The sequence below is a fragment of the Trichosurus vulpecula genome, chromosome 8 (assembly GCF_011100635.1).
Source record: "Trichosurus vulpecula isolate mTriVul1 chromosome 8, mTriVul1.pri, whole genome shotgun sequence".
NCBI lineage: Eukaryota > Metazoa > Chordata > Mammalia > Diprotodontia > Phalangeridae > Trichosurus > Trichosurus vulpecula.
The window spans coordinates 181,700,452-181,772,540 of NC_050580.1; the positions used below are offsets into that span (position 1 = coordinate 181,700,452).

A 72,089-nucleotide genomic window follows, 5' to 3' on the forward strand; every position below is an offset into this window, starting at 1 on the left:
GTATGCCAGTGTGGTTCTGAATCGCAAAATATAACAGACTCTCCATACAGAAGACAGAAACGAAACATTTATTCAGACACCAAAAAGCCCAGTCCCCAAACCAGTAAGTCTAATCCATCCAAGCACAAAGAAGTGAATACACATTTTCACAGCAGGGAGCCACTCCATTCCAGAGCCTTCTGCTCCTGCTGGTGCCTTCCCACAAACAAAAACTCACAGCATAGCTAGCTCACCTCTTCTCTCTCCCTCAACTCTAACTGCTCTTCTTTCCTGCTGTACTCTTTCCTGTTCCACTCATTCTGCAAGATCCTCCTACCACACGTGACTTAGGCTTCCTGTGACGTAAGCAGGTCAAATGGGCCTATCAATGGATGGGAAAGATCTTGCCATTTAAATTACCATTACAAACCCATTAAAGACATCAGGAATCACATAGCCTTTATTTCACCTCACAGAAAATGAACAAGATACATAAGACAAATGAACCTATATGCAAATTCAGAAGCCACAGAAAGTACTTAGTCCATCATATCTCCCTGGAATAACTGAATCTGAGATTGCTACTGGGTAAACCCTTTGACATTTTGGTGAATTCTCTTTTCCCTAATAGTCCTATACGATTCCCTTAAGACTCACACTGCTCTGTGGTTTAGATTCCTTGGAAGGTATATATATTTTTAGGGTTGTTATACAAGCAGACATAAATATGAAGTATATAACAACTTAATGCAATACAAGTGATTTACAACACACTTTTCTCATCATTCTATGAAAGTACATAATTGAGGCATCATGCCCATTTTTACTTTAGAGAGGTAAGTAATGTGAAGATTTCCTTTGATGGAATGGGCAGATGAGAACAATTTGTTCCAACAGCCATGAAGGCAGCTGAAGCAGGTGCTGTGGAGTGCTTACAGCTTGGTCAGGTATTAAAGATTCCAAGATTATTCACTGCATCCTGGGCCATTGACAGTCCTCTTGACTTTTGTCTTGCCACTAGACTCTTATGACTCAGGAAGAAAGAGTGAGGCTGACAACTTTTGTGCAATTCTGTCTCACTTAAATTTAATTTCACGTGCAAGTCAAGACATCAGACATCGCCTATGAAGTCGTTGCTCCTCTTTGAAAACAAAAGACCACCACCACCAACAACCCTTCCTATTGGACCTGCACTGCGTTACTCACAGGATTTGAGCTCTAAGTGGGTAGCTGCATAGGAACCATGTGGATGATACATTCTTTCCAAGGAATGCATATCAGAAAACCTTCTTTCTCTAGGAGGTCCAACCCTTGAACTCTTGATCCTCCTTCTCTGCCTCTTCCTTTTTTTTTTTGGAAATAATTATGACTACCTCTCCGCTGCCCGGAACAACTTTGTCTTTCTCCCCTCCCCCCCTCCCCTTGCCAAAATGAATGCTCTCCCTTGTAATAAATAAGTATGGTAAATAAGCAAATCCATATATTGGTTATGTATGAAAATATAAGCCTCATTCAGCACTTGCAGTCTATTGCCTCTCTACTAAGAAATGGGAAGCATGCTTTTGGACTTGTGATTGGTTATTATATTGATCAATCAATCAATCCTTTTAAAATTTTAAATTTGTTTAGTATTTAACTTTTCCCCAGTTACATGTAAACAACAATTTTAACATTTGTTTTTAAAACTTTGAGTTCTAAATTCTCTCCCTCCCTCCTCACCCTACCTCATTGAGAAGACAAATAATTCTATATGGGTTATATATGTGTAGTCATGCAAAACATCCATAATAGTCATGTTGTGAAAGAAAACAGACAAAATAACTCAAGAAAAATAAAGAAAGTGAAACAAAAAACAAAAGTTGCTTCAATTTGTATTCAGATACCATCAATTCTTTCTCTGGGGATGGATAGCTCATTCAATATTTATTAGGCACCTATTTTGTTTCAGGCATTGTGCTAAATGCTGAGGATACAAAAAGAGGCAAAAGATAGTTTCTTCCCTCAAGGAACTTACAATCTAGTGGGGGAGACAATACCCACACAAATATGTACAAAGCAAGTGATATACAGGATAAATAGGAAATAATTAACAGAGGGATGGCACTAGTATTAAGAAAGGTTGGGGAAGGCTTCCAGTAAAAGATGGAATGTTTTTGGGACTTAAAGGAAGCCAGAGAAGTCATTAGGCAGAGCTGAGGAGGGGTGGTGCTCCAGCCATGGGAGATAACCAGAGAAAATGCCTAGAGCTGAGAGATGGAGTGTCTTGTTCACAGAAAAGCCAGGAGGCTAGTGTCACTGGATTGAAGAATATGTGTTGGGGAATAAAGTGTAAGAAGCCCAGAAAAGTAGGAGGGGGCTAGATTATGAAGGGCTTTGAAAGCCAAAAAGAGCATTTTGTGTTTCTTCCTGGAGGCGATAGGGAAGCCAGTAGAATTTACTGAGTAGGGGGTGATATGATCAGATCTGTGCTTTAGGAATATCATATCACTTTAGTGGCTGAATGGAGGATGGATTGGAGTGGGGATAGACTTGAGGTAGGCCAACCCACTAGCAGGCTATTGCAATAATCCATGCTTGAGGTGCTGAGGGCCTACACCAGGGTGGTGGTAGCATCAGAGGAGAAGATGTGATTAATCAAGGTTCCTAAATCTTTCAAAATTGTTTTTCTTTACATTATTGAAATCATTGGGTAAATGGTTCTTCTGGTTCGGCTCATTTCACTCTGTATCTGTTCATACAAAGATTAATACTCCTAAAAATTTTCAGTGACTCTCCATTGTTTATAGTATAAAATCCCAACTCCCTCAGGCTCCCCACAAACAAACTCCCTTAAGCAAAATCGCTCCCTCTCTCACTCACTCTGCTGCTCTGCTCTCTCTGCCTGCTTTCTTTTTTCCAAGCTCTAACTTACTCCACCCTTCCAAGCTCCTCCCACTACAGACTCCATGTGACTCAGACTCATGTGACTCAGGCTTCCATGTGACTCAAACAGGTCACATAGGCCTATTAATGGATGGGAAAGATCTTCCCATTCCCATTAACGATACACACTTTCTGGCTTCTCTTCCTCCAGACTATTAACTGATCATTTTTGAGGCTCAGTTAATCCTTTATCCTCCTCTCTATATTTTCTCTTTGAATAAATCTAATCCAATGGCCTCTCTACCACCAATAAGCTGATAGCTTTCAAATCTTCAGTCCTGAACTTTCCGCCATGCTTGAGTCCCTTCCCTTTAGCTGCCCACAGAACGCCTTCACTTGGGTGTCCCAATGTCATTTCAGCCTCTACATTTCTTAAAATCCTTGCGAGTAGGGATTGTTTCATTATTTCTACTTGTATCCCTAGCACTTAACACAGTATATGGTACATAGAAGGCACTTAATATATACTTATTGATTGATTTCTTGCCTTCCCTCCCAAAAAACTAAGTCCTTATAACAATTTCATAATTTTCAATCTTTGTAGTATTCTCCTACTCTGAGATTTGTAAACTTAGAGGCATCTTTGATTCTTCCCTCTAATCCCTTCTATCTAATGTCATCAACTCATTTCTATCTTTTTTTTTCCTTTGAAGTATCTCTGCTCTCAGGGCGGCAAGGTGGTGCGGTGGATAGAGTGATAGGCCTAGAGTCAGGAAGAACTGAATTCTGGCCTCAGACACTTACTAGCTATATGACCCTGGGCAAGTCACTTAACCCTGTTTGCTTCAGTTTTCAGAATGAGCTGGAAAAGGAAATGGCAAACCACTCCAGTATCTTTGTCAAGAAAACCCCAAATGGGGTCATGAAGAGTTGGAAATGATTGAATAACAACAAAATCTCTGCTCTTAGTCACTTTATTTCCATTTTTACTCCCCCATCCTCAAGTTTAGATTACTACAGCCCATTACCTTCATTTCTTCCCTGCCTCCAATTCATGTAGCCCACAGCTAATAGGAAAATTCTCCTAAGATACTTATTTCATGATGTTGCAACTATACTCCAGTACTTTCAGTTTCACCTTATTGCCTATAGAATAAAATCTAATTTTAACCTAATGTAACAGTGACTACCCTCATCCTCACTAACCAAAAGCCAGGTATGTTATATTTCACCTCTTCCCCATGGTTCTACAGTATTCTTAAATTGGTTTGGGGTTTCTAGTCTCTGCCATTGACTCAAGTCCCTATCAGCTGTGTTCCCTAAATTTCAATTTAACCAATTAACAGTTTGGTTTTGACAAAGGAATATTTACTTCAGAGGTGCAGCAAGAGCAAGCATACAGGCTTGTTCCCCTTTAATACTTGAGGGGTGCAATCCTCCTTTATACTGCTTCATTCCCTGCAAAGGAGAGGTGGACCAGGTTCAGAACTTAGCTCATTTCCTATATTGCTTCGTTCCACCAAATTCCAAGTCCAAGGTCTGCCTTGGGTTTGAGTCCTGGGAACCCTGGCTTCTCGGGGCATCCCTGCTGCTCCAGCAGCAAAATCTGGCCTGGAATCTTGCCTTCAAGGTCACTATGGTTTAAGTACATTTTGGGGATTCCATTGCTTATGCCTAGAACTGAAAAGGACAAACAAACCAGAACAAAACTCCAAGTCTGTTTCTCAGGGTCACAGGGCCCAAAGAACCCATTCTGCTTTTGGGCAGTTCTAATTTTTAGGAAATGTTTCTTTTCACCAAGCCTAAATCGACCACTTTGCCACTTCTCATTGTTCCTAATTTTGCCTTCCAGAGTCACGCAAAACAAGTCTAATCCCCTCTTTTAGTTATACACTCCCAGCTCTTTTAGCTGATCCTCCCATGGCATGAACTCAAAGTACTTTACCTTTTTGGCTGTTCTCCATTTTGTCAATGAACTTCCTGAAATTTGACACCCCAAACAGAACACAATATTCCAGGTGTGGTCTGACCAAAATAGAGTGCGGTAGGATGATCATCTCCTTACTCCTGGGTACTTTATCTCTCTTACTGTAGTCCCAAAATACATTAGCTTTCTAAGCCACCTTAACACATTATTGCCTCATATTCATGTTGTAGTCCACTAAACTCCTAGGTCTTTTTCAGAAAACCTATTATCTACTCATGATTCCCTTATCTCATACTTATAAAGTCAATTTTTTGAACCCAGGTGTTAAATTTCCTCTCCATTGGTTTGAACCAATTCTTAACTTCATCTTATCATGCTGTTCCCTCTACTTTTTCTTCTTCTGTTCAAATCCTATCCATTGTTCAGGGTTTAGCTCAAGTCTCACTTCCTCCTTGAGGTTTTTACTAATGATTCCAGTCTTCATTAATATCCTATTTTCTTGAATTTCTACAGAACTTATTGTCTATATTATTCATGTTGACCATATAGTGTTATTTAACTAGTGCATGTGCTTATGTTTTCTTTGCACTTCTAGATGATAAATTTCTGGAAGGTAGGTAGCATGTTTTACATAGAAGAAGCATTGATAATTGGAACATTGGATGAATCCCCCAGTTAACTGGATGGAATTTTAGGGATGGACCTTTGCTCTAAGGCTACCATCCAGAGAGATAGACATGTTTTCTTGCTCCTTACTAGAGAGGACACAGAGAACTCTGATTTGTTCCCAGTGACTACAGCTGCTTTTATAGGATGAGTGGCAACTAAGAGCCAGGGAAGAAAAACTCCTCTCAGAAGATCTGTGTTTTCTCAGTGGTCTGGAAAAGTGAGTTATAAAACAGTTCATTCTTTTCTTTTCCTTCATGCTGTCTGTCCTTCAGATTTCTAGACCTGAGTGTAGTAAATTGGGTGGGAGAGGAGATTTTGTCTCTAGGCGATTTATGAGAGAAGCACATGATGAACCTAAGGAGGAAGTTCTTGGACCTCTGGGTCCCGGCAATCTTTTGTCTTTTTATTTCTTTTCTGAGTACAGGTAGGAGGCAGGAGTACCACACAATGGATTTACATGGATTTTCCATTTAAATTTGATAGTTCCCAAGAAAGTAAGAGTACATGAGTTTGAATATTGGGACACCAGCCTCCTTAAGAGTGTGCTTCTTGGAGGAGGAAGAGAATCCTCCACAGAGGATGATGACAGCTAAAGAACTACAATCATTATTGTTGAAGATCCCCAAAAAGAAATAAAATTCTCTGTTTGGCTTTTAATACCGTTTATAACCTGGTCCCTTTCAACCTTTCTAAGACTTCTTACTCCATATACCCTACCATGACTCTTCAATCCACTGGCCTCCTTGCCATTTCTCATACTAGAAATTCCATTCCCCAACTCTGTACATTTTCACTTGCTATCCTTCATGACTGGATCTCTCTCCCTCTTCATCTTTTCAAGTCTCATCTAAAATCTCACCTTTGTATCTTATGAACTTTTTTTGTGGTGGGAGAAATAAAGGCTTTCTTCTATCTACATTATGTATGAGTGTCCATGTGAGTCTTCGGGACCCATTATCCTAATTTCAAGAAACCTAGACATCAACTATTCCTAAACTTTATTTAGGAGATTTTCCCCAGAATAAAAATTCTGTGGGTGAAGAAAGAACCAAAGAGAAAATAAAATAACCATTTGGGGTCAGCCTCCATTATTTCTTTTATATCCTCCATGGCACTAAGACCAAGACTTTACAAGTAGAAAATAAATACTCAAATGAATGTTATGAATGTTGAGTGAACGAATGAAATTATGTCACATTCACTGTACTTTTCTTGGTGGTTGACATTTCATTAACTATAAATTAAATTAAAGGGAACATTCCATTTCCAAAAGCACTTGGGTTAGTTGAAATTTTTATCATGTTACGTAGATCCAAGAATGTAATACAATGGGAGTATTTTGACCACTAGAGGGTAGCAGAGCATAAGGGAAAAGGATAGCAATCACTTGAATGTTGAGATCACGTGGGTCCTAGAATGCTGAAGGCAGAGGAGGAAATTGATGAAGTGGATAAATGTAGATAGGGAGGCTTGCCTTTATAGCCTTGGACTGTCCCCATTTTACAAGTGGAATTTCCATCTCCAGAGGGTGGTCATATAGTACCTAGTAGTGACCTGAGGCTTTGTTATAAATATAAATGAGCAAGCTTTATTTCTGAGTGCAGAAGCCACTCCTCCTAGATTTCCACCCTTCATAATCCTCAGTAGTAATCTCAGAGTTACTCCCTTCTGCCCACAAGCTTTGGCAAAAGCTCATTAATGTTGTATCAGGGTTTTTGATGATGGTAATGTTGGTGGAACTTAATTGTGCAACAGGGGTTTACATACAGAAATGTGCTGGTAAATGTTTAACAAGAAGCTCTTCTTGGGGAAAAAATGTTCACACTTTGAAATTTAATCTGAATTTTAACATTTTCTTCTTCACTTCCTTAAATCTAGACAATCAATAAAACAATAAACTAAGCACTGATTTGTAGCATTTGCCAATTTCCAAGGTGTAAATGCTTACACTGAAATTTTAACCATCTCTTGAACCAGTACAAGCCCATTCCAGCACACCCCTGTACTCATATCTATGTTCCATCTGAGATTTAGACTTTTTGCCTTGAATCAAACCCAATTCATGAAGCATTTGAGATGGGGTAGATGTGCAGGTAAAGCAAACACAATATGAAAAGAGTCTAAGAATTATCCTCAAGGATGATAATGGGTAGGATATAATGAAATTGCAGTAGCCAAGTGTGTGGGGATCAGATACTCAGAGGGTATTGAAGACCAGAGGCAAAGGAGTCAAGAAGGTTATCAGGACAGTAAAGTCAGGAGTCATTCCTTGAAGCAAGCACTGACACAGGAGAAGATTGAGATATGATCAATTGGAGTATAGTATCTGGGCAGGAAGAAAAGTCACCAGAGCAATTTCTTTTTGCACCAAGGGTTCTTCCAAGTCATGTTCTCATGGCATGAGAAAGAGCTGAGCTTCCCAGAAATCATGAGTTCTCTCAATAGACTATGACTCTCCTGAAGGCTGTTAATTTGAGCATTTGAGAATTATGTTTTATTTCATGGACCCTCTTTGGCTCAATCCTAAGAAAGAAGTAGCCACTGGGACCAAACGACTGAACTGTGTCTTTTCTATAGCTCTTGGTTTCAGAGCATAACTATAAACTATCTACATCTGGCCTGGAACTGGGAACAGCTGGGGGTACAGCTGCATGATTGTATTTAAATATATCATGATTTTATTCCTTTTTATAGATGCTTTTCTTATGAGTAAAAACTGCATATTGTAGCATATGGATTTACTTGTCTGAGTGGCTGATTCCATTATGCCTTGCTCAGGTGACCAAGACTCAGTGAAAGCCAGCAGTTCCATGGATGGGATGGGGTTTACCCAGTGGATGTGGATTCAATAATGAATTTTATTAGATAAATCCACACTGACAACATTGCCTAGCCCTAGTCCAAGGATAGGAGTGCAGCAACACTATTAAAAAGAACAAGCTTGCCAAATACGTAAATGGTTAAAGGTATGAATGAGCAATTTTCAAAGGAAGAAATCCAACAATGATACAAAATGCTCTAAATCACTACTAACTGGAGATATACAAATTAAAGGAACTTTGAGGTTCTACCTCATACCTATCAAACTGGCAAAGGTGACAAAAAAGCAAAATGACAAATGCTGGAGGAGCTGTGAAAAAACATTACGCAAATGCATTGCAAGTGGAGCTGTGAATTGGTTCAGCCATTCTGGAAAGCAATTTAAAACAGACTCACTCTGGCTTTCAGAGTCCTCCATAATCCAACCCCACCTTACTTATTATCAACTTATTTCCCATTACTCCCTAACATGAACATTTTGTTTCAGAAAGGGTGATATCCTCAGCGTCACACAAACAAGTCAGGCTTGCTCTTATATCGTTCCTACCATTATTCCTTTCCCAAGCACTTAGTCTACCCAGATCCTTTCCATTTCAAGGTTTAGCTCATCTCACCTTTCTTTTGACTTCTTTGATTACCCTAGTCTAAACTTAAATATTTATAGTAGCTCTTTTCATGGTAGTAAAAAATTGGAAACTAAAGGAATAATCTGTTAGGGGATGATTAAACAAATTGTGGTATATGAATAAAATGGAATATTATTGGCCCATAAAAATGATGAAATGAACAACTTTAGAGGAACTTGGGAAGATGTTTTATGAATTCTTATAGGAATAATTTTATAATCATAATTTTATATAGCATTTATAATTATAATCTTATAATTTATCCTATACTAGTTAGGTCTTAAGTCTATACTGTCATATATTGTTCTCTAAGTTCTTTATGTGATTAGTGGGAGGGACCATGTGTTATTTACAAAGCTTTAACCAGAGCAGGGCAGCCAGAACTTGAGGTGCCAACAAGAGAGGAGCATGCTTCTTCCCAGCTGTGGTCCAGAGTCTACTATTCCTGTACTTTTTTCTTTGTGGTCTGCCTGGTCATGGTTTGTTGGAGAGTTAAAGGGGAAGAAGGTGATCTTAGGGCAGAGAAGGCAATCTTAGAGAAGGCAAGAGAGTGGGCAAGAGAGTAGCGGAGGATGGGGGGTGTGGGTCACCCCATCACCTGGTATTATTACACTTGTGGTCAGACTGTCCTTCATGTGTGTTCAACCCTTTGTGCTATTGCTTCAGATTGTGCCACTTTAGTCACCTCCCACAAATTGTTTTTGCCCCGGTGGAAAAATTCCTAGTCACAGATTATATTCTGCTTATCTTTCTTATAGGACTTAGTACAGTGGTGGATACATGGTTCAACAAATGATAAATAATAAAAACCTTAACTGGATTAAAGGAAGTGAACTGTGAATTTAGGTATATCACCTCATCTTTCTGGGCTTTAGTTTCCTCATCTTTAAAATGAGTGGCTTGGGTGATATAACTGTGATAATTCCTTCCAGATATTATATTCCATAATATCTACTGAATGATTGATTCATTTGAGGAGTGCAGTATTGGTGATTCCTGAAAAATATGCTATTTTATTGTTGGTTGATTTTTTTATATTGAAAATTATATATTCCCATAAACAACCTCTGGGGAAATACATGGTACATACAATTGCAATAAAGCTTCATATAAACCAATCAACAAGCATTTATTAAGCAATACACTAGTTCTATTCTGCCTCCCCACTCATGTCATTCACATTTCAAGAATAATTATGACATTGGATGTTGAAATTCAGTAAGTTGAGGTTCAATTACATTGAAGAGAGAATTAAAAGGTGGTAATTATCTCAGAGAAAACTCCTCATCTTTACCTCCTTAAAGTGAAAATTGGAGCACTATTAGAAAAAGTGATCATTCTACTAACTGACTTCATTAGAAAATAAAGACATGGAGTGTCTTAATCAAAAAAAGGTTACTCATGAACTTTGGCTACTTCTCATGCTGCACAAGACTGCTCTTAGGGCACATTTCATGTCCTTGTTGCGAAGACTATAGATTAGGGGATTTAAGAATGGAGTCATTACTGAGTACACCAAAGTGACAATTTTTTGCATCAAAGTTGGGATGCCATATGTTGGGCTCACATACATCACCATGACTGTCCCATAGAACAGAGACACTACCATCAGGTGAGACCCGCATGTAGAGAAGGCCTTATGTCGGCCAGCTGCTGAAGGCACCTGAAACACGGCTCTAAGCACTAAAGTATAAGATGTGAAAATGTATGTAATGGAGAGAAAAAGGACAAGGGAGCTCTGGGTATAGAAAATTAGCTCAGTGATAGGGGCTGAGACACAGGACAGGGCTATCAGTGGGTCCATGTCACACAAAAAGTGATCTATGATGTTGGAACCACAGTAGGGCAGTTGGGAGATTAAGAAAATGAGAACTGGGTAGCCAAGGAAGCCGACCAACCAACAGAGAGACACTAGGGTGGCACAATGCCTCCCAGTCATGATGGTTGGGTAGTGCAGTGGGCAGCAGATAGCCAGATACCTATCATAAGCCATCACTGCTAGGAAAAGACATTCAGTTGTACCAAGGGAGAAGAAGAAATAAAACTGTAGGAAGCATCCAGAGAAGGAGATTGCTTTGGTCTTGGAGAGAAAGTTGGCCAACATATTGGGAACAGTGGAAGAAACATACCAAATCTCAAGAAAGGAAAAGTTGCCTAGGAGAGTGTACATGGGAGTATGGATTCGCTGGTCCCATATTACTGCACAGATGATGGCTCCATTACCAAGAAGAGTCAGGATGTAGATGACCAAAAGCAGTGAGAAGAGGACAAGCTGTGTCTCCCAGGACCCAGGGAAGCCTAGGAGGACAAACTCAGTCACAGTGGTTGCTCTTGACCTGTTCATGTGTCTCAGAACTGTGGAGAAGACAAAGATAATCATGATAGATAATACTTTTGTAGAGATTCTGAAACTTTTCTTGGAATAAGGAGCTTGCCTCAGAGAGTTCGAGGGAGGCAATGTGGGATAGTGGAAAGAGGACTGAACTTGAAGGACTGAACTTGAAATCATGAAACCCAAGTTTCAATCACAGCGCTTCCAGTTCCTTGCTGTGTGATTTTGGACAAGTTGCTTAATTTCTCTGAGTCTCAGTTTTCTCATCTGTAAAAAGGAAGGGGTTGTACTAGATGATTTCTAAGGTCAACACTGGATGACTTCCAAATCTAGATCTATGGTTCATTGCTCTATGCAGGGGAAACACACAAATCATTCTGAGACTAGTTTGGGGGCAAAATTTGCCTTGTTCTAAATGAGCTCTGGGGCCCTGAGATTCAATGTGACGTGATTTGTAATGGCATGCTCCTTGAATTTCCTAGAACATTAGAATTAATCCAGTGTAATTTCCTTATCCTTTGAAGCTAAAGAGACATTTGAAGCTAAATTGAACCAATGATACCTAACAGTTTAACTTTTTCCTTGGGCTTTCAGTGCATGGATAGAAATCACTTGTCACTTTCGTCATCTTTGCATATCAAAGACAAAGCCACGGGTATAGAATTAATTTCTCTTTAAATTGTCCTTTTTCTGACTTATGGTTAAAAACAAAGATCTGTTCTGTAGCTTTTGTTTCATCCTTGAATAGCATTCACTTGTTTCTTTACAAAATGCCCTTCCATATAATTAGACACAATCTGATTTTTCTTTTGAAATATCTCCCACAAGTTACCAGGAAGGGAAATAACATTAGTATTTAAAGGCTCAGCATATTCTCCAGCATTCATCATTTTGTGGGGTATCCTATGAATACAGACAAGCATAGCTAGAAACCAATTTTCTTTTCATGAATTTCAATGCCATCTTAAAAAAAGATATGGGACCTGTTTTAGTAAGATGTAGAACAGGTGTACTACGATTTAAATGGGTGCAGGATGCACCTTCCAGCCCCCCAAATAACCACACTATATACAATTTCACCACTATAGCTTTATTCCTAGGGTTTTATACTCTTTTCCAACTTCGAGTCTTTTTTTTTAATGCATATTCTGGAAGGTAGATGGGTTGGTTTCACTTTGAGCCATTATCTGTGAATACCTTAATTATCAGGAAGCACTTTAGCAGAGATTGGTTCATTCATTCATTCATTGATAAACACTTGAGGAAACCTTTAGGAGAAGGAGAAGAACTAGGATGGAATTAGGGAAGGTATGAACTTAGCTGTCTTCACATTTTTTCCTAGTATCATTTAATATCTGTTGTCCTTTGTATGTGGATATAGTGACTCAACCATCCTATAAGGTACATTTTGAGTTGTTTTGCCAGTAGTGGTGAGGAGTTTATGGTGATCCATCTCCTCACTTATTCAGTCTGCTCAATGACCAAATGAATATTTTTGGAGAACAGTTTGTGGGGATATGGGATCAATTTATAGCCATAGATAGAATTAAACTGATTTGCTCATATGGTAATAGGACTTTACTATGATTTTGGCTTTATTATAATAACACTTTGCAACCTTGTGAAAAAGTTTGGGCAGCTATTATAAGCCCTGTTTTAGAGATGAATAAACTGAGGCTCATGGCTAGTAAGGGTCAGGGCTAACACTTGAGCACAGGGCTTCTGACAAATCCAGCACTCAAATTTCACTCCGTCACAACCTCTCAAATCAACTGAGCTGGCCAGTCACCCATAGGCAATACAATGTTGACTCGTCCTTGAAAGCTTCCTTTTAAACCCTACTCTTTTCACCTGCTGAACTGCACTTCATATTTTGAAAAATACCTGCATACTTATTCATGTTCTAGAAAAGCTAAAACCAAAAATAAAAACAGGGCATTGGAAATATGGATTCAAGTGTCATTGTTCTGCTACTTATCAGTATTAATTTTCACATTGTTAACAAAATCCACAGAGAAGAACTTTCTTCAGGTTCAAATTTTCCCCATAGGAACTGCACACTAAGGTTAATTTCAATATGAAAGTATAATTCATTCTTTTGAGCATTGAAGGCAAACTCAAGTTTCATTTACAGATACATATACTTTGAGAATTTATCATTTTTGTGCTGTATACTATGGACAGAGCCAACTATAGCTAGAAACCAATTTTCTTTCCATGAATTTCTATGCCATCAAAACTTAAGTTTTGTCAACAGGTACAATTTTTTTTGAGAACATGGATGACTGTAAATTTAAACCATAAGAGCTAAATTTATTCCCTGAAAATAAAGTTACATTAGCTATTTAAATGGTTGATTGGGCTGACTGGACACTATACACTCTCCTGAAAAAGATTAGTCATTTTAAAAAAATGATAAAATTCATAAAGTACAGAATTCAGAGCCTATAAATTGAGGCTGAAAGGTCTCAATTTGAGTTTGTCAAATACATGGATCTTGCTTTTTGTCATGGAGATTAACGAACTAAAACTTTATTAATCAAGGAAGAAAAAAAAGAACTTGAAAAGGGAACGCTGACATCTAGGAAGGAAGATGTGGGTTCTCCCATTAGTTCCATATTGGTGGTCAGCGTGATGGGGAATCTTGAAGAGAAAATGAATTTCTAAATAACTCAAGTCTAAGCAATATCTGGTTTCCCAAGCAAAAATTAGTTTATAGATTACAAAGTAGGAATCGGTGATACAGAGAGAAGATACTGCTTGTGGTGCTTCTCGGGAACAGAGACCAAAGTGTAGTCTCATGGACTTTGACCTAGAATCACATGAAAGTTGAGCAATGAAAATGCTTTGTGTTGATAAGAACATCAGTATCTTTAGGGACATGGAAAAGAAGGATAAATGAATGGTACTTACAATCTCAAATCACAAAGCATGAATCCCCTCCTCCTCCTCCACTGAACCCTGTGCAATATTTGTTAGTATTCAGGTTGATTGGTTTAAATTTCCTTTTTATCATCTCTCTTGTCCACTTCAGATGGAGGTAAAAATGAGCAATAAGTAAGACAAAAGATACACAACAGTAGAGAAGAGGATCCAGGTTTCATATTCTGTAGGAATTGCCAGAAGTGCTGACACTTTCTGGGAATATACTTGGGTGTTTAAGAATGTAGTATTTCTTCTTCTCCCCCACCCCTAGTCATATGAATATCATTTCTCAAGCTTTCAGAGTCAATGAATGACTTCTGTAAGGCAAAAAGAACAACTCCTCCACCTGTTTCTGCTTTTGACTACAAGGAAATGAACAGTATCTCACTCCAAGATCAACTAAGAGTGATTGTTTGATTGTTCTATCATTCAATATTCTTTTCCAGTTATACCATGAACTGGATACATACAAGTGCCAAAAAGTGAACGGATTTCTCAGAAGAGGGCACAATATTCACAAGCTCATAGAATGTTAGGGATAGAGTAGACTTCAGAGATCATCCAATATAACTTCTTATTTTTATAGGTAAGGAAAACAAGAAGTAAGAAAATTACTTGGGTGGGGGTGGAGGGGTGGAGAGGGGAATCACAAAGAAAGTTTGCAGCAAAGCCAGGATTAGAACTAGATCTTCTATCTTCTAGTCTGTCAGTCTTTCCAAATCACCATAGTGCCTTTTTGAGTTCTTTTCAGATGATTCATAGTGATCAGACTGGAGCAGGTACATGGCAGCAGTCATAGTATTAAGGCTTAGCACCTCTTTCTTATCCCTAGTGATGGTGGTACAGATTCACCCCATGGGGAGAGTGAATGTTTAGTGAAATCTCAGTCACAAGGTCTCTAGCCTTGGTGACTCCAAAGAAAAAGCACTGTTGGAGAGGATCATACGTCATTAATTTTATTCCATCTGCACCTGGATAGTCCAAAGGCTTGCTTCCTAGGAATTTCTTTAGTCTCTAGAATAGCATAAAGCACTCAAGCTCTGTTTAACTCCAGTAATTGCTGTGAAATCTCAGGCTTCTCCTTGGTGGGTTCTGTATTTTTGCCATTTTCCCCTCCAGGGACCATCTTCTCTCCTGCCCATGGGTCTTCCCATAGTCTGTGTAGATTGGCCCCCAGGGTTTGGCTTGAATGAAGGAGAAAGAGAAGAGAAACCAGAACAAATACCAGGTAGATTTTGGGAGACCTTCCATTTGTGATGAGATTACATTGTTCTTAGAAGTCACTTTCAATGTATCTGTATCTCTTTTACATATATCACCATCACCATCACTATCTACATCTACATGTATTTCTATCTATATATCTAATAATTATTAAAAATGCCTAGCACTTACATAACACCTACTATGTGCTAGGCACTGTTCTAAACATTTTTATAAATATTATTTCATCTTTTAACATTTAATGACAACTCTGGGAGGTAGGTGCTATTTTTATCTCCATTTTATACCTGAGGAAATTGAGGCAAACAGAGTTTAAATGATTGTTCAGGGTCACAGAGCTAGGAAGTGTCTGCACCTGGATTTGGACTCAGGTCTTCTTTGCTTTAGTGCCAGCTCTTTATCCACTATGCCACCTAGTTGTCATCTATAACATCTATACCTACACTTATGAATATATCTATATGAATACTTATATCTATATTAGCTATATCATTAATACTTACATCTAGATCTTGACTATATCTATACTTACATCCATTTCCATTTCTCTCTCTTCCTTCCTCTCTCCTCTCCTCCCTCCCTCCCTCTCTTCTTATCTATTTCTCTCTTTCCCTTCTTCTCCTCACCCTTCAATCTGGATGTAGGATTTTATCACTTCGGGAAACTCCCAGGTGAGGAATCTGAAGGGGGGAAAATCCTTCTACCCATAATTATTTTTATTTTTAAGTCATTTTCCAGTCATGTCTGACTTGTCCTGACCCCTTTTTGGATTTTCTTGGTAGAGTCTTTACAGATATGGACAATGGAGGCATCCTGGATCTCTTGGGGAATAACCTCCTGTTGCCATATAACTTAGTCAGTTTCTGAATGAGCAGTGGACTCCCTGTCTTGTAGATCTTTTCTGGGATGAAATCAGTGCCAGGTTCATTGCCATACAAGAGGAGCCTGGTGACATTCAATTCCTCTTTGAAGTTTGTTTAGAGAGGGATGGACTTGAACCTGTGGTATATGATTAATGGCTTCAACATTGATTGATGGCTGCCTGTTGACAACACTTCGGCTCATCTCTCCAGTATCATGTCCTTATCAATGATCAGTGTCGCTCTATCAGCCACATCAACTGAATAGTTGAGATGTGCCAGAGGTCTTTTTTCCCATAAATAGTCTTCAGAACATTGTAGAAGTACTTTGGATTGTTACTATCGGTGTAAAATTGAGTGTCATCTACTTTATTACTGAGCCAAGAATCCTGCATCTCTCTTAGCTTCACTTGCACTTTACTTTTGATGGACTTAAATGCTCCCTTCTTAAAAATGGATGAACTATCCTGCTTGTAAATCTTGTGGAGTTCTTGTTTTTCATTTAGCAGCTACTGAATTTCCCCATCATTTTCATCAAACCAATCTTGCTGTTTGTGAGTGCTCTGGCCCAGATGAGCAAATTCTGAAAGCTGCCCACTCCATTTCTGCTCCACTTTTTCTAACTGTGTGCTGACTCAGCTTTCTCTCAAATTCAGCAATAAACTTCGTGCATGGAGAAGCACTCTTATCTGTTGATGTCAAGTCTCCTGACAGTTGTGTTGCCTTGGAGCTGCTGCTTTTGTCAAATGCAAATATTTAGCTTGGAGAGGATAAGTGTATAATTGATCCAGCACTCTTTGCCACACATTGCCTTCATCACTCTCACATTCTACCTGTCTCTTCTTTTTACAGTGACGTAGTCTATTAAATGCCAGCGCTTACTGAGAGGGTGAATCCATGACATTTTTGGGTGTGGTTTAGTAAGTAAAAGACAATGTTGGTGACGAGGGCATGAGACACACAAGTCTTCAGTAGTAAGTGACCATTGTCATTGCTGTTTCTGACTGTTCTCTCAAGGACTCTTTGCCATGTCTGATAGTCTGTGCCTATTCTGGCATTAAAGTCAGCCAGAATTATAAGCTTGTTCTCTTTTAGCACACTGATGATGAAGGTCCCTATGTCCTCATAAAATTTTTCTTTGACTCATGAGGGTTTGTCATGGAGAGAGCATACACACTGATGATGGTGGTGTTGCAGTTTCCTGCAAGTAGAAGTCAAATTATCATGAACCTGTCATTCATTTTTTTGGGAGGCATGTAACCTTGCTGATTAGATTAGAGATCTGATTGTGAAGTCTGTTCCAGCTTCATGGAGCTCCTCATCACAGTGGCCACTCCAGCTTCAACTTCAGTAAGGTGGCTTTCATTTGTCAGCCTTGTTTCACTGCTATTTAGATGTGGTACCTGCTGAGTTCTCTCACAGCAGGAACAATTTGTCGTATAGGTCTACTGGATTTCATTTTGTCCATGAACATGTGCACCCCACCCCATTAGTAAGCATGATCTGGAAGAAGATCCAGCAGAAGTGTATGAGGAATGGGCAGCCAGGAAGAATAGGATAGAGTAACCATGAGATAAGAGATTGATCGACAATGCAACAACTACAAAGAGTTCAAGAAGGATGAAAATTTAGAAAAGGTCATTAGATTTGGAAATGGAAGCATCAACCATAGATGGTCTTCTCAAGAAATTCAGCCACAAAAGGAAAAAAGAGATATGGACTAGGTAGATCAAGTGAGGATTTTTTGAGGATAGAAAAGATAGGAGCATGTATGAACATGGAAAAGAAGCAGCAGATAGGGAAATATGGAAGGTAAATGTGAAACTAAGGATGATAGAGCAGACAATCTGCTGGAGAAGACAGGATGAAATGGAATCACTTGTACATATGGAGGGGTTGGCCTCGTCAAGGAGAAGGACTGCTTCTTCATGTGAGATGGGTGATAAATGAGATAGATAGTGGCAGAAGACGTCTGTGTGATGTGGATTGCGGAGGAAGGGAGAGGAGAGAGCTCTTCAGGAATGGCCTCAATAGTTTTAGTGAAATAATAAGTGAATAATAAGTGAATAATAAGTGAAATAAGTTTTAGTGAAATTTAGTGACTCCCTCAGCTGAGGGAGTCAGGGGAAGGCTTGAGGAGAGACGAAAAGTTTTGAAAAAGCCACTGTGGCAAGTGGTATGGTGAATATATTAGGAGGATTACACCCAATTTTTAAAACCAGGTTTAGTTGAGATGAAACTGGGGAGTCTACTTCATGCCTCCTTAAGAGGTTACAATGTCCTCATATGATGCGAGACCACATCTTTCAGCTCGTCTTAGGACTCTAGAGGGTCTGGTCTCCATGTCCCTAGAAGATTCAACAAGTTGGTTAGGAATTTCTCTCCATTACATAATAGCTATTTTGATTTGATTAGCGTTAGCTAGTTACTTGGGATTAGTTTAGCCAGTTATTCTGTGTTGAATGAATGAACAATAACGAATTTATACAAAACTTGCTATGTGCCAGGACTGTGTTAAATTCTGGGAACAAAAACAAGAAACTTTTATCCTAATAAGGGAAGTGAAAATATCCAGGAAGTAGAGTTTTGAAGTGGGAGAGTAGGAAAATTGATTGGTACATCCTTTTTGGGAATGGCAGTGCTGATTTGACTAGTGTTTACAGAATTAGAGGTGGAAGGCAGGGAGCGCACGTATGCCTAACCTGACTGCTTTAGGGACAGACAGTCAAGAGCAAAAACTAATTTCCATTATGTTTTGTAATCAACATAACATTGATCTAGGAAAAATAAACAGGTTTTTCCATGATAAATATTTGAATTTAATTTCAAATAATGTTATTTAGTTATTCCATTTATAGATTTGGTGTAAAAGAAGGGTCCTATTATAAGGAATCATAGACTATCCACAAGACACTCAATACAATGAGAATTTCCAAATTTAGGAAGCATCAATGATTTTTAATATGATATGGATGATGGAAGGAAAATTATCCTAAACAAAGTAGATTTTCAATTAAGTTTTTCAAAAAGATTTAACTATATTCCCTAAAATATAGAGAACAAATAGCACATCCAAATGAAAAAAAAGCTAATTATTTTAGAACTAATAACACATCATTTAAAAAGATATAGCAATGCTATTGTTAGATCTATTTCTCAGAAAACATCAAAAAAGGGAAAAGTACCTTTTCGTACAAAAATATTTTTAACAACTCTTTTTGTGGTTACTAAAAATTGGAAATCAAAGGGCTGCCCATGAATTGGGGAATGGCTAAAGAGTGGTATATAATTGTGATAGAAGATTATTGTGCTATAAGAAATGACAAGCAGGCCTTTCTAGCCCGGGCTCCATCTAGAGCAGCACCCGCCGCACCGCCGAGATGTTGATGCCCAAGAAGAACCGAATTGCCATCTATGAACTCCTTTTTAAGGAGGGAGTGATGGTAGCCAAGAAGGATGTCCACATGCCAAAGCACCCCGAGCTGGCTGACAAGAATGTGCCCAATCTCCATGTCATGAAGGCCATGCAGTCTCTAAAGTCTCGTGGCTATGTTAAGGAGCAGTTTGCATGGAGGCATTTCTACTGGTACCTCACCAATGAGGGCATTCAGTACCTCCGGGATTACCTTCACCTGCCCCCTGAGATTGTGCCTGCCACACTCCGAAGAAGTCGTCCTGAGACAGGAAGGCCAAGGCCCAAAGGTCTGGAGGGCGAGCGACCTGCCCGGCTTACTCGGGGTGAAGCTGACAGAGACACATACAGACGAAGTGCTGCTCCTCCTGGTGCTGACAAGAAGGCTGAGGCCGGGGCTGGGTCAGCAACAGAATTCCAATTTAGAGGTGGATTTGGTCGTGGACGTGGTCAACCCCCTCAATAGAAACTGTAGAGATATGTTTCATATTCAATAAAATTTGGGAAAAAACATTAAAAAAAAAAAAAAAGAAATGACAAGCAGGATGATTTCAGAAAAACCTGGAAAGATGAATTGATGTGAAGTGAGCAGAACCAGGAGAATGTTGTACACAGTAACAGCAATAGTGTACAATGAAGAACTGTGGACAACAGCTATTTTCAGCAATAGAATGATCCAAGACAATCAAAAAGGACTAATGATGAAACATACTAACAGCCTCTAGAGAAAGAAATGATACTGTCTGAATACATACTGAAGAATGCTATATTTTCCTTCCTTCCTTCCTTCCTTCCTTCCTTCCTTCCTTCCTTCCTTCCTTCCTCCCTCCCTCCCTCCTTCTCTTTCTTTCTTTCATCCTTTCACTCTCTTTCATTCTTTTTTTAAATTTGAGTCTTCTCATACAAAATGACTAATACGGAAATTTTTTACGTGACTACACGTGTATAAATTATATATGACTGCTTACTGTCTCAGGGAGGAGTGAAGGAAGTTAGGGAGTGAAGGATAGAATTTAGACCTAAAAACTTAAAAAACCCCAAAATGTAAAAATTGTTTTTAACATGTAACTGGAGAAAAACTATATATAGAGGCAGCAATCATAAATAAACAAAATAAAATATTAAAAAATCATAAATAAAAAAATTCATAGTGAATCAGAATTCTGTCCACCGAGGCAGAAAGAGAATCTAGTTGTTGAGTTGAGTATGTCAAAGAAACAAATGCACTGAAGACTTATTTTGGAGGAAGGCAAAGAAGAAACTGGAAGGATTATTTTAAGTATCTCTCAACTAAACTATAAACTTTTTGAAAGCAAGAACCATGCTTTATCCAAATTTTGTATCCCCACCAGTGCCTTGCACAGTGCTCTGTGTCCAAGTAGGGGGATAGTTATTGGACCTGTGATTTCATTGGCTTAGGGAACTCCAGGGTAAGGAAACCCCCTCTAATTAATGCCCCATAATCCCCCATAGAGGGGATTTCTTCCTCTGCAATTTATACTCTGAGGGAGTTGCCTAGATCACTGAAATATTAATTTCTTTGCCCAGTGTCACACACCCAGGGTATATCAGAGGTAGGACTTGAACCCAGCTCTTATTGGCCTCAAGGTTGGCTTTCTGTCCGCTATGTCACATTGCCTCTGCACAGAAGTAAATGCTTAGTAAATGGGGGTGGGGATTGAATGAGGGAAGAGAACGAGCTTGTATTAATCACCTACTATGTGGTAGCACTATGCTAAGCACTTTATGAATATTATTTCATTTGATTTTGATAAACCTATGAGGTAGGTGCTTTGTTGTTGTTGTTCAGTCATGTCCAACTCTTTGTGACACTGTGGACCATAGTGTCCACAGAATTTTGTTGACAAAGATACTGTAGTGGTTTCCCATTTCCTTCTGCAGTGGATTAAGGCAAACAGAGGTGAAGTGACTTACCCAGGATCACATAAGTAGTAAATATCTGAGGCCAGATTTGAACTCAGGTCTTCCTGACTCCAGTGTTCTACCCACTAAACCACCTAGCTGCCTCCTGGTGCTACTATTATCTCCATTTTATACTGAGGGAACTGAGTCAGACAAAAGTCAAATGACTTGCCCAGGGTCACACAGATAGTGAAATGTCTGAGGCCAGATTTTTATTCAGGTCTTCCTGATTCTGCGCCACCTAGCTGCCACTGTTGAATGAAAGAAAAGGAGAACAAAAAGGAAGGAAGAAAGAAAGAATGGAAGAAAGAAACGAAAGAAAGAAAGAAAAAGCAAGCAAACAAGAAAGAATACGTGAATTAGATGGTCCTAAGAAATTAAGATCTCATTGTCACTACTGGTTGTCAGGGTAATGAAGAATCATGAAAAGAAAAGTAGTTTCTAAGCATCTCAGACCTAACTTCTATTATTCATCTTTGTAAGCTAAAAATTCTAGTTTCTACTTTGCAATCTAGAAGTCAGGGAGATCTAGCTCAACCTTGGGGCTGCCGATTATGAAAGCAGTAATAGAAAGCAGAAGCCCAGACTCACAGATCAGAATCCAGAATCCAGAAACTTGGCATCATCTCTCTGTTTTTTTCTTCTGGATAATGTACCAATCTAGTTGATGTGATTAACAATTTTAGGAAATAATTATTCTTTGGGTAAGAGCAAAGGATAAAATGAAATCTCCTGTCATTTCTCTTTTTAAACCATAAAAAGCTATTTAGATGCAAGCTATAGCTGTGAATGTATAAATAAGCAGTGGATTGGCTACAGGGTGGGTGGTTGGAGGGGAGAAGAGAGGTGACCCTCAGAAATCCATGAGCTAGACACCAGTTTTGAAGAACGAAGAGCTCAAAGCATTCTGTAGGAAACCTTGTCACCTCCCTGGCACCTCTCATTTATTATTTAGCAGGTTTTGAATCTGCACTGTTGTGCTGAATGGCACCTGAATATCCTCAGAGAGCTAATACATAGTATTGAGCCCTCACAGGTAGTGTATCAATTCCCCAGTAGATAAGAACCCCAACAGTGCTTTAGTTCTTTCTAAAGGGGCAGAGAATAATGGCTTTACAGAACAGCCTCCTTTGAAGTGCTGGCTAATGGCAAGTGCACAGAAGCAGTAATTATACTGGTTGGCATGAGCTTCCTGCTCCCTTCTAACTCTCCCTCTGTGCTCCCTCCCACCTCTCCTTGCCTTCATGCTATGATGAGATTTCTTTGCTGAGCCTGGAGACAAGGTCAGGTAGCAAATGTCAGCTGCAAGATTCTCCCTTTTATAGTTCCTGATTGGAAAATACTGTGGAAAAATATTACATGTAGGTTATTTCTTATACTCTTGTTTTAAGGGATTCTGGGCCCTGTTCCCTAGGAGTATGGTACTTTGCATGAATCCAATTTATGTGTCATATAAATGAATATTGTTAATTCCTAGGTTTCTCTTCAGTAGGTTTAGTGGGTATACTGCATTTCCACTGGGGTTGTATTCTTTCTTTTTTATATTTTCAGATTTATTATTTATTTTAAGGTCTTTTCTTTTTAAATTTTGAGTTCCAAATTATCTCTCTCCCTCCCACTTCCTCCCTCACTGAGAAGGCAAGCAATATGATATCAATTATACATGTGAAATCATGCAAAAACATATTTCCATATCAGCCATATTACAAAGAAAGGAAGAGAAATAAAGTGAGAAAATTATGCTTAAATTTTCACTCAGAGTTCATCAGTTCTCTCCGTGGAGGTAGATAGCATTTTTTCATCATGATGCCTTTGAAACTATCTTGGATCCTTGTATTGATTAGAGTAGCCAAGTCTGTCACAGTTGATCATCATTACAACATTGCTGTTACCGTACACAATGATCTCCTTATTCTCACTTCATTTATGGCTGTTCATATAGTTCTGACCATGTTTTTCTGAAATTATGCCCCTCATCCTTTCTTTTCTTCTTCTTTTTCCTTCCTTCCTTCCTTCCTTCCTTCCTTCCTTCCTTCCTTCCTTCCTTCCTTTCTTTGTTTCCACAGTGACATCATGAGATGTGGCATGGCATAGTGGATAGCAAACTACATTTTTTAACATTTAATTTTTATCTTATTTTTTTCTCAATTACATGTAAACAAAATTTTTTAACATTTGTTTTTTTAAAGTTTGAGTTCTGTATTCTCTCTCTCTCTCTCTCTCTCTCTCTCTCTCTCTCTCTCTCTCTCTCTCTCCTTCTTGGGAAAGCAGCAAATTGGATATAGATTATAGATGGATAATCATGCGAAACATTTCCATAGTAGCTATGTTACAAAATAAGATGTAGACACCAAACCCCAAGAAGAGCAAATAAAGTTAAAAAGGTATGTTTTAATCTGCTTTAGGGTTCCACCAGTTCTTTCTCTGGATATGAATAACACTTTTTCATCTTAAGTTCTTTAGAATTGTCTTGGATCATTGTATTGCTGAGAATAGCTAAATCATTTGCAGTTGATCACTGCACAATCTTGTTGTTACTTTGTTCAGTGTTTTCCTAGTTCTGCTCATTTCACTTTTCATTAGTTCATGCAAGCCTTTCCAGGCTTTCCTGAAAGCATCCTGCTCATCATTTCTTATAGCACAATAGTATTCCATCCTAATCATATCCCACAACTTGTCCAGCCATTTCCCAATTGATTGGCATTTTCACAATTTCCAATTCTTTGCTACCACAAAAGGAGTTGCTATAAATATTTGTTGTCCACATAGGTCCTTTTCCTCTTTTAAAATCTCTTTTGGGACTTTGTGGAAGCATGAGATGAAAAAGGTCACACAGGATGAAAAGGTATCAATGTGTTGCAGAATTCAGTGGTAGAGGAATTATGAGACCTCAGATCCTTCAAAGTATTGAAGGAGAGCCAAAGAGCAATATCATAGTCATCTTACTTTTCAAATAATTCTCATGAACTCTGGTTAATTTTCAATCCTCCTAGGACTTTCCTCAGGGCATTTTTCATATCCTTGTTGCGTAGACTGTAGATTAGGGGATTTAAGAGGGGAGTTACTACTGAGTACATCAATGTGACAATCTTCTGCATTCCAGCTGGATTCCCAGATGTTGGGCTGACATACATCACCATAAGGGTGCCATAGAATAGAGACACAACCACAAGATGGGATCCACATGTGGAGAAGGCTTTATGTCGGCCAGCACCAGAGGGAACACGCAACACAGCTCTTAGGACCAGGGTGTAGGATCCAAGGATGGAGAGGAAGGGTCCAAAGATAATCATGGAATTGAAAGTGTAGCAGATGAGTTTAATTTTAGGAGCAGGAACACAGATGAGTGCAAATAGTGGGCCTGGGTCACAGACAAAGTGATCAATGACGTTAGGGCCACAGAAGGGCAACTGAGATATAAGAATAATAGGAACTGGGTAACAAAGAAATCCACTAATCCAACAGGCAGATATCAGGGTGGCACAAAACCGTCCTGTCATGATGGTGGGATAGTGTAGTGGATGGCAGATGGCTAGGTACCGATCATATGCCATGACTGATAGGAAGAAACACTCTGTAGTCCCCAGGGAGAAAAAGAAATAGAACTGCAAGAAGCATCCAGAGAAGGAGATGGTCTTGGTCTTGGATAGAAAGTTGGCCAACATGTTGGGAACAGTAGAAGAAACATACCATATTTCAAGGAAAGCAAAGTTCCCCAAGAGGATGTACATGGGTGTGTGGAGCTGCTTGTCCCATTTCACTGCACAGACAATGGCTCCATTCCCCAACAAAGTCAGCGTGTATACCACTAAGATCAAGGAGAAGAAGAGATTCTGCATTTCCCTGTCACCAGAAAAACCCAGGAGGACAAATTCAGTCACAGTGTGTGTGATTGACCTGTTAGGCTCCAAAACTGTGGATGAGACAAGACAAAAATGACACAAACTATCTTGTTTCTGAGTAAGCATGCTAAGAAGAAAGTTTAAATTTCAGTGGACAGCATGCTGGTCCATTCTGAAACTAGATGTCTTGTCCTAGTGGAGAAAATAGTATGCGAATTAAAGAGGTTTCTGCTTAATCTGAAGGTAAACTGTATCACAAATTAATTCCTGAATAGTGTCAGTTTTGTTTGTACTCTGGGGGAACACATATAATACTCACACTTCTGGAAGTCTTTCTACAAGTGTATGTGCCCTATCAGAACACAGTGTGCACATAGAAGGACATACACACAGTTACCTAAGACCACCAGAGTCTACAGAATCACAGATTGATAGCTACAAGGGACCTTTGAAGTCATCTAATGCAATGATCTCATCTTTTTTCAGCTAGGGAACCTGAGTGAGGGAGTGACTAGGTGGGATTTAAGTGACTTGTCCAAAGATAGATGGGCAGTAACTAGCATAGCCAGTATTCAAACCCAGGTCTTCTCACCCCAAATCCAGCCCTCCTTCCATGGTCATGGTTCCTGAAGAATCTTCACTGTCTCTTTATTTTGCATGGCAATAATCTATACTCACATATTGATAGGGGCTAGTCTCTGCAACACTAGTCCTTTTATTACAGTTTCTGCTGCTTAAATGTTATGGGTGATTAAAGCTTCAGTGCAGAAGGAAATACTTGTGCCTTCGTCTAGGGAAACAGTTCTACCTGCTTGCTTTCTATCTTGGAGGGCTTGCTATATTGGCTATGGTATCTGTGGTAACATTAGTTTGAAACAAAGACTGTTTCTTTCTGTGTGACTCCTGTTTCTCTAAATCTTAGTAAGATTTATTTTTTAATGTCAATATGCCCCATAAATGGGTAAAAGTGTGCCTTATTTCCTCTTAGTTTGAAGCAAGACAGATCTCGAAGTTGAAATCACAGTGACTTTTGTTGTAGCTAATGTTACTTACATTAACATAGTTACCTTTCCGCTAGCACAATCTTTGAATGTGAAAGAACTTAAATGTCGTCATCTTCAGATGAACCTATTCATGATATTTTGTTAAAACTAGAGATAACCGTACTGTAACTCTTGTTTTAGCCATTAAAATTGATTACATATCTTTTCATTTTTCTTAACCACTAATTCATTCATAATTTGTTGTTTGTCCTTCATTTTTGAAGAGATTCAATGACATCATGTGGTGATGTTTTGACTTGAGTGTGAATTGGATTTAAGTGAGGCAGAGTTGTGCAAAGTCATGAGCCTCACTCTCCCTGAGTTTTCAAAGTCCAGTGGTGGGACAAAAGTCAAAATGAGCAGCCAGATCCCATGATGGAGTGAATGACCTTGGGGTCTATGTTGTCTGACCAAACTCTAAGTGCCCCACAGTGCCTGCTTCAGCCTCCTTCATGGCCGTTGGAATAAATTGTTCTCATCCCATCCATTCTGCTAGAGAAAGCCTTCACATGCTTGTGGTAGACATCCCCTTAACTCATTGGCAGGTCTGAAGTTTGTCAGTTGCCCTCATCCTGGTTTAGCCCTTCTGTGGGGATGGTTTACTGAGGTGTGGCCTATTTGCATGCTACTGTCTTCGAGTTCTAAGTGAGAGTTGGATGAAGGAGGACGCCCTGAAAAGGGTTTGGTAGGCCCTTAAACCAGAGGTGCTAATCTTCCCTGAATTCCCCATACACCCCCACTCCTTTTTCACTTGAATAATGAAACAAGAGAAAGAAGATTTTTTAATAAGCCCAAATAAGTAGCACTCACAGGGTGCAAAGCACTCTAGCATTGCAGAAGACATACGGGTTAGCAAAGACAGTCCCTGACTGCATGAAGGTTACAAAAATAGAAATGACCAGATCTGCAAGGGTGAGGAGTACAGTTTAAAAATATCTGAAAAGATTTTTTTTAAATAATGCAAAGAAATCAGAACCCATGGAGGAAAATACATACTAAGCACAAACATGGAAAATGACAGGTGTATAGTAATGAATGTATCATAGAATCACAAATTGGAGGGTTGGAAGAGACCTCAGTATCCATCTAGCACAACCCATGTCGCTGTTGTTATTGTTTGTCCTTCCTCTCGAAGAGGACCATGAAATTGGCATTAAAACAATCTCCACTCTAACCTACCTAGCAAGTGATCAGCCAGACTCTCCCTGAAGATCTCCAAGGCGGTGGAGAGAAAAATTGTTTTCATGTTAGAGGGAATGACTGCTAAGATATTTCAGATATTTTATATGTTGCAATTAATTTATTCTACTGTAGTCACAAGAAAGAGCAAGATTACAAGTTTTTGATATTTAACATTGTTTACAACAAAGCAATAAAACATATTGATTAATCTCACACTAAATCCAGGCAAAATAACAGGTTGTTTTGGATAACATGCTCACTTACTGAAATTCATCCTTTTGTCCTCCATAAAGTCTGTAGAGAGGAAGGGTTGTACTATTCTGTAGTTGTTTTAATCTGGAGCAAACACAGAAAATAATATTTTCAAGACAAGAGTAAATTTTTGAAATCATGCTAAATATTAGACTTTTTTCAATGAAAAGAATACATGGCTCAGTTGATATGGTTTTCATGGCAGTGGAAAATTTTCCCATATATTTAATTCAAATGTGTCTAACATATGGAAGAGATACTATGTTTAAACAGGCAGTGGAATGTTAGTGAAGTGTGTGTGTGTGTGTGTGTGTGTGTGTGTGTGTGTGGTGACTAATGAAGACAATTACTGGGCTAACAGAGCATTTCCAGGTGCAGAAAGAAACCTTTTCTAGAACTTTTTTTTTTTAGGGTAACAGTATGCTCAAAGTGCATTGGGACACCCTGCCTCCTCTCCTAGAGAAGTTAAAAATTCCTTCCCACCCCTAAAAGAGTGTGTTGTAAACATTGTTGTTACTTAACGACAATCACAGGTTTGTCATCCATGGAGCCAGGAAGAGAAACTGGGCCTTCTTCCCCAGGAACTGGAACTTGTTAGTCTGCGAATCTTATCTTCTCACCTGGTTAGTATGATAGAATCATGAAAAATTAGATCTGGAAAGGACCTTAGAAATCTGAACTAAATGAAACACTGACAATCTCAACCCTAAAACTTAATGCTATGTCAATTCTATTAGCCAGCAAATTTTATTATATATGGCCCACTCATGGCAAAGATACAAATAAGCATAGGGGTGTAAAAACAATGAGCATAGGAAACTTATCTTCTGGATTCCAGTAGTTGGCCCCACAGAATTTGATAGAAACAATTGAAAAACTCCAACCTTTTCCATCTCCTTGATAGGAATACTTGAGTACTTATATAGGTGTGTACTTTTTTCAGACCCTTGACAAAAAAGCTTCTTTTACCTCTTGGTTCAGTGGATCTCTGCTGTGGGTAAGATTAGTGGAAAATTTCTCTGGCTTCTCCAGATGAGCCTGCTTGCCACTGGAAAAGTTGAAATAGGAGAAGTATGGAAGTGAGATGGAAGAATGCTCTTGAAGGGGCACTGATGAAGGCTACCATCAGTAAGTTATTATTTGATGAAATGTCTATAAGAGAAACATGAGTGTTCCTGCACCCCCCTCCCCATGAACCACGTGTTGAACCCACAGAGGTGAATTTTTGAAATCCAATGCATCGCATTCAGACATTATCACCTGGCTGCTAGAAGTGTCTCTTTTCCTTAGCACTCATATACACTAAGAGCAGATGCACTGTCCTGAGGCCTCCTAGGGTATCTCCATTCCTAGACAAAGAAGAACCCCAGGATTCCTTTGGCTCTCTCTAGAAGAAAATAGAGTGAACAATTGTAACAAAGAATAGACATCCTCACTGTACAACAGCAACACATACATAAAAGCAGTCATTGTGCTGGCTATAATGCAGACCATTCTCTTATAGTTATGTCATTAATAATTATCAGCTAGCATTTATATGGTGCTTTAAGGCTTTCAAAGCACCTTACCAAATTATCTCCATTTATCCACACAACAACCATGGTAGGCAAGTGTTATCTATTCTCCCTACTTATAGATTGGAGTAAATGGAAAGAGAAAGGGAAGTTAAGTGACTTGCCTCCAGGTCACACTGTTAGTCCAAGGTCCAAGGCTAGATTTGAACTCAAGGACTTTCTTACCCCAAGTCCAAAACTATCTGCTGCATTACAAACTTGCTGGCTCACCTGGGTGAAATGATCATAGCTTCATAGATTTAGAATTGAAAGGGATGTCAGGGGCCATCTACTCCAACTCCCTTCTTTTAGTGATGAGGAACTGAGGCCCAGGGAAGTTAGGTGTCTTGTCCTGAAGTCATACAGGCAGTAAGTGACAGAGCCATGACTTGGACAAGGAAGGAATAAGTTACAAGGAGCTCTTCCTCAAGCATCCTAATCTTGAAATTCTTTGGTGGAAGGTGGGGAAAATGGGGCATAGAATGTCAAAAAATTATATATATTTCATTTGCCTTTTTCTATACCTGACAATTCTGGGAACTCATTCTCTTGTAGTGATTTGAACTGTGTGTATCTGATCCAATTTATATTTCCTATAAGCAATTATCATTAATTCCCAGTTTCCTAAGATACACAGTTCCTCCATTTCTATTGGCCCCCTGCTCCTGTAAGTCACAGTATTTTGACTAGGTTTCCCTCTTGAGTCTGACTAATGAGACACCAGAGTCAAAGTAAATATCTGGGAAATCTCAAGTACTCTTTCCTTTGTGTGAGGATTATTTTTCACTAAGGAAATTTCTCTTCCCTATAGGGAAATGAGTAAGTGATCTTATTTGTGGTGTGTGCCTGCCTTCTCTTCCTTTCTAATAATAGGCTGACCTTACATAATGGTTGTCATTCAGTTGCTATTTTTCATTTGATTCCCCCCCAAATATAATGGATACCACTCATATAGTTTATTCATTCCATTTTACCTTTGGTGAATAATTTTCCTTCCCATTTAGTAGTGGCATAGTCTTTAGAGTACTTGACCCAGATTCAGGAAGATGTATTTTTGAATCCTGCTACTGACATTTAGCTTGATATATGGCTATGGGAAAGTCCCTAAAGTCAATCAGTAAGCACTTCCTAAGCATTTATCATATGCTGAGTATGATGGGGAACTAGCCAATGGGAGGCCATTCTCTGAGTGTGTGTGGACAATGTGCTCTGCTTGATGCCAAATGATGTGGTAGGGTTTGGTGAAGTTACCTGTGGAATTGCAAGATAATGTGTAATAGAAAGGCCCTGTTCCCCAATTGAGAGAAGTCTATCAGGCCACTTTTCTGTGTTCCTTTTGATTGGCTGCTGAAACAACACAAGGAATGCATATAAAGTCCTTTGAGGTATCATTGAAGCCCCCCTTTTCCTTTTGTCTTGTCCAGTGAGGAGGACAAGCTGTTATTTGGCTTCATGTTGGAGGAAATGGAACTAGCATGAAGCACTCAGATTGCTGAAAGAGGTAGGACCAGTGCCACCAGCCTCTCAGATCCCGCTCAGAAGCTGCCTTAAGTGCTTTGTATACAAAAAGGCAAGAAACATAACCCGAGCTTCTATTCTAGTGGGGTGACACTATCTATCTATCTATCTATCTATCTATCTATCTATCTATCTATCTATCTACCAATCAATATATAAATATATCTTGTAGATTTATTTATTATGTATGTATATTTATATAGTTTCCCAAAAGCCTTACTGAAGTTTTAAGCTTTAATAGCTGAAATAGTAATGTTTTAGCCATACATAATATTTAAGCTACTTAATAGTTTAAATACTAATATTTGTTCCAAACTTTCTAATGCTATATAGCATTACTCTATAGTAATATATAGGCATATAATATATAATATAGTATATACCATATGGTGTTTATATAGTATATCATATATTTGAAATATATATATAGTACTATATAGTATATATTTATATATATCCATATACAAATGTGTGTATGCATATATACATATATATTATGCAATGTGTATATGTATACACACACATATGCATCAAGGAAGGGACAGTTTGAGTCATAAACCCCTGAGCCTGTCAAATCTCAGCAACAACTGTAAATGTGCTGGCATGATACTGAAGGGATTTGCAGCACAGCTTTAGTAGCAGAATGTAGGAGCCAAGGATGCATAATACAATAAGGAAGGTAAGGAGGGTGTTTGAGACATAGAACAGAACCAGTGGCAGGATCAGGGGCACAGGAGAGGACCAGCAGTGGGTCTATGTCATAAATAAAATAATCAATGATATTGGGACCACAAAATGACAACTAAGAGAGCTAGACAGTGGACACAGAATAGCTGAGGAGGCCAGCTGCTCAGCAGAGAGACATGAAAGTGTAGTAGTGCCTCAAGGCCTTAATGTTGGGGAATGTAGTGGGTGGCAAATGGCAAGGTAAGGATCATAAGCTATGATGCATAAGAAAGAGGCTTCTGGAGTAAACAACTAGTGGAAAAGCTAGTTTTGGTCTTTGAGAGGAAATTTTCCAACATGTTGGGAACAGGGGAGATGAAGTACCATATTTTCAGGAACACAAAGTTCCTCAGTAGGATGTATATTGGGGTGTGAAACCTCTTGCCCCACCTCACTACACATATGATAGCCTCATTCCTCTTCATGATCAGCATATAGATGATTAAGAACAATAAAAAGAGTAAGGTTTGCATTTCTCACCAACCAGGGAAACCCAAGAGGACAAATTCCGTCAGTGTGCGTTCCTGACTCATGTGTTGGTCGCTGAGCTATGGAAAAGACATAAAGACAATTTTATCAGTTGCCATGCATATTTGTTATTTATAGGACAAGGATTTTAAAAAAAATATTTATTTTATTTTTAATTCATAAAATGAAACAAGCATTGCCACAACAGAGTAGAAGAAATGAAAAGCTGATTGCATATGAAACTACAAATCCACCATGCAAAACTTGCTATTCTTTCCAAGTATACAACAAAGTTATCATGTAAATTTCCTTTCCCTCCATTTTTTCTTCCCTCCTCCCCCCTGCCCTGGAGATGGCTACCATTAGACACAAATATGTATATATATGAAAAATCATTCTATGCATACTTCTATTTATCAGTTCTCTAAAAATGGCACTATGACTTCTTTTAAAATTTCCAAGGATTTTAGTGATGCTTTTGTAGGATTTGTATGCTAAACATCCTGTTTGTATAGAAACCAATTTGATATTATCCTGTCTTCTTCTTAACCTATAACCACTCAATTTTTTCTCTCTGTACCAGCAAGCTGGGGTCTCAAGTTTTGGGTGCCATCCATCAGACTTTAAGCTGACATTACCTCTTGCTTACCAGGATACCAAAGGCTTCATTCCCCATAAGGAAAAGAACACAGGGTTTCCTTTGGTCTCTTTAACATTTTCCAATAACACCATATCAACCTGTGAAGACAAATACCTGAGGATTGCTGTTTAAGAGGAACTTTCAGTGGATCTAGTGTGGTCCAGTTGCATATGGTTTAAAAGTTTACAAAGCTTATCACAGTTTAATTATGGTACCTTGTCTGCAGTGGAATGTTACCTTTCTAGGTTTCATTATGCTTAAAATTCTTATTGATATGGGCTTTGATACTAAATAGGTCTAGTTCCATGAGCCATGGAAATGGCTGGCCCAAATTGTTTTGTGTAGCCATTTGAGAACTTTTTCCATAGTCTTTCCCCTAAGAGTAAGGGTCCTAGGCAAGGTCTACTTCTGATTAACCCCATGGCTTGGTCCCCTTGGGATCTATTCTTGTGACCAATTGGCCACGGCTTGGAAAAACCTGTTATGACTTTTCCCCAAACTCCCAGTGAGAAATTACTCTTCCTTCTCAAGTACTCAAAGCTATTTCCCTGACTAAACTTTTTAGTAATTACAGTGCCACTGAATCTCAGCAGGATTTGGTTCACCAGGGGATAATGCCAGACCGATCAACCCCCTGCACTTCAATAATGAGTAAGGAAGATCAACATGAATCCAGTTTCTGATGTCCTGATAGTTGAAAGAGTGCACGATGTGTTGCAGAATATTTTTTTCTCTCAAAAGGCTCCTTTGAGGCAAATGTCATGTATGACATAATTTCAGAGCTGAAAGGGACCACAAAAGCCAGGGAATGTATTCCATGTATGAACAAGAATCCTTGTCACAACGTATGTCACAAATGGTCATCCAGACTTGACTTGAAGATCTGCAGCAATGGGAATCTTCCATTCCTCCCTTCTGAGGTTGTCAATTCCACTCATGGACAATTCTGATAGGAAATTCCTAATGAATGGCAAACCCTTGTTTGCATCTTAGGGACTTACACCCATGCTGCTTGTTCTGTCCTCTTCATGTAGGCAAAATAAGTCTTATCCCTTTTACCTGTGTTAGCCTTTGAAATATTTTTCTTCTTCTAGCTAAACCTTCTTGATTTCTTTTACCAATTCTTGGCAGAATCTTTAGCAACAGGACATTATCTTGAGGTCTGTCACTATCATGATCATTATCTTTTCTCTGAGTGCTCTGCAGATTGTCCAATGTTCTTTCTAATATATACCACCAAGAAGTAAACATACTACTTCATAAATGATCCTATGAACAAATTCAGAATGGCCCTCTTTACATAGTCTCACAAGGCAAGAGCTGTTTTTGGCTATCATACTATTAAGTTATTTGGAATCCGCTAAACACTCAGAGGCAGGTAGGTGGCACAGTGGACAGAGCACTGGGCTTAGAATTAGGAAAACTCATCTTCTTGCATTTAAACCTGGCCTCAGATACTTACTAGTTGTGTGACCCTGGGTAAATCACTTAACCCTGTTTGCCTGAGTTCCTCATGTGCAAAATGAGTTGGAGAAAGAAATGGCCAATGTCTCCCATATCTTTGCTCAGAAAACCCCAAGATGGGGTCGTGAGGAGTAGGACATGAGTGGACAACAAGAACAGAAAACAATCAGACCATTTGTGGATGGAATATTTATGTAGCATCTTCTTTTTCCCTTTAACTTCTATCCTCTCCTTTCCATTTCCACCACCACCATAGTAGTTCAGACCTCTTTACCTCATGCTTGGACCAATAAAATTTCTTCTTTAAGTTGTCTTTCTGCCTCCCGTTTCTCCCAACAACAATCAGTCCTGTAGAGGTTGTGTGGCCCCACTCCCCAAAGATCTTTAATATCCAAATATCTGTTACATTTATTGAATAAATTCCAAATGACTTGATGATCTCCAAGGTCCTTTCCAGTTCTTACATGCTATGCTTCTAAATTCCTTATCCTTGTTGATATTCAAAGCCCAATCTACTTTTCTGGATAATACATTGTAAAGGCAATCAGTGAATGGGAAGATCTTCCCCACCCATGTGAGTGGGCTTCGGGGGTGGGGCCCTCAGGGTCCTGGGGAGAGTGGCTAGGACTGGAGCCAATGGAAGCCTCTGGTGGGAGGAGCTTGCTGAATGGTTGGAGCAGAGATAAGAGGCAGTTGGTGAGGCAGTTGGTGAGAGCAGTTAAGAACTGAAGGAGAGAGGAAGCAGTCAGCTAGCTAGAACACAGCTTGGAGATTGGGGCGGAAGCGGCGGTGATGGCGGCAGGCACTACAGAAAAGCAGAACTGACCCTCATGGAGACCGGAGAGTGCTGAGCAGGGGCTTGAGGCCAGCGGGTGGTCTTCTTGCTGGAGGGCCCTGGCATTGGGTGGGGGGAAGCACCAGTATGGTTTGGCTTGCTGCCATAATGTTTTTCTGTGGCTTCCTGGTCACTATTGTGAGATGGGCATACTGGTTTTGGAAGGTTCTTGCCAGGATGTCGAATTGGGGACACTGGTCCATGGGTCTAGTACTTTTGAGTTTCAATAAATGCTTTAACTCCTCTGCCTTCTACTTAGAGAATTCCTTATACCCTGCGATTCTGGACCATTCAGGCATATTCATGGTTATCTTTGAAGTCATCAATTCTGCCTTAATGATATATACATTTACTGGCACACCTAAATGGAAAGGGAAGTCCTCAGAATGTAGTTTTGAGGTTTCAGCAGAGTCTGAACCAGAGGTACTGAAAGATAACTACCTAACATGTTAATTTTGTCCAGATCAGTACATTTTGACCAATAGGTCATAGATACAGGAAACAATATGGACATCCACAGAATAAACCTCCCTGGACTCCTTCCTTTAAAGAAAGGCAATCATGCTTGCAGGATATGCCAGAACAGAAAAATCTTTGGGACCCAAGTCACCAGAAATGTGTTGCTGCTTCCCAACTCAAGCCTGAGCTCCTTCCTTCTACCTCCTTGTACTTGCTTGCTATGCATCTTCCACACTGTGATGACCAGTTTAAAATATATCAGCCAGTGGTCAATTATGGCTAGCTACTGAATTTTCTGCCTAATCATAGCCTATAGCCTAGCAGAGATGCTAGGACACTCTCCTGATCTTGAGGTTATCATAGATAGGTTTCTTTTTTTTTTTTAAAAATCACATATTTTATTCTAAACTTATGAAATAAAAGAAGCATTTCTTTAACATAATAGAATAGAAAAAAGATGCTAGTATATGAAAACACAAATCTATTATGTACAGCTTGCTATTCCTTTTATATATATAATAAAGTAAGTATAAGTCTTTCTTTTATTCTTCCCTCACCCCCTCCCATGAGTGCTACCATTAACCACTAATATATGTATATATGTAAAGTCATTCTATACACATTTCTATTTAATAATTCTTTATTTGGATGCAGATAGTATCTTCCTTCATAGGTCTTTTGTATTGAATTTGGGTTTTTATAACAGTCAAAATGATTTAATTGTTCAAAGTTGTTCTTCAACAATACTGCTGTTACTGTATACAATGTTTTCTTGGTTCTGCTCATTTAGTTATTATTTCATGTAATTCTATCCATGTTTTTCTAAATCATTAAGCTCATCATTTCTTATAGCACAGTAGTATAGGTGTCTGCTTACATACAGCTCAGGTAGGTTACCTTTGCATCTTTCTAGCTCCAGTTTTATCTGCTACTATTCTCTTATATGTAACTTATTCTACAGTGAAATTGACTATTGGCCTTCCTAAAATATGATGTATACTTCTCCATTTTGGTGCCTTGAGTCCTACTGCTTCCTTCCCTTCATATAGTCATTTTATACAGCCTCATTAAGTTATGTAGTCATCATTTTATAGAGCAACATAAAATATAGCTTTCCAACTGGGTACTGAGACTTAGGCACGTTTTCTCCACATACCCATACAACACATGATTTCTCATAGGAAAACTAAATGGGCTGCCTAGATTCTCTTTCTGGAAGTTTATAGGATTTAGGAGTAGTTTAATTTGCCAGGAAGAATATGGAATCCTAGCAGAGGCAACAAGTTGTTATGCAGAAGTAAAGGCATGAAGTAGAAGATCCTCTTTACTTGAAACTATAAAATAGAACAGAAAGTCATAATGGAGGACATGTTACTGAAATATAAAGGTGAAGGCATAATGGAATCCTGCCTAGCTTATTATTGGATGTTGCACATAGACACAACCCATTAGTGGTAAATTCAATATAGTAAATTTCTGTATGTCAAGTTTCACAATGATGGGGCATACATTATGACTCTATGCAGGAAGAATAGTAGATTCTAAAGTTAAGGTTCCCTCTTGGACTTTGGGAATGAATAGAAATATCAGCAGTTTCTTGTTGAAACTCAGTGTTGGGAGGAGTTGTATTGAGAATGCCAATTTCTAATAGGAGTAAAACCCCACTCTAGCAGGGGAAAGAAGAGAGGGGGGAATTAGCATTTATACAACACCTACTCTACGCCAGGTTCTGTGCTAAGCATTTTACAAAAGTTATCTTGTTTGGTCACACAGCCAATTATTATGTGTATTGATATATGTATTTGTGAATTATTGTCCCCTAAAACATAAAAATTATGTTCCTCAAAACATGCCAGCACAAAAACATAGATTCATGGTAGGTGTGACTCAATTCAATTTTTTTTTTCTGAGAAAGATGTATATATGATGTATGGATATGGAAAGAGAAGGTAGTTTATCCACTATGGTTTCCGCATCATTTAAAAAGTCATGGAGAAAACTAAGAAGAGAAACCCCAAATTTAGACTTCTCCCTTCAAACTACATATAGTCTCATCTAGTATCTGATTTCAGGAGTCTTTGCTCTTGAAGTAAGTCTTTCCTCTGCTCTACACTTATTTTTTACCCAACATCTTACAAAGTCCTATAACAACAATACCTTAACCCTGGAACTTTCCTGTTATTATTGTTATTACTATTTAGTTTTGGCAGAGTATGGAATAGGTTGTACATGAGCAGATTATTTGCAGTAGTGCATAGAGGAAAGCAGAACAGTGATGATGATTATCTTTGATGCCATCTAACTTGAATTGAAGAAGAAACCTCAGGAAACCTTGAGTCATCTTTCTGGTTCACTTTCTTTAGTAGTGGAGTACATAAAGTTTTGAGGTACATGGCACATGAAATTTCTATTAGCAGTCAATAAAAACTCTTGGGTTCTGGTCTCTGATGAAGGGGCTTTGAAAGGGATGGGGAGATGGCAAAGGCAGTTAGATTCCCAAGGGACCGAATTTGTTTCTCACATAAATGTTTTCCCTGATGTCTCAAGCATCTTTTCAAGAATCCTTGGTTGCTGCCTTGTGTCCCTTCTATACTTGTGCTGTCTCCCTCATTCATAGTAGATTGGCTCTTGGGCATAGCTAGGTCTGATGAAGTAACTCCACGTTTGGGGACATATCTGGAGGGATCTGAGGAGAACATCCATTAGTTTAAAAGGGGAGGGAGCAGTCTACTGAGCAATCATCTTCTTTTGTGAATGAGGAAAATTTTCATGATTCATAGATCTTTCTACCCCCAATGAAATATTTGCCTCACGCACTTCTTCCTTCTAATGAGATTAAAACGCTATTTAAATGTAAACTATTGCGTGAACATACAAATAAGCAGTGGAATTGTTACAGGGTGGGTGCTTGGAGTGGGGGAGGGAGGTGACCCTCAGAAATCCCTCTGCTAGATATTAGTTTTGAAGGATGAAGAGCCTCACAGCATTCTGTAGGAAAGCTTGGCACCTCTCATTCGTTATTTAGCAGATTCTGAATCTGCATTGGTGTGCTGAATGACACCTGAGTATCCTCAGAGAGCTAATACATAGTCTTGAGCACTCACAGAAGTAGATAGGAATGCCAACAGTGCTTTAGTTCTCTCTAAAGGGGCACAGAATAAATGGCTTTACAAAAGAATAACCTCCTTTGAAGTGCTGGCTAATGGCAAGTGCACAGAAGCAGTAATTATACTGGTTGGCATGAGCTTCCTGCTCCCTCCCACCTCTCCTTGCCTTCATACTATGATGAGATTTCTTTGCTGAGCCTGGAGACAAGGTCAGGTAGCAAATGTCAGCCACAAGATTCTCCCTTTCATAGTTCCTGATAGGAAAATATTGTGGAAAAATATTACATGTAGATTATTTCTTATATTCTGTTTTAAGGACTTCTAGCTCCAGTGCCCTAGGAGTGTGGTCCTTTGTATGGGATCCAATTTATGTGTCATATAAATGAATATTGTTAATTCCTAGGTTTCTCTTCAGTAGGTTTAGTGGGTATACTGCATTTCCACTGGGGTTGTATTCTTTGTTTTTTATTTTTTTCAGATTTATTATTTATTTTAAGGCTGTTCCTTTTTAAATTTTGAGTTTCAAATTATCTCTCTCCCTCCCACTTCCTCCCTCACTGAGAAGGCAAGCAATATGATATCAATTATACATGTGAAATCATGCAAAAACATATTTCCATATCAGCCATATTACAAAGAAAGGAAGAGAAATAAAGTGAAAAAATTATGCTTAAATTTTCACTCAGAGTTCATCAGTTCTCTCTCTGGAGGTAGATAGCATTTTTTCATCATGATGCCTTTGAAACTATCTTGGATCCTAGTATTGATTAGAGTAGCCAAGTCTGTCACAGTTGATAATCATTACAACATTGCTGTTACCGTACACAATGATCTCCTTATTCTCACTTCATTTATGGCTGTTCATATAGTTCTGACCATGTTTTTCTGAAATTATGCCCCTCATCCTTTCTTTTCTTCTTCTTTTTCCTTCCTTCCTTCCTTCCTTTGTTCGTTCTTTCGTTCCTTGGTTCCTTCTTTCCTTCATTCCTTCGTTCCTTCCTGCCTGCCTTCCTTCTTTCCTTCTTTCCTTCCTTCCTTCCTTCCTTCCTTCCTTCCTTTGTTTCCACAGTGACATCATGAGATGCGGCATGGCATAGTGGATAGCTGTTGGGGGCGGGAACGGGAGATGTTGGGGGCGGGAACACTTAGAGCTAGCTTGCTGTAATTGCCATATTAGGATATAAAGTAGGACTCAGCCTGTGATTGGACGATAGAGCTCGCATAGGGAGGGGTAAAGCTATAAGAGCACTCGCTTCGGGGAAGTGCGGCGTTCCGGGATGTAGTCGCGGCGGAATAAAGAGCTCCCTGATTACCTCAGGTGTTCTGTCTGGTTCTTCCTCCACGAGGGTCGTGGAGGCCGGTGGCCCCCCGAAGACTCATCATGCTGCGACTTGGTGAGTGAGAGGACGGGCTAGCAGTGGTGGGGACAGTAGTGCGAGTGCTGTAGATAGAGCACTCCGCAGATAGCAATGTACATTTTTTAACATTTAATTTTTATCTTATTTTTTTCTCAATTACATTTAAACAAAATTTTTTAACATTTGTTTTTTTAAAGTTTGAGTTCTGTATTCTCTCTCTCTCTCTCTCTCTCTCTCTCTCTCTCTCTCTCTCTCTCTCTCTCTCTCTCTCCTTCTTGGGAAAGCATCAAATTGGATATAGATTATAGATGGATAATCATGCAAAACATTTCCGTAGTATCTATGTTACAAAATAAGATGTAGACCCCAAACCCCAAGAAGAGCAAATAAAGTTAAAAAGGTACGTTTTAATCTGCTTTAGGATTCCACCAGTTCTTTCTCTGGATATGAATAACACTTTTTCATCTTAAGTTCTTTAGAATTGTCTTGGATCATTGTATTGCTGAGAGTAGCTAAATCATTTACAGTTGATCATTGCACAATCTTGTTGTTACTTTGTTCAGTGTTTTCCTGGTTCTCCTCATTTCACTTTTCATTAGTTCATGCAAGCCTTTCCAGGCTTTCCTGAAAGCATCCTGCTCATCATTTCTTTTAGGACAATAGTATTCCATCCTAATCATATCCCACAACTTGTTCAGCCATTTCCCAATTGATTGGCATTTCTGCAATTTCCAATTCTTTGCCACAACAAAAAGAGTTGCTATAAATATTTTTTGTCCACATAGGTCCTTTTCCTTTTCTAAAATCTCTATTGTGACTTTGTGGAAGCATGAGATGAAAAAAGGCACACAGGATGAAAAGGTATCGATGGGTTGCAGAATTCAGTGGTAGAGGAATTATGAGACCTCAGATCCTTCAAAGTATTGAAGGAGAGCCAAAGAGCAATATCATAGTCATCTTACTTTTCAAATAATTCTCATGAACTCTGGCTAATTTTCAATCCTCCTAAGACTTTCCTCAGGGCATTTTTCATATCCTTGTTGCGTAGACTGTAGATTAGGGGATTTAAGAGGGGAGTTACTACTGAGTACATCAATGTGACAATCTTCTGCATTCCAGCTGGATTCCCAGATGTTGGGCTTACGTACATCACCATGAGGGTGCCATAAAATAGAGACACAACCACGAGATGGGATCCACATATGGAGAAGGCTTTATGTCGGCCAGCACCAGAGGGAACACGCAACACAGCTCTGAGGACCAGGGTGTAGGATCCGAGGATGGAGAGGAAGGGTTCAAAGAGAATCATGGAATTGAAAGTGTAGCAGATGAGATTAATTTTAGGAGCAGGGACACAGGTGAGTGCAAATAGTGGGCCTGGGTCACAGACAAAGTGATCAATGACGTTAGGGCCATAGAAGGGCAACTGAGATATAAGAATAATGGGAACTGGTTAACAAAGGAATCTACCCACCCAACAGACAGATATCAGGGTGGCACAAAACCATCCTGTCATGATGGTGGGATAGTGTAGTGGATGGCAGATGGCTAGGTACCGATCATATGCCATGACTGATAGGAAGAAACACTCAGTAACCCCAAGAGAGAAAAAGAAATAGAACTGCAAGAAGCATCCAGAGAAGGAGATGGTCTTGGTCTTGGATAGAAAGTTGGCCAACATATTGGGAACAGTAGAAGAAACATACCATATTTCAAGGAAAGCAAAGTTCCCCAAGAGGATGTACATGGGTGTGTGGAGCTGCTTGTCCCATTTCACTGCACAGACAATGGCTCCATTCCCCAACAAAGTCAGCATGTATATCACTAAGATCAAGAAGAGGAGATTCTGCATTCTCCTGTTATCAGAAAAACCCAGGAGGATGAACTCAGTCACAGTGTGTGTGATTGATCTGTTAGGTTCCAAAACTGTGGAAAAGACAGACAAAATGACACAAACTATCTTGTTTCCTAGTAAGGATACTAAGAAGAAAGTTTAAATTTCAATGGACAGCACACTGGTCCATTCTGAAACTAGATATCTTGTCCTTAGCTCTTATGGGACATGCCCTAGTGGAGAAAATAGTATGCGAATTAAAGAGGTTTCTGCTTAATCTGAAGGTAAACAGGTATCACAGATTAATTCCTGAATAGTGTCAGTTTTGTTTGTACTCTGGGGGAACACATATAATCTCCTGGTAGTGTTTCCACAAGTGTAGGTGCACTATCAGAACCCAGTGTGCATACAGAAGGATATATACACGGTTACCTAAGATCCCCGTAGTCTACAGAATCACAGTTCGATAGCTAGAAAGGACCTTTGAAGTCATCTAATGCAATGATCTCATTTTTTTTGAGCTAGGTAACCTGAGTCAGGGAGTGGCTGGGTGGGATTTAAGTGACTTGTCCAAAGATAGATGGGTAGTAATTAGCACAGCCAGTATTCAAACCCAGGCCTTCTCACCTCAAACCCAGCCCTCCTTCCATGGCCATGGTTCCTGAAGAGTCTTCACTGTATCTTTCTTTTGCATGGCATTAATCTATACTCACATATTGTTAGGGGCTAGCCTCAGTAGCACTAGTCCTTTTATTACTCTTCCTGCTGCTTAACTGTTATGGCTGATTGAAGCTTCAGTGCAGAAGGAAATACTTGTGCCTTCATCTAGGGAAACAGTTCTACCTGCTTGCTTTCTATCTCGGAGGACTTGCTGTATATAGTGCCCATGGTTTCTGTGATAACATTAGTTTGAAACAAAGACTGTTTTATTCTGTGTGACTCCTGTTTCTCTAAATCTTAGTAAGATTTATTTTTTAATGTCAATATGCCCCCTAAATGGGTAAAAGTGTGCCTTATTTCCTCTTAGTTTGAAGCAAGACAGATCTTGAAGTTGAAATCACAGTGACTTTTGTTGTAGCTAATGTTACTTACATTAAAATAGAGTTACCTTTCCACTAGCACGATCTTTGAATGTGAAAGAACATAAATGTCGTCATCTTCAGATGAACCTATTCATGATATTTTGTTAAAACTAGAGATAACCATACTGTAACTCTTGTTTTAGCCATTAAAATTGATTACATATCTTTTCATTTTTCTTAACCACTAATTCATTCCTATTTTGTTGTTTGTTCTTCATTTTTGAAGAGGACCAATGACATCATGTGGTGATGTTTTGACTTGAGTGTGAATTGGTTTTAAGTGAGGCAGAGTTGTGCAAAGTCATGAGCCTCACTCTCCCTGAGTTTTCAAAGTCCAGTGGTGGGACAAAAGTCAAAATGAGCAGCCAGATCCCATGATGGAGTGAATGACCTTGGGGTCTATATTGTCTGACCAAACTCTAAGTGCCCCACAGTGCCTGCTTCAGCCTCCTTCATGGCCGTTGGAATAAATTGTTCTCATCCCATCCATTCTGCTAGAGAAAGCCTTCACATGCTTGTGGTAGACATCCCCTTAACTCACTGGCAGGTCTGAAATCTGTCAGTTACCCTCATCCTGGTTTAGCCCTTCTGTGGGGATGGTTTACTGAGGTGTGGCCTCTTTGCATGCTAGTGTTTTGGAGTTCCAGGTGAGAGTTGGATGAAGGGCTTGCCAGGCCCTGTCACACCAGAGGTGCTAATCTTCCCTGAATTCCCCATACACCCTCACTACTTTTTCACTTGAATAATGAAACAAGAGAAAGAAGATTTTTTTGATAAGCACAAATAAGTAGGACACATTTGTTTATGCTGGAAACATGAATACTCCAGCGTCTACATGAATATACCCAACATTCATTTATGAAACATTTATTAAGCACTCACAGTGTGCAAAGCACTCTAGCATTGCAGAAGACATATGGGTTAGCAGAGATTTAGTCCCTGACTGCATGAAGGTTGCAAAAATAGAAATGACCTGATCTGCAAGGGTGAGGAGTACAGTTTAAAAATATCTGAAAAGATTTTCATTAAATAATGCAAAGAAATCAGAACCCATGGAGGAAAATACATACTAAGCACAAACATGGAAAATGACAGGTGTATAGTAATGAATGTATCATAGAATCACAAATTTGAGAGTTGGAAGAGAACTCAGTATCCATCTAGCACAACCCATGCTCCTGTTGTTATTGTTTGTCCTTCCTCTCGAAGAGGACCATGAAATTGGCATTAAAACAATCTCCACTCTAACCTACCTAGCAAGTGATCAGCCAGACTCTCCTTGAAGACCTCCAAGGAGGGAGAAAGAAAAATTGTTTGCATGTTAGAGGGAATGACTGCTAAGATATTTCAGATATTTTATATGTTGCAATTAATTTATTCCACTGTAGTCACAAGAAAGAGCAAGATTACAAGTTTCTGATATTTAACATTGTTTACAACAAAGCAATAAAACATATTGATTAATCTCACACTAAACCCAGGCAAAATAACAGGTTGTTTTGGATAACATGCTCACTTACTGAAATTCATCCTTTTGTCCTCCATAAAGTCTGTAGAGAGGAAGGGTTGTACTATTCTGTAGTTGTTTCAAACTGAAGCAAACACAGAAAATAATATTTTCAAGACAAGAGTATATTTTTGAAATCATGTTAAATATTAGACTTTTTTCAATGAAAAGAATATGTAGCTCAGTTGATATGGTTTTCATGGCAGTGAAAATTTTTCCCATATATTTAATTCAAATGTGACTAACATATAGAAGAGATACTATGTTTAAGCAGGCAGTGGAGTGCTAGTGAAATATGTGTGTGTGTGTGTGTGTTCTCACTTTCAAAAGTTTTTAAGGAGTGAACACAGAAGTAAAATTTACTCGAGTTAAAATTAGAACCATTAAGATCTTTTCACCTGTCTTGTACTGAGCGAGGGCTGCAATAAAAGTTACAACAGCTAAAAATTCTTTAGCAGATTCTGTTTACCATAGAAAATCTGGTGAAGCATATGAAACCTTTTGTCAAATAATAATACACTTATGAATGTGAAGAAAATTGAGTTTAAATGACAAAAGATATATATTTTTAAATCCCCCTCCAATCTATCTGTAGACTCCTTAGGGGTTTAAGAATTCCTACCTTTACTTGTAGTTAATAGAAGGTAACAGCTAAAACAATTTGGCCAGCACTTATGAAATTTTTAAGATCGTTAACTAGGTTTTTTGGGATTACTGTTTTAATGTTAAAAACCAATAAAGTTTTGGAGAGATAAAAGGAATTATGTCCACCTAAAGATATTGATTAGGATAAAGATATTGATTATTTTAAGTTATTATTATTGCTGTTCAATTAACTATCAATCCCCTCTGTCTGGAAGGGAAACTGACTATACCTTGTTAGCAATGAGTCAAATTTCTCAGGCTTCCCCTTTATCTGGGCCAAAAGAGGTAGTTAGAATACTGGCCCAGCACATTTTAAACCAACCTGATTATAATAGGTGATTCCAAACTGTTTGTAAAGCTTTCCCAAGAAAAATGTGAATGGAACTTAGAAATGTATATTTGAATAATTTTAAAAAGAGGCGCATATTGTTATTTGGCATTGAGAAATTTATTAACTATATAGCTCCAAGAAAATTCTATTGTGGTAATATTGGATAACTACTGAGACTTACTGACTATGACATAACTATTGAGACTTACCAATTGTGAGACACCTATTGAGACTTACTGATTGTGACATAATTATTGTGATTTACTAATTAAGACCATCACTATTATCATTAATGTAAATACTAGTTATATACATGTGTAAAATTTGAGACTCTGTGTTATCAGAAAAGCAATTTCTTTTATAATCTAAATGTTGTTAGGCTAAGAATTGTACTGAGTTAGAAAACTTTTAAATCATTCTAATTGACCATGTATTATAATATTTTTTAGTGTTGTAATTTAAGAAATCATAAATTACCAAATTTTATCTTTGTTTTGCTATCATTTAGGAAATTTGTGAGATTGTTAATTAATCTTAAGCCTAGTATTTACAAAACTATGTTTAGTTTTCTCTCTCTTTTTTCTCTTCAATTATGTGGAAAAGTTTTCATGATCAAATTTGAGAATTATTTAGTACATAGAAATTAATAATAATATTAGGATAAATTGTAAGCTGTTTGTGAGAAAGGGATATATTTTTATGAAGAAAGGTTTTGTAAAATCCTTTGCATGATTTTTAGAAAGCCTTGACCTTGAATAAGTGTGCTCAGAGAAAAGGCAAAAGATAGCAGACAGGCCCAAGGTTTTTCTATTAACCCCTTCCTGAGATCCATGTTACTTCTCCTTATTTTGTAAAATTGCCAAGACCCCTGTGGGCTAGTTCATCAGCCCTGGAAAAGAACTTGTTTGATTTATGTAAATTCTAAACAATGAACTTGGCTTGCTGAGAAATTGCAAGTTTATGTATAATAGATAAAAAGGATTCTAAGAGTAGTAGTATTTTTCCTGTGATCAGTCTCTTACTGCTAACAGTGTGAGATTCTGTTACAACACCTCTTTGACTAAGAAACTTTGTGATATCTAAGAATTTTGTAATAACTAGAAACTTTGTTTCAATACATTGGAATTAGTGTTACTTAAGGACTTTTTCACCAACTTAGTAAAGTTTTATGAACAAGGGTAGAAATGCATGCGAGCCACTTAGGGCTCACTTTGTAAATATTCCTTAAGCAATATGAGAATGTGATTTTGTTATTTGATTAATATCATGCTTGTCTAAAGTTTTGTTATAACTAATGATGCTAAAAAAAACAAAAGAGGTTTGTGGTTTACTTTGTAAATGCCATCAAAGAAACATGGCATGACTAAAAGGTTAAGATTCTATATACATTGTGTTAAAAATCGACAATTTAATGTATTTATATATGTATTAAAGCCTATTATTAATTCCTTAAGTGAGATCTCATCTTCCTAGTGAGGAAATTAATAATGGATGTATGTAAAGTGTAGGACACTGGCTTTTGATGTGAATTTCTTAAATATGACAATTGGCCATGGTTCAAATTTTGAGTTTGTAAAAATGATCAGGATTATAAGGATTAGAAATGGTAATTTAAAATTGTGCTAAGATCAGTCTTGTAGAAGAATGGACAGAAAGCTGATTCCTATAGGAAGACAACAAGAAGAAGATATTGTGCTGCAGATGACCAGAACAGATACCAAGGACCAGAGGGTTTCATGACGATGTTCCTGGCCAGACAGCTGTATATGAAAGGACTTTTTGAATCTTAAAGAGACAATTGCACTTTTTATTTCTTTTTGAGTCTATGTATCTATATTCATACAGGGGACTGCCCCCTTTATTTGTCAATGCATCGATCAATCCTTCCCATATTTACTTAAATGGGTGATGGTTAAGGGGAAGAATTCACATGTATCTATAATGGTGAAGTGTCTACAAAAGAGAAAGGGGGGATTGATTGGGATGCCGAAAAAGTGAAATGCCCCTCTTCCTGGTATTGATCCAGAGGGAGTAGCAAAAACAATTATGGATATTTTCAAAAAATTTAACCATTTAATAATGTATTTTTGACTATTTTCGATACACTACCTTATATTCTTTGTTTGGTCATACTGATTTTTTGTCTACCTTGTGTCCTTAGGATAATGAACGCTATGTTTTAGCCACCTAAAATTACAGAATAAAAAGGGGGGAGATGTGGGGAGCCAGCTATATCCTGTTTAGGCCTCTTAGACCTCTGCAAGGCAGGGTCAATTGAAAATGGGCCTATGCACGGCAAGGCCAGTTTTAGGATAAGAAGACTTGGCAAAGAAAACCTGCCTTTATAGCTGATTACCCACGTGGGAGATGACAGAAATGTTTCAGTCTGGTTATATGCAAGAGAACATAAATGTTTCAATTTGGTTAGCCTTGAGTAAAAGTAATGTCTCAGTCCTAGGACCAAGGAGATAAAAAACTTAACCAATGCTTTATTGTACTCTTCTTTGAAGTCTGGATAACTCAGCAATTAACCTGTATAAAATACTGTCAGTAACTGCATTAAAATCAGTCTATAGCATGACTATACGACTCACCTAGCCCCATGTCTTCGTCTTTTTGTGTCCATTACTTCATCGTATATTCATGCCACTGCTGGCACAGTGACTGATGAAGACAATTACTGGGCTAATAGAACATTTCCAGGTGCAGAAAGAAACCTTTTCTAGAACTGTTTTTTAGCATAACAGTATGCTCAAAGTGCATTGGGGCACCCTGCCTCCTCTCCTAGAGAAGTTAAAAATTCCCTCCCACCCCTAAAAGAGTCCTGTGTGTTGTAAACATTGTCATTACTTAACAACAATCACAGGTTTGTCATCCATGGAGCCAGGAAGAGAAACTGGGCCTTCTTCCCCAGAAACTGAAGCTTATTAGTCTGTGCATCTTGTCTTCTGACTTGGTTAGTATGATAGAATCATGAAAAATTAGATCTGGAAAGGACCTTAGAAATCTGAACTAAATGAAACACTGACAATCTCAACCCTAAAACTTAATTCTATGTAAATTCTATTAGCCAGCAAATTTTATTATATCTGGCCCACTCACGATAAAGATACAAATAAGCATAGGGGTGTAAAAACAATGAGCATAGGAAACTTATCTTCTGGATTCTAGTAGTTGGCCCCACAGAATTTGATAGGAACAATGGAAAGATTCCAACCTTTTCCATCTCCTTGATAGGAATACTTGAGTACTTAGAGAGGTGTGCACTTTTATCAGACCCTTGACAAAAAGGCTTGTTTTACCTCTTGGTTCAGTGGATCTCTGCTGTGGGTAAGATTAGTGGAAAATTCCTCTGGCCTCTCCAGATGAGCCTGCTTGCCACTGGAAAAGTTGAAATAAGAGAAGTATGGAAGTGAGATGAAAGAATGCTCTTGAAGGGGCACTGATGAAGGCTACCATCTGTAAGTTATTATTTGATGAAATTTCTGTAAGAGAAACACAAGTGCTCCTGCACCCTGCCCCACCCCATGAACTACCTGTTGAACCCAGGGAGGTGGATTTTTGAGATCCAACGCATAACATTCAGACATTATCACCTAGCTGCTAGAAGTGTCTCTCTTCCTTAGCACTCATATACACTAAGAGCAGATGCACTGTCCTGAGGCCTCCTAGGGTATCTCATTCCTAGACAGAGGAGAAGCCCAGGATTCCTTTGGCTCTCTCTAGAAGAAAATAGAGTGAACAACTCTAACAAAGAATAAACATCCTCACTGTACAACAGCAGCACATACATAAAAGCAGTCATTGTGCTGGCTATAATGCAGACCATTCTCTTATAGTTATGTTGTCACTAATAATTATCAGCTGGCATTTATATGCTGCTTTAAGGTTTTCAAAGTACTTTACCAAATTATCTCCATTTATCCTGACAACAACCATGGTAGGCAAGTGTTATCTATTCTCCCTACTTATAGATTGGAGTAAATGGAAAGAGAAAGGGAAGTTACGTGACTTGCCTCCAGGTCACACTGTTAGTCCAAGGTCCAAGGCTAGATTTGAACTCAAGCACTTTCTTACCCCATGTCCAAAACTATCTGCTGCATTACAAACTTGCTGGCTCACCTGGGTGAAATGATCATAAGATCATAGGTTTAGAATTGAAAGGGATGTCAGGGGCCATCTACTCCAACTCCCTTCTTTTATTGATGAGGCCCAGGGAAGTTAGGTATCTTGTCCTGAAGTCATACAGGCAGTAAGTGACAGAGCCATGATTTGGACAAGGCAGGAATCAGTTACAAGGAGCTCTTCCTCAAGCATCCTAATCTTAAAATTGTTTGGTGGAAGGAGGGGAAAATGGGGGCATAGAGTGAAAAAATTATGTAATTTCATTTGCCTTTTTCCATACCTGACAATTCTGGGAACTTGTTCTCTTGTAGTGATTTGAACTGTGTGTATCTGATCCAATTTATATTTCCTATAAGCAATTATCATTAATTCCCAGTTTCCTAAGATACATAGTTCCTCCATTTCTATTGGTGCCCTGCTCCTGTAATTCACAGTATTTTGGATAGGTTTCCCTCTTGAGTCTGACTAATGAGACACAAGAGTCAAAGTAAATATCTGGGAAATCTCAAGTACTCTTTCCTTTGTGTGAGGATTATTTTTCACTAAGGAAATTTTCTTCCCTATAAGGAAATGAGTAAGTGATCTTTATTTGTGGTATATGCCTGCCTTCTCTTCCTTTCTAATCATAAGCTGACCTTACATAATGGTTATCATTCAGTTGCTATTTTTCATTTGATTCCCACCCCAAATATAATGGATACCACCCATATAGTTTATTCCTTCCATTTTACCTTTGATGAATAATTTTCCTTCCCATTTAGTAGTGGCATAGTCTTTAGAGTACTTGACCCAGATTCAGGAAGATGTATTTTTGAATCCTGCTACTGACATTTAGCTTGATTTATGACTATGGAAAAGTCCCTGAAATCAATCAGTAAGCACTTCCTAAGCATTTATCATATGCTGAGTATAATGGGGAACTAGCCAATAGGAGTCCATTCTCAGAGTGTGTGTGGACAATGTGCTCTGCTTGATGCCAAATGATGTGGTAGTGTTTGGTGAAGTTACCTGTGGAATTGCAGGATAATGTGTAATAGAAAGGACCCGTTCCCCAATTCAGAGAAGTCTACTAGGCCACTTTTCTGTGTTCCTTTTGACTGGCTGCTGAAACAACAAAAGGAATTCATATAAAATTCCTTGAGGTGTCATTGAAGCCCCCGTTTTCCTTTTGTCTTGTCCAGTGAGGAGGACAAGCTGTTATTTGGCTTCATGTTGGAGGACCTGGAACTAGCATGAAGCACTCAGATTGCTGAAAGAGGTAGGACCAGTGCCATCAGCCTCTCAGATCCCACTCAGAAGCTGCCTTAAGTGCTTTGTATACAAAAAGGCAAGAAACATAACCCGAGCTTCTATTCTAATGGGGTGACATAATCTATCTATCTGTCTATCTATCTATCTATCTATCTATCTATCTATCTATCTATCTATCTATCCATCTACCTACCAATCAATATATAAATATATCTTGTAGATTTATTTATTATGTATGCGTATTTATATAGTTTCCCAGAAGACTTACTGCAGTTTTAAGCTTTAATAGCTTAAATATCATTAAGGCAGAATTCATGACTTCAAAGATAACCAGGAATATGCCTGAATGGTCCAGAATTGCAGGATATGAGGAATTCTCTAATTCTCTTTACAGAAGAATAGCCTCCTTTGAAGTCCTGGCTAATGGCAAGTGCACAGAAGCAGTAATTACACTGGTTGGCATGAACTTCCTGCTCCCTTCTAACTCTCCCTCTGTGCTCCCTCCCACTCCCCTTGCCTTCATGCTATGATGAGATTTCTTTGCCGAGCCTGAAGACAAGGTCAGGTAGCAAATGTCAGCCACATGATTCTCCCTTTCATAGTTCCTGATAGGAAAATACTGTGGAAAAATATTACATGTAGGTTATTTCTTATATTCTGTTTTAAGGGCTTCTAGCCCCAGTGCCCTAGGAGTGTTGTCCTTTGTATGGCATCCAATTTATGTGTCATATCAATGAATACTGTTAATTCCTAAGTTTCTCTTCAATAGGCTTAGTGGCTATAATGTATTTCCCCTCTGGTTGTATTCTTTCTTCTTTTTTCAAAATTTATTATTTATTTTAAGTTGGCTTTTTAAAAAGAATTTTGCGTACAAAATTCTCTCTCTCCCTCCCACTTCCTCCTCCACCTATTGAGAAGGCAAGCAACATGATATCAATTATACATGTGAAATCATAGAAAACCATATTTCCATATTAGCCATATTCCGAAATAGCAACAGATGTAAAGTGAAAAATTATACTTCAGTTTTCACTCAGAGTTCATCAGTTCTTTCTCTGGAGGTGAATAGCACTTTTCATCATGACTTCGTTGGAACTGCCTTGGATTATTGCACTGATCAGGGTAGCCAAGTCTTTCACAGTTGAGTATCATTACTACATTGCTGTTACTGTACACAATGATCTCCTTTTTGAAACTACACTTCTCAACATTTCTTTTTACTTCTTCCTTCCTTCCTTTCTTCCTTCCTTCCTTCCTTCCTTCCTTCTTCCTTCCTTCCTTCCTTCCTCCTTTCCTCCCTTTCTCTCTTTCTTTCTCTTTCCTTTTCTCTCTTTCTTTCTCTCTTTCCTTTTCTCTCTCTTTCTTTCTTTCTTTCTTTTTCCTTTCTTTCTTTCTTTCTTTCTTTCTTTCTTTCTTTCTTTCTTTCTTTCTTTCTTTCTTCCTTTCTCTCTCTCTCCCTCTCTCTCTCTCTCTCTCTCTCTCTCTCTCTCTCTCTCTCTCTCTCTCTCTCTTTCTGTTAACAGTGAAATCATGAGATGCAGCATGGCATAGTGGATAGCAAGTCACTTCTTTTTTTAAATTTAATTTTTATTTTATTTTTTCTCAATTATACAAAAACAAATTTTTTTCGAGGGGGGAAGGCAAGGCAGTTGGGATTAAGTGACTTGCCCAAGGTCACACAGCTAGTAAGTGTTAAGTGTCTGAGGCCAGATATGAACTCAGGTCCTCCTGACTCCAGGGCTGGTGGTCTATTCATTGTGCCACCTAGCTGCCCCAACAAAAGCTTTTAACATCTGTTTTTTTAAGTTTGAGTTCATCTTCCCTTTATCTTTCTCTCGCCGTTCCTTAAGAAAGCAAGCAATTTGATACAGATTATAGATGTGCAATCCTGCAAAACATTTCCATATTAGCTATGTTACAAAATAAAATGCAGACCAAAACCCCAAGAATAGCAAATAAAGTGAAAAAATGTAAGGTTCAATTTGTTTTCAGATTCCATCAGTTCTTTCTCTGGAGATGAATGGCATTTTAATTTCCAATTCCTTGGAATAGTCTTAGATAATCATTGCTGAGAATAGCTACTGTTGATCATTCTATAATATTGCTATTTCTTTTACATTATTCTCCTGGTTCTGCTCATTTTACTTTGCAGCAGTTCATGTAAGCTTTTTCAGGTTGTTCTGAAGCACTGGGCTCATCATGTTTTATAGCACAATAATATTCCATTCTAGTCATATGCTACAACTTGTTCAGACATTCCCCAATTGATGAACACCCGCTCAACTTCCAATTCTTTATTACAACAAAAAGAGTGGCTATGAATATTTTTATCAATATATGTCCTCTTTATTTTTAAAAATCTCTATTGGGACTTTATGAAAGTGTGAGATAAAAGTCACACATAATGAAAAGGCAGGGGTGAGTTGAAATCTGCAGTGGAAGAAGAATTATGAGATCTCAGATCCTTCCACGATACTGAAGCAGAGTCAAAGAGTACTAGAATAGTCATCTTACCTTTCAAATAATTCTCATGAACTCTGGCTAATTTTCAATCCTCCTAGGACTTTCCTCAGGGCATTTTTCATGTCCTTGTTGCGTAGACTGTAGATTAGGGGGTTTAAGAGTGGAGTTACTACTGAGTACATCAATGTGACAATCTTCTGCATTTCAGCTGGATTCCCAGATGTTGGGCTTACAAACATCACCATGAGGGTGCCATAGAATAGAGATACAACCACTAGATGGGATCCACATGTGGAGAAGGCTTTATGTCGGCCAGCACCAGAGGGAACACGCAACACAGCTCTTAGGACAAGGGTATAGGATACAAGGATGGGGAATAAGGATCCAAAGATAATCATGGAGTTCAAAGTGTAGCAGGTGAGTTTAACAACAGGAGCGGGGACACAGATAAGTGCAAGTAATGGGCCTTGGTCACAGACAAAGTGATCAATGACATTAGGGCCACAGAAGGGCAACTGAGATATAAGAATAATAGGAACTGGGTAATAAAGGAAGCCACTAACCCAACAGGTAGATATCAGGGTGGCACAAAACTGTCCTGTCATTTTGATGGGATAGTGTAGTGGATGGCAGATGGCTACGTACCGATCATATGCCATGACTGATAGGAAGACACACTCAGTAACCCCAAGAGAGAAAAAGAAATAGAACTGCAAGAAGCATCCAGAGAAGGAGATGGTCTTGGTCTTGGATAGAAAGTTGGCCAACATGTTGGGAACAGTAGAAGAAACATACCATATTTCAAGGAAAGCAAAGTTCCCCAAGAGGATGTACATGGGTGTGTGGAGCTGCTTGTCCCATTTTACTGCACAGACAATGGCTCCATTCCCCAACAAAGTCAGCATGTATATCACCAAGATCAAGGAGAAGAGGAGATTCTGCATCCTCCTGTTACCAGAAAAACCCAGGAGGACAAACTCAGTCACAGTGTGTGTGATTGACCTGTTAGGCTCCAAAACTGTGGAAAAGATAAGAGAACAATGACACAAACTAACTTGTTTCCAAGTAAGGATGCTAAGAAGAAAGTTTAAATTTCAGTGGAAAGCACACTGGTCCATTTTGAAACTAGATGTCCTATCTTTAGCTCCTACGGACATTCCCTAGTGGAGAAAATAGTATGCAAATTAAAGAGGCTTCTGCTTAATCTGAAGGGAAAAATGTATCACAGATAAATTTCTGCATAGTGCCAGTTGTGCTTGGATTCGGGGAGAACACACATAATACAGTCCTGGCAGTCTTTCCACAAGTCTAAGTGCGTGAACAGAGCACATTTAGTGTGCACAGAGAAGGACATACACACAGCAACCTAAGACCACCAGAGTCTACAGAATCATAGATTTAAGCTGGAAGGGACCTTTGAAGTCATCTAATGCCATGATCTTATTTTTCAGTTAAAGAAACTGAGGCACAGTGGCATTTAAGTGACTTGTCAAGGATGGATTGGTAGAAAGCAACATAGCCAGTATTCAAACCCAGATCTTCTGACCCCAAATCCAGCCCTCCTTCCATGGTCATGCTGCCTTAAGAGTCTTCACAATCACTTTATTCTGCTTGGAAATAATCCACATATTGATAGGGGCTAGTCTCAGTAACACTAGTCCTTTTATTACTGTTTCTGCTGCTTAAGTATTCTGGCTGATTGAAGGTTCAGTATTGAAGGAACTACTTGCGCCCTCATCTAGTGAAACAGGTCTACCTTCTTGCTTTGTATCTTGGAGGACTTGGTACAGTGACTCATATTCTTTGCTAGGATTTGTTTGACCCCTGTCAACCTAAATCTTAATAAGATTTGTTTATTAATGTCAATATTCCTCATAAATGGGTAAAAATGTGTCCAATTTCATCTTAGTTTGAAGAAAGCTAGATCATGAAATCACAATGACTTTTGTTTTCCCTGATATTTGTAGCCAGTGTTGCCTACGTTGATGTACAATGGTACCCTTCCACTAGCATCATCTTCGAATGTGAAGGGAGAACATAAAACTTATTACTTTTACATGAATCTATACATGACATTTTGTTAAAGTAGGGATAACCATAATGTACCTCTTTTTGAGCCATTAAAATTATCTTATATGTTTTCATTTTTCTTGACAATAGTAACTCACTCCTATTTTGTTGTTTGTCCTTCATTTTTGAAGAGGATCAATGACATCATCGGGTGATGTTTTGACTTGAGCATGAATTGGATTCAAGTGAGGCAGAGTTGTGCAAAGTCATGAGCTTCACTCTCTCCTTCAGAGTTTTCAAAGTCCAGTGGCAGGACAAAAGTCAAGATGAACAGCCTTCGCCCATGATGCAGTTGATAACTTTGGTGTTTGTTGTCTTACCAATATTTTTTTTGAAGAGGGGAAGGCAGGGCAATTGGGGTTAAGTGACTTGCCCAAGGAAACACAGATAGTAAGTGTGTCAAGTGTCTGAGGCCGGATTTGAACTCAGGTCCTCCTGACTCCAGGGCTGGTCCTCTTCTCACTGTGCCTCCTACCTGCCCATGTGTCACCAAACTTTAAGTACTCCACAATTCCTCATTCAGCCTCCTTCATGGCTGTTGGAATAAATTGTTCTACTCCCATCCAGCCTGCTAGACAAAGTCTTCACGTGCTTGGGGTAGACATTCCCTTAACTCACTGTCAGGTTTAATGTCTGTCAGTTACACTCAAGCTAGTTTAGCCCATCTGTGGGGATGGTTTATTGGCGTGTGGCCTTTGTTTATGCTATTTCCTTGGAGCTCCAGGTGAGATTTGAATGAAGGTGGACACCCTGGAAAGGGCTTGGCAGGCCCTCACACCAGAGGTGCTAATCCTCCCTGAATACCCCATATACCCCCACTCCTTTTTTACTTGAATAACGAGAAGAGAGCAACAAGACTTTTTTTTGTTAAGCCCAAATAATCATGTCAAATTTCTCTATGCTGGAAACATGAACCCTCTGGTGTCTACAGGATATTCATACCCAACATTCATTTATCAAACCTTTATTAAGCACTCACAGTGGGCAAAGCACTCTAGCATTGAGGAAAATATATAGATTAGCAAAGACTTGGTCTCTGTCTCCATGAAGGTTACAACAATAGAAATGACCAGATATGTAAGGGTGAGGAGTACAGTATAAAAATGTCTGAAAAGATTTTCATTAAACAATGCAAAGAAAGAAGCCAGTACTCATGGAAGACAGTACACACTAACAACAAACATGTAAATTGAAAGGTGTACATTCATGAATATATCACAGAATCACAAACTTGAGAATTGGAAGAGACCTCAGTATCCATCTAGTGTCACCCATGCTGTGGTTGTTATTTTTGGTCCTTTGTTCTCGACGAGGACCATGACACCAGTACTAAAAGAATCTCCAGGATAACCTACCTAGCAACTGATCAGCCAGACTCTCCTTGAAGTACTCCATGGAGGAGGAGAGAACAATTGTTTGAATCTTAGAGGGAATGGCTGCTAAGTTATTTGAGATATTTTATATGTTGCAATTGATTCCAGTCTTGTCACAAAAGCAAGTTTAGTTGTTTTTGATATTTATCTTATTTTTATATCAAAGCAATAAAACATATTGACTAATCTCACACTAAATCATAATAATAGACTGTTTTGGATAACATGCTCACTTACCAAAATTCATCCTTTTGTCCTCCATATCATCTGTAGAGAGGAAGTGTTGTACTATTCTGTACTTGTTCCAGTCTAGAGTAAACACAGAAGAATAATATTTTCAAGTCAAGAGTATATTTTTTAAAACCATGTCAAATATTAGACTTTTGTCAATGAAAAGAGTACATGGCTCAGTTGATATGATTTCCATGGCAGTGGAAAAAATTTCAAAAGATTTAATTCAGATCTGTGTAACATATAGAGGAGATACTATATTTAAATAAGCAGAGGAGTTAGTAGATTGTGTGTGTGTGTGTGTGTGTGTGTGTGTGTGTGTGTGTGTGTGTACTGCTGAAGACAATGACTGGGCTAATAAATCATTTCCAGGTAGAGAAAGGATCCTTTTCTAGAACTGAGTTATGATAACAGTAGGCTCAAAATATATTGGGACACCCTGCCTCCTCTCCTAGTGAAGGGTTTCTAGTGAATCTTTCCCCTCACCCTCCAACAAGAGTCCTGTGTGGTGTAAGCATTGTTCTTACTTACTACAATCACAGGTTTGTCATCCATGGAACCAGGAAGAGAAACTGAGCCTTCTTGCCCAGAAACTGGAGCTTAGAAGTCTGAGCATCTTGTCTGCTGACCTGGTTATTATAATAGAATCACCAAAATATTAGAGCTGGAAAGGACCTTAGATAACTGAACTAAATGAAACACTGACAGTCTCAACCCTAAAACTTATCCCTCTTAGCAATGAAATTTTATTACATCTATCCCACTTATGGTGAAGATACAAATAAGCAGAGGGGAGGACAAACAATGAGCTCAGGAAATCCAATTTCTGGATTCTAGTAGTTGGCCCCACAGTATTTGAAAGGAAGAAATGAAAGGCTCCAACCTTTCCCATCAATAGTTGAGTACTCAGAGAGATATGCACCTTTTTCAGACCCTTGAGAGAAAGGATTGTTTTTCCTCTTGGTTCAGTGGATCTCTACTGTGGGTTAGATTAGTGGAAAATTCCTCTGGCCTCTCCAGATGACCCTGCTTGCCATTGGAAAAGTTGAAATAAGAGCAGTAAGGAACTGGCATGCTAAGAATGCTCTTGAAGAGGCACTGATGAATGTTATCCTCTGTCAATTATTATTTGATGAAATTTCTATAAGAGAAACATGAGTGCTCCTGCACCCATCCCATGAACCACCTGTTGAATCCATGGAGGTAGATTTTTGACATGCAATGCATTAACATTCTGACATTATCACCTAGCTGCTAGGAATGTCTCTCTTTCTCAGCACTCATACACACTAAGAGCAGATTCACTGTCCTGAGTCCTCCTAGGGTATCTCCATTCCTAGACAGAGGAGAACCCCAGGATTCCTTTGGTTTTCTGTAGAAGAACAAAGAGTGAAGATCTTCAACCAAGAATAGACATCCTTATTGTACAATAGTAGCACATAGGAAAACAGTCATTGTGCTGGCTGTAATGCAAAATTTCCTTTGATAGCTATAGTGTCATTAATAAGTATCAGCTCATATTTTCTTGGTGCTTTAAGGCTTTCAAAGCATTGTACCTTATTATCTCCTTTTATCCTCACAACAACCATGGGAGGTAGGGATTATTATTTATAATAATAGCGGGTCACACTGCTTGTCAAAGATCCAAAGCTAAATTTGAACTCGGGGAGTTTCCAAATCCAAAGGGCTATCTGCTGCAATACCAACTTGCTGGTTCCCCTGGGTGAAACAATCATAGGATCATAGGTTTAGAATTGAAAGGGGCTTCAGAGCCATCTACTCCAACTCCCTTATTTTAGTGATGAGGAACTGAGGCTCAGGGAAGTTAGGTGAGTTGTCCTGCTATCATACAGGTGGTAAGTGCCAGACAGAGCCAGGATTTGGGTAAGGAGGGAATCAGTTACAAGGAGCTCTTTCTCAAGCATACTAACTGGAGATGGTTTGGTGGATGGAAAGGAAAGTGGTGGCATAGCATGTAAAAAAATTATTTGTATTTCATTTAACTTTTTTTCCATACCTGACAATTCTGGGAGCCTGTTCTCTTGTAGCGATTTGTGCTGTATGTATCTGATTCCATTTATGTTTCCTATCAGCAATTATCACTGATTCCCAGGTTCCTAAGATCCACAGCTCTCCCCTTTTTGTTACTTCATGCCATCGTCTTCCATTTCACACTATTTTGGGTAGGTTTTCCTCTGAGGTCTTAGTAATGAGACACCAGGGTCAAAGTAAATATGTGAGAAATCTCAGGAGTTCTTTCCTCTGTATGAGGATAATTTTTCACTGAGGCCATGCTTCCTCTCTGTAGGGAAATGAGTGTGTGACCTACCTGCCTCCCCTTCCTTCCTAATCATAGGCTGATCTTACCTAACTGCTATCATTCAGTGACATTTTAATTTGAATTTTTTCCCAAAGTATAATGGCTACCAGTCATATAGTTTATTTCATTCCATTTGAATATAAATATAGGTATATGTATACATATACATATATATATACACACACACACATACATATATACACATAGATATTCTTCCATCTTGTTGGTCATGTGACTCTGGATATTAATTAATTACTGTTCCTAGAGCTGGAAATGGAAATTGATGGGGTACGGGAGGCAGCATTGTTTGAGGGTGCTTGGAGAGCAGCAGGCAGGTTGGTTGGTTTGAGTAGTTATGGACTCATATTGTGGAGCTCTCACAAATCAGGAGCAAGCAAAGCCCTAGGACAGGAACTGGGTGGCTGGGAAGACAGTATGGCATGAAGGTAGCCAGAGAATTGCTGTAGTCCTCAGCCTCTCCGAGAAAAGGAGGGAGGTACATTTCCTCATCTATTCTCCAGATCTGAGATTGTTCATGTTTTAATTACAGTGTTCAGTTTTATTTTAATGCTTTTTAGTTTCCATTTTTGTAGCCCTTTTTGTATGTTACTGAAACCTTACAAAAGGCACTCATTAAACATTGAAATCAAGAGAGGTGTAGCAACAATGTAGCTGGCAGCTGCTGTCGGGGTGCAAGACCAACAAGAACACTCAGAGCTGACAAGGCTTTAAGGAAAGCAACTTTAAGGAGTTAATAATCTCAGTTTAATTAAACATATATATATATATATATATATATATATATATATATATATAAATGTGTATATATATATATATATATATATATGTTTATATTTATATGTATATTGTTCACTTAGTTCAGGGGGAAAAGGTCAGCCCCCTGAATTCAGGGGAAATACAAAGAGAAATTACAAACATCAACAGAGAGACCTTGTCTGATTCAAATCACAATTCATAGTTATCAGAGAAGCACCAACATCTGTTTGTCTGGGTTATCAAAGCCAGGGGGTGGGTTCAATGGCTTGCAGAGAGTCTCATCACCCACATTCTTTCAATGAGTGTACCCCCCAAAATGAAAAGCTAACCTTAGATCTTATATACCTGTCTCAGGGCCCTGAGGGCTAGAGGCTCACTCATTTAGGGTGAGGGAAAGCTCTCCCAGTACCACAATATATGCAATTCAATGACTTGATTGTCTTAGTGCTGAGAAGTGTCATGTGGTAAGATAAAAAAGATCCCACTTTATCTGCCCCATTCAACCAAAAGCCAGACTCATTAAATGCACTCAAGAGAGGAACAGCAAAAAAACCTGCCATGATTACCACTACAAGAGGAAGGCCTTCAATATGTAGCATGGATTCATTATGGAAATTTGTAGTTTGATGTGGATAAGAATTGCAAAGAATGAGAGGACCTGAGTGGGTTACAATATTTATGATTGGCAGGACTTATTGGTCACCTCAGTGTAATTATAGATCCATCAGAGTAGGAGGTCATTTCCTGGGATAAGGGATATCTTTTATCTTCTGCTATCCCAAGAGAGATTACAAGATAGATCTAAAATGAAGATTTTGGACCAGGAAATAGAAGGTCTATTACAGGGGAAGATTGGCTATACTTTACATTCAGTGAATGCAAGAGAAAGAATAAAAAAGGAGATCAGCTGTTAAGAAAGAGAGTTGTAGGATAAAACACTAAATTCTCCAGTGCCAGATGGACAGAATGCAACCACTAGCATTGAAGAGCCCATCTGGAATACACTTTCTTTTCACTTCTGCCTCTTGGAAATGATAACTTCCTTTAAGACACTGTTCAGGTGCCACCTTGTATACAAAAACCTTCCTTATCCCTGAGGGTGGTAATGTTCTCTCCCTCTTAAAATTTATTTTATACTATTTTATTTATTACCTGCATCTATCAGTTTATATTTGTCTCACCACATAAACATAAGATGAATGACACCAAAGACAATTATATTTTCCTTTGTATGTATATAATGTACATTTAATATACATATTTTTGTATTGAATTGAATGGAAATTTATTCAGGTCACTAATAAAAATGTTCAATAGAAGAGGGTGAAAGACGTATCCCTGGTATATTCTACTAGAGTCTTTTCAAGTTCTCTTTGAGACTTTTTGACTATACTTTGGTGCTGGTTATTCAAACATTTCTGAACCTACTAAATTAGATACACATCTCATCATTTTGTCCTGAAGGGTATGATGAAAGACAATGTCAAGTGCTTTATGGAGGTCCAGTCATTCTAAATCTAAATAATTTCTTTGTACCAGTATAGAAATGTCAGCAAATACCAGTTTCCACCCAACCAGACTCCCATTCCCATGCCTTCACATCTTAGCATACCATGGACAGAATATAGAAATATTATGCTCCATTTGTTTGGGGATAGTGATGGGACTTGTCCTGTGATTTTATTAAGATAAGGAACTTTTTATGACAGAATTCCTTCTAATGCATTTGGGCACCTGATTTTTAAGTTATAATCTTAGAAATTTGCTTGGGACAGAGAGTTTAACTTGCCCAGGGTCACATGGCTAGTATGAGTCAGAGGCAAGAGTCAAACCTAGGTCTTTCTGCCTCCAATGATGACTCTCTATGCACTATGCTCTGCTGTATCTCATTAGAACCTGTACCTCTGTCAGATGTGTAAAACTTACAATTTTTCCTAGAATGAGGATTAAAAAAATCACTAGGGTATAAGTAACAAAAATACGGTTTCACATAATTCTCTTTTTGTTCTTCATTTTATTCTGAAATATTCAAGTTGCTTGATGATTGCTACATTTATAATAAAAAATAAAATGCATAATAACAAAGATTCTTCAGGAATCAAGGGATTCATCTATCTAGTGGTTCTTGATCTACTGAAGTTAGGTATATAAATTTTTTCACTTGATTCTTTAAGCTTCTAAAATTATACCTTCTAGTGAATAGCCTCAGTGAGTGAGTTATATAAAAATGTTCTACCTCCAGCAGCCACTATTAAAGTACATTGGAAGAGGCCAAAAAGACAGAATAAAATACACCATGTTGACACCTATGAAATCACTTATGTTTATAAGACAATACTTCTATCTGATCCTTAATGCTTTTGAGCTGAGGTTTAGCTAGAGCAGGAAAGGTAAGGCATCAAGAGAGGAAAGATCTCCTTGAGAAGATGTTCTCCATGAGCTTCCTGAAGTGTAAGTTTCAGAACTAGTAAGAGAAGTAGGTACCTTTCTTACTGGCCCTTTGTATCTCCATCTTGGCCCATGATAGGTATTTAATGGTGTTGTGTGTTATTAAAGCATGGAATCATGTGCAAAAGTCATATGTGTGATTTTGCTCCTTTTGAAGCTATTCCTATGAGTTTTCATAAGGCTGCCTTTATGTCCTTATTTTGGGGGCTATAGTTTAAGAATGGAGTTACTATTGAGTAGATCAGGGCTATATGACAGGTTGATATGCTATTATCGGGAAATGTTGAAGAGACCAAGGGAAATCCTGTGTTCTTTTCCTTATGGGGAATGAGGCCTTTGGTATCCTAATAAGCAAGAGCTTAAAGTCTGATGGATGGCACCAGAAATTTGAGACCAGACACCAATCTGCACTTCACCATAATTCTCAGATGTTGAGCTTACATAAATCATAGTAAAGGTCTCAAATAAGATACAGACCTTGATTAGATGGGATTCATATGTGGAGAAGGCCTTATACTGGTAGGCCACTGAAAGGAGTTGCAGCACAGCTCTTAGTAGCAGGATGTAGTAGCCAAGGATTTATGCAATAATGAGGAAGATAAGGAGAGAGCTCAAGACATAGAACAGAATGTCAGTGGCAGGACCAGGGGCACAGGAGAGGGCCAGGAATGGGTTCATGTCATAAGTAAATTGATCAATGAAATTGGAACCACAAAGTGACAACTGAGAGACCTGGGCAGTATACACAGGATAGCCATGGAAGCCAACTACTCAGCAGACAGACATCAAATTGTAACAGTGCCTCAAGGTCATGATGATTGGGGAGTGCAGTGAGTGCCAAATGGCAAGATAAGGATCACAAGACATGATACACAGGAAATAGGCTTCAGTTCCAGAAAGGGTGGAGAAATAGACCTGGAGTAATTAGCTAGTGAAAGATCTGGTTTTAGTCTTTGAGAGCAAATTTTCCAGCATGGTGGGAACAGTGGAGATGATATAGCACATCTTCAGGAACACAAAGTTCCCCAGTAGGATGTACATTGGGGTGTGAAACCTCTTGCCCCACCTCAATGCACAGATGATAGTTCCATTCCCTGTCATGATCAATATATAGAATAGCAAGAACAATAAAAAGAGTAAGGTTTGTGTCTCTCACCTGCCAGGGAAAGCAAAGAGGACAAATTCATTCAGTGTGTGCTCCTGACTTGTGCATTGGTACTTGAGCTATGGAAAAGACATAAAGACACTTATATCAGTTGCCCTGCATCTTTGGTGTTCCTAGGAAAAAGTTTTTAAAAAATTCTTTATTTTATTTTTAGCTCAGGAAATAAAACAAGCATTTCCACAACCTATTAGAATAAAAAAGATGCTTGCATATGAAATTGCAAGTCTACCATACTCAACTTGCCATTCTTTCCAAGTATACAGCAAAGTTATCATGTAAATTTCCTTGCCCCTCATTTGTCCTTACTCCCCACCAATGCCCTAGAGATAGCTACCGTTAGACATACATATGTGTAGATAAAAGAAATCAATCTATGCATACTTCTATTTATCAGTCCTTTAAAAAAGTATAACTATGACTTAATTCTTTTAAAATTTCCAGGGAGTTTAATGATGCCTTAGTGGGATTTGTATGGTAAACATCTTGTTTATATAGAAACCAATATGTAATTATCCTGTCTTCTTCTTAACCCACAACCACTCATTTTTTTTCAATCATTAAGCTGAGGTCTCAAATTTCTGGCACCATCCGTTGGACTTTAAGCTGGCATTACTTCTGGCTTACCAGAATACCAAAGGCCTCATTCCCCATAAGGAAAAGAACACAGGGTGTCCTTTAGTCTCTCTCTTTTTAAAAAATTTATTATTTATTTAGTATTTTAGTTTTCTACATGGATTTCCACAAGATTTTCAGTTACAAAGTTTTTCCCCATTTCTACTCTCCCCCCTACTCCAAGATGGCATATATTCTGATTGCCCCACTCCCCAGTCAGCCCTCCCTTCTGTCTGCAGATAGTATCTTCCTTCATAGGTCTTTTGTATTGAATTCGGGTATTTATAATAGTCAAAATGACTTAATTGTTCAAATTTGTTCTTAAACAATACTGCTGTTACTGCACACAATGTTTTCTTGGTTTTGCTCATTTCACTCTATTATTTCATGCAATTCTACCCATGTTTTTGTAAAATCACTAAGCTCACCATTTCTTATAGCACAGTAGTAGAGGTGTCTGCTTGCATGCAGCTCAGGTAGGTTACCTTTTCATCTTTCTAGCACCAGTTTTTTCTACTGCTATTCTGTTATGTGTAAGTTATTCCACGGTGAAATTGACTACCAGCTTTCCTAAAATATGATGTATATTTCTCCATTTTGGTGCCTTGAGTCCTACTGCTTCCTTCCCTTCATATAGTCATTTTATACAGCCTCATTTAGTCATGTAGTCATCATTTTATAGAGCAACATAAAATATAGCTTTCCAACTGGGTACTCAGACTTAGGCACGTTTTCTCCACATACCCATACAACACATGATTTCTCACAGGAAAACTAAATGGGCTGCCTAGATTCTCTTTCTGGAAATTTATTGGATTTAGGAGTAGTTTAATTTGCCAGGAAGAAACATGGAATTCTAGCAGAGGCAACAAACTGTTATGCAGAAGTAAAGGCATGAAGTAGAAGATCCTCTTTACTTGAAACTATAAAATAGAACAGAAAGTCATAATGGAAGATATATTACTGAAATATAAAGGTGAAGGCATAATGGAATCCTGCCTAGCTTATTATGGGATGTTGCACATAGACACAATCCACTAGTGGTAAATTCAATACAGTAAATTTCTGTATGTCAAGTTTCACTATAATGGGGCATACTTTATGACTCTATGCAGGAAGAATAGTAGATTCTAAAGTTAAGGTTCCCTCTTGGACTTTGGGAATGAATAGAAATATCAGCAGTTTCTTGTTGAAACTCAGTGTTGGGAGGAGTTGTATTGAGAATGCCAATTTCTAACAGGAGTAAAACCCCACTCTAACAGGGGAAAGGAGAGAGGGGGGAATTAGTATTTATATAACACCTACTCTATGCCAGGTTCTGTGCTAAGCATTTTACAAAAATTATCTTGTTTGATCACACAGCCAATTACTATGTGGATTGATATGTATTGTGAATTATTGTCCCCTAAAATATAAAAATTATATTCCTCAACACATTCCAGCACAAAAAAGAGATTAACTGTAGGTGTGATTCAATTCAATTTTTCTGAGGAAGATGTATATATGATGTATTGATATGGAAAGAGAAGATAGTTTATCCACTATGGTTTTTCCATCATTTAAAAAGTCATGGAGAAAACTAAGAAGAGAAACCCCAAATTTAGACTTCTCCCTTCAAACTACATATAGTCTCATCTAGTATCTGATTTCAGGAGTCTTTGCTCCTGAAGCAAGTCTTTCCTCTGATGTACCCTTATTTTTTACCCAACATCTTACAAAGCACTGTCATGACAATACATTAACCCTGGAACTTAGCTCTGGCAGAGTACAGAATATATTGTACATGAGCAGAGCATTCTGGATTATTTGTAGTAGTCTGTGAATAGATGAAAGCAGAACAGGAATGATGATCATCATCTTTGATATTCTCTTTACTTGGAGGTTTATATATCTGGCCTGAATTGAAGAAGAAGCCTCAGGAAAACCTGAGTCACCTTCCTTGATCACTTTCTTTACTAGTTGAGCAGATAAAGTTATGAGGTGCTTGATATATGAAATTTCTGTTTAGTGGTCAATTGCTAGTAACTCTTGGGGTTTGATCCCTGATGAAGGGGTTTTGAAAGTGATGTGGAGATGGCAAAGGCAGTTAGATTCCCAAGGGACAGAATTTGTTTTTCACATAAATGGTGTCTCAAGTGTCTTTGGTTGCTGCCTTGTGTCCCTTCTCTACTTTCACCTTCTCCCTCATTCATAGTAGATTGTCTCCTGGGCATAGCTAGGTCCAATGAAGTAATTCCATGTTTTTGAATATATCTAGATGGGCCTCACCAAAACATCCTTTAGTTTAAAAGGGGAGGGAGTAGTCTACTGAGCAATCATCTTCTCTTGGGAATGAGGAAAAGTTTCATGATTCATAGGTCTTTCTACCCCTGATGAAATATTTGCCTCACACACATCTTTCTTCTAATGAGCTTCATCTGTAACAGAATGCTTTTAGTTGGCTTATGAACTGCCAACTTACATCATTAAATTTAAGTTGTAAATGTCTTATTTATTTTCTTTACTTTATACTCTGTTTTTGTAATTTTCCTCATTTCTGCCAAACCATGATATACATATAATTTATTAAACACCTTTTCACATATATTGATATAAATCTTGTCTGTGTCATAATCATTTCTCTAATTATATAGCCAGTATCTCTAAAACACACACAATATTTCTATTCTCATTCACCATTTTTTCATTTTTTTTGTTTTATTGTTTTTTAAACTAATTTCTGCAAATCTTATTAGGAGTGGACAGTACGTTGAAAGAGAGAAGGAGTGATTAGGTAGCAATCTATGCTCTGGGAGAGTTGTCTAAGAGCACTGAAATATTAATTCCTTTGCCCAGTGTAACATAGCCAGGATATGTGAAAGGCAGGACTTGAACCCTGTTCTTACGGGCTTCAAGGCTAGCTTTCTGTCCTCTATGTCACATTGCCTCTGCACAGAAATAAATGCTAAGTTAATGGGGGTGGTGGTGGAATGGGGGAAGAGAATGAGCATGTATTAACCACCTACTATGTGCCAGGTTCTATGTTAAACATTTATGAATATTATCTCACTTGATTTTAATTACCCTATGAGTTAGGTGCTATCATTGTTATTGTTCAGTTGTTCTGTCATGTCCAACTCTTAGTGACACTGTAGACCATAGTGTATACAGGTTTTTCTTGGCAAAAACCATAGTGGTTTCCCATTTCTTTCTGCAGTAGATTAAAGGATGTAGAGGTTAAGTGACTTGCCCAGGATCACACAGGCAGTAAATATGTGAGGCTAGATTTGAACTCAGGTCTTCCTGACTCCAGGGCCAGCATTCTCTCCACTAAATGTCCTAGCTGCCTCCTGATGCTACTATTATCCTCATTTTATTCTGAGGGAACTGAGCCAGACAGACATCAAGTGACCTAGTTACCTTGGGGTTTACTGGGCAGATTTCTTTCTTAAAGATCATGCCTGAAACCCATTTCACTTAGGCTGTCATTGATTGGACAATAGGTCCCTGCCAAAGGGCCCCTTAATGGTTGCTTTTTGGGCCCTTCTGGTTGAGAGTGAATGTAAATAGTAATTGTTTCTCTTGTGACCAGAAACCCTGAGGGTCTTTCCTACCCAGTTTGATTTTTTTTTGACTAAAGGGCCATTCCTTGATTCTATTCTTAAACAGGACTATTCACTGAAAGAGAGTTACCTCACTCAAAGTGAGACCTGCGGAAGACCTTAGCTTCAAAAGACTGCATCCTGAGCCATGTCTAGTCATTCTGATCTATATCTGGCCACTGAACCCAGATATCTCTGGAGGAGAAGGTGAGGCTGGTGACTTTGCATAGCCCTTTCTCACTCAAATCCAATTCATTTGCAAGTCATGTCATCATCTTGCAGATATCAAAGTCCTCCTCACCAACAAAGGACAGACCACAACCACAACCTGTAAGAGTCGTACATGTAGTTAAATGTCTGAATCTGGATTTGAATTCAGGTCTTCCTGACTCTAGATCCAGTACTCTATCCTCTGTGCCATCTAGCTGTCCCCATTGAATGAAAGAAAGGAAATACAAAGTGAAGAAAGAAAGAATAAAAAAGCATGGAAGCAAGGAAACATATATGAACTAATACATTTCCGAGAAATGTAGATCTGGCCTCATTTGACCCTGAACAAGATAAATAAACCCAGAGCTTGGCGTTCTCCCTTGGAGCTCTGAGCCACAGGAGGAGTGGCACATGACTCTGGGCCAGCCATTGTTATGAGCTTGCTGGCTCCTGAACTCAAACATTGGTTTCTTAGTTACCATGAATTATATTTGGTCTGTTTATAATGCATCTTTGCAATTTGTTTTGTATCTGCTGTGAAGTTCAGGGTGCTGGCTTTTCCTCTGAACTAAGTGAATGATATTTGTATGTTGGATTGAAATAAGATAGTTAACCCCTTAACATTGCTTTCTTTAGTAAAACAGATCAAAAGAACCTGTGCTGGCAGCATTCTTGTTGTTTGGCTTGTATTGGTTTTTCACCCCCACAACAGCTGCTAGCCAAATTGTTGAAACAACTCTGCAACCTAGAAAAGAGTGAGGGAGATCGAGCTCAATCCTAGGACTGCCAATTATGAAGCCAGAAATGGAAAGTAGAAGCCCAGATTCACAGATCTGGACTGGAAATCAGAATCTAGAAACTTGGAATAATGTTTTTTTTCTGGCTAATGTACCTTCTACCTCTCTCTTTTTTTCTGGATATGTTTAACAATTTTAGGAAATAAATAATCTTTGGGTAAGAGCAAAGTATAAAATGAAATCTGTCATTTGTCTTTGTAAACCTTAAAAAGCTATTTAAATGTAAGCTATTGCATGAACACACAAACAAGCAGTGGATTGGCTAAAGGGTGGGTGGTTGGAGGGGAAGGGGAGTTGACTCTCGGAATTCCTTCTGCTAGATATCCATTTTGAAGGATGAAGAGCTCACAGCATTCTGTTGGAAACCTTGGCACCTCCCTGGCTCCTCTCATTCGTTATTTAGCAGGTTCTGAATCTGCATTGGTGCTCTGAATGGCACTTGAGTATCCTCAGAGAGCTAATACATAGTCCTGAGCACTTACAGGGAGTGTATCAATTCCCCAATAGATAAGAACCCCAACAGTGCTTTTGTTCTCTCTAAAGGGGCACAGAATAAATGGCTTTACAGAAAAACAGGCACCTTTGAAGTGCTGGCTAACAGCAAGTGCACAGGAGCAGTAATTATACTGGTTGGCATGAGCTTCCTGCTCCCTTCTAACTCTCCCTCTGTGTTCTCTCCCACCTCTCTTTGCCTTCATGCTATGTTGAGATTCCTTGACTGAGTCTGGAGACAAGGTCAGGTAGCAATGTCAGTCACATCATAGTTCCTGATAGGAAAATACTGTGGAAAAATACTACATGTAGGTTATTTCTTATACTCTGTTTAAGGACTTCTGGGCCCAGTGCCCTAGGAGGGTTGTACTTCGCATCAGATCCAATTTATGTGTCATATCAATGAATACCTAGGTTTCTCTTTAGTAGGCTTAGTGGCTATACTGTATTTCTCTTCTGGTGTATCCTTTCATCTTCTTTTTGTTTCACATTTATTATTTATTTATTTTAAGTTGGCTTTTTTTAAAAAAATTTCAGTTCCAAATTCTCTCTCTCCCTCCCACTTCCTCCTCCACCTATTGAGAAGGCAAGCAATGTGATATCAGTTATACATGGCAAATCAAAGAAAACCATATTTTCACATTAGCCATATTCTAAAATAGCAACAGATATAAAGTGAAAAATTATACTTCAATTTTGACTCACAGTTCATCAGTTCTTTCTCTGGGGGTGGATAGCATTTTTCATCATGACTTCTTTGGACCTGTCTTGGATTATTGCATTGATCAGAGTAGCCAAGTCTTTAACAGTTGATCATCATTACTACATTGCTGTTACTGTACACAATGATCTCCTTGTTCTTCTCACTTTGTGGCTGTTCATATAGTTCTTGCCATGTTTTTCTGAAATTAGACTTCTCATCATTTCTTTTTCTTTCTTTCCTCCCTTCCTTCTCCTTCCTTCTTCCTACCTTCCTTCCTTCCTCTCTCTCTCTCTCTCTCTCTCTCTCTCTCTCTCTCTCTCTCTCTTTTATCAGTGACATTATGAGATGCAGCATGGCCTAGTAGCTAGCAAGCCATTTCTTCATTTTTTTTTTAAATGCAATTTATTTATTTAACATATTTGGTTTTCAGCATTGATTTTCACAACAGTTTGAATTACAAATTATCTCCCCATTTCTGCCCTCCCCCCCACTCCAAGATGGCTTATATTCTGGTTGCCCTGTTCCCCAGTCAGCCCTCCCCTCTATCATCCCCCTCCCCTCTCATCCCCTTTTCCCTTCCTTTCTTGTAGGGCAGGATAAATTTCTACGCCCCATTGCCTGTGTATCTTATTTTTTAGTTGCATACAAAAACTTTTTTTGTTTTTGAACATCTGATTTTAAAACTTTGAGTTCCAAATTCCCTTCCCTCTTCCCTTCCCACCCACCCTCCCTAAGAAGTTGAGCAATTCAACCTAGGCCACACATGTATTATTATGTATAACCCTTCCACAATACTCATGTTGTGAAAGGCTAACCACATTTTGCTCCTTCCCAACCCATCCCGCTTTATTGAATTTTCTCCCTTGACCCTGTCCCCTTTCCAAAGTGTTTGTTTTGATTACCTCCACCCCCATCTGCCCTCCACTCCATCATCCCCCCACCTTTTATTTTTTTTTTTATCTTCCTCCCTCTTCTTTCCTGTGGGGTAAGATACCCAACTGAGTATGTATGGTATTCCCCCTCAGGCCAAATCTGATGAGAGCAAGGTTCATTCATTCCCCCCTCACCTGCCCTCTCCCCTCCTCCCATAGAACTGCTTCCTCTTGCCACCTTTATGCGAGATAATCCACCCCATTCTATCTCTCCCTATCTCCCTCTCTCAGTATGTTACTCTCTCATCCCTTAATTTCATTTTATTTCTTTTAGCTATCTTCCCTTCATCCTCAACTCACCCTGTGTCTGCTCTCTCTCTTTTACATATATATATATATATACACATACATACACATACATACATATACACATAGATACATACATACATATACATTCACTTATATATATACATAAACATATATATATATATACACATATATATATATATGCATATTCCCTTCAACTACCCTAATACTGAGGTCTCATGAATCATACTCATCATCTTTCCATGTAGGAATGTAAACAAAACAGTTCAACTTTAGTAAGTCCCTTGCAATTTCCGTTTCTTGATTACCTTTTCATGCTTCTCTTGATTCTTGTGTTTGAAAGTCAAATTTTCTATTCAGTTCTGGTCTTTTCACTGAGAAAGCTTGAAAGTCCTCTATTTTATTGAAAGTCCATATTTTGCCTTGGAACATGATACTCAGTTTTGCTGGGTAGGTGATTCTAGGTTTTAATCCTAGCTCCATTGACCTCCGGAATATCGCATTCCAAGCCCTTCGATCTCTTAATGTAGAAGCTGCCAGATCTTGGGTTATTCTGATTGGGTTTCCACAATACTCAAATTGTTTCTTTCTGGCTGCTTGCAGTATTTTCTCCTTGATCTGGGAGCTCTGGAATTTGGCAACAATATTCCTAGGAGATTTCTTTTTGGGATCTATTTGAGGAGGCGATCGATGGATTCTTTCAATTTCTATTTTGCCCTGTGGCTCTAGAATATCAGGGCAGTTCTCCTTGATAATTTCCTGAAAGATGGTATCTAGGCTCTTTTTTTGATCATGGCTTTCAGGTAGTCCAATAATTTTTAAATTATCTCTCCTGGATCTATTTTCCAGGTCAGTGGTTTTTCCAAC

At 38.6% G+C, this 72,089-nt stretch overlaps 4 protein-coding genes and 1 pseudogene across 4 annotated transcripts; 1 reads left to right on the plus strand and 4 right to left on the minus strand.

The window, feature by feature from the left end:
- Nucleotides 1–10,282: 10,282 nt before the first annotated feature.
- On the minus strand, nt 10,283–11,263 carry LOC118830034 (olfactory receptor 11H4-like). Its single transcript, XM_036736905.1, has one exon. The coding sequence runs from the start codon at nt 11,261–11,263 to the stop codon at nt 10,283–10,285; it is 981 nt and encodes a 326-aa protein (XP_036592800.1).
- An 8,318-nt stretch (nt 11,264–19,581) lies between these two features.
- On the plus strand, nt 19,582–20,102 carry LOC118829069 (40S ribosomal protein S10). The gene has a single exon (XM_036736008.1). It carries the CDS (start codon nt 19,605–19,607, stop codon nt 20,100–20,102), a length of 498 nt encoding a protein of 165 aa, XP_036591903.1. The 5' UTR covers nt 19,582–19,604.
- A 4,417-nt stretch (nt 20,103–24,519) lies between these two features.
- Nucleotides 24,520–27,915, minus strand: LOC118829316 (olfactory receptor 11H6-like). Its single transcript, XM_036736331.1, has 2 exons — nt 27,891–27,915; nt 24,520–25,472 (listed from the first exon to the last, which is right to left on the minus strand). The coding sequence occupies exons 1-2, from the start codon at nt 27,913–27,915 to the stop codon at nt 24,520–24,522; spliced, it is 978 nt and encodes a 325-aa protein (XP_036592226.1).
- A 13,067-nt stretch (nt 27,916–40,982) lies between these two features.
- LOC118829360 lies at nt 40,983–44,467 on the minus strand (annotated as a pseudogene).
- An 8,842-nt stretch (nt 44,468–53,309) lies between these two features.
- Nucleotides 53,310–56,949, minus strand: LOC118829401 (olfactory receptor 11H6-like). The gene is made up of 2 exons (XM_036736418.1): nt 56,925–56,949; nt 53,310–54,262 (listed from the first exon to the last, which is right to left on the minus strand). Exons 1-2 carry the CDS (start codon nt 56,947–56,949, stop codon nt 53,310–53,312), a joined length of 978 nt encoding a protein of 325 aa, XP_036592313.1.
- Between the last annotated feature and the right edge of the window lie 15,140 nt (nt 56,950–72,089).

Coding starts and splice junctions, on each gene's coding strand:
- LOC118829401 (XM_036736418.1), bottom strand. CDS start 56,949: ATGGAGGACAAAAGGATGAATTTTG. Junction 54,263..56,924: donor GGACAAAAGGATGAATTTTG/GTAAGTGAGCAT, acceptor TCTTTTCCACAG/TTTTGGAGCCTAACAGGTCA.
- LOC118829316 (XM_036736331.1), bottom strand. CDS start 27,915: ATGGAGGACAAAAGGATGAATTTCA. Junction 25,473..27,890: donor GGACAAAAGGATGAATTTCA/GTAAGTGAGCAT, acceptor TCTCATCCACAG/TTTTGGAGCCTAACAGGTCA.
- LOC118829069 (XM_036736008.1), top strand. CDS start 19,605: ATGTTGATGCCCAAGAAGAACCGAATTGCCATCTATGAACTCCTTTTT.
- LOC118830034 (XM_036736905.1), bottom strand. CDS start 11,263: ATGATTATCTTTGTCTTCTCCACAGTTCTGAGACACATGAACAGGTCA.